Source organism: Scyliorhinus canicula, chromosome 22 (assembly GCF_902713615.1).
Source record: "Scyliorhinus canicula chromosome 22, sScyCan1.1, whole genome shotgun sequence".
Lineage (NCBI taxonomy): Eukaryota > Metazoa > Chordata > Chondrichthyes > Carcharhiniformes > Scyliorhinidae > Scyliorhinus > Scyliorhinus canicula.
This window is the reverse complement of record NC_052167.1, coordinates 1,630,650-1,691,597: the sequence shown is the minus strand read 5'-3', so window position 1 is coordinate 1,691,597 and position 60,948 is coordinate 1,630,650. Positions and strand designations below refer to the sequence as shown.

At 46.9% G+C, this 60,948-nt stretch overlaps 1 protein-coding gene and 1 long non-coding RNA gene across 2 annotated transcripts; both read left to right on the top strand.

The window, feature by feature from the left end:
* Positions 1–1,156: 1,156 nt before the first annotated feature.
* Positions 1,157–12,050, top strand: LOC119956226. The gene is made up of 3 exons (XR_005458609.1): positions 1,157–1,378; positions 8,133–9,254; positions 11,682–12,050. It is a non-coding gene; the product is annotated as an uncharacterized LOC119956226 (long non-coding RNA).
* A 5,038-nt stretch (positions 12,051–17,088) lies between these two features.
* On the top strand, positions 17,089–37,918 carry fut11 (fucosyltransferase 11 (alpha (1,3) fucosyltransferase)). Its single transcript, XM_038782999.1, has 4 exons — positions 17,089–17,725; positions 24,000–24,625; positions 34,106–35,176; positions 36,259–37,918. The coding sequence occupies exons 1-3, from the start codon at positions 17,090–17,092 to the stop codon at positions 34,248–34,250; spliced, it is 1,407 nt and encodes a 468-aa protein (XP_038638927.1). The 5' UTR covers position 17,089; the 3' UTR covers positions 34,251–35,176; positions 36,259–37,918.
* Positions 37,919–60,948: the final 23,030 nt, after the last annotated feature.

Sequence of the window (60,948 nt, the reverse complement as noted above, 5' to 3'; positions counted from 1 at the left end):
CTTTGAAGTTGCCGACCATCTCAAATCACGAATTGTAACTTTATCTTTAAATTCTCACACTCTTGCTGAAAAAATGGAATTTCCTTAATTATGCCCGACCTGGGCCCCCCTATTCCACATCCTTCCACTACCTCCCCTGCTTCGTTCCTTTTCATGCACTGCTTATTTGTGTCCTGTTCTCTTTTTTTTCTTATTCCTTTTTATTACTAAAACAGTTGTCTGTGTTTGTTTCTTTATTGCATTTTTATTTGATATAGGGGGCCCACTTCATCAGGGGCCCACTTGCCATCGGGCAAGCTGACACCCTGGCCAGTCCGCCACTGCTCCCTGTGACTGCGTAGATTTCCTCCCACAGTCCAAAGGTGTGCAGGTTAGGTGGATTGGCCATGCTAAATTGCCCTTAGTGTCCAAAAAGGTTAGGTGGGGTTACTGGGTTACGGGGATAGGGGTGGAGGTGTGGGCTTAAGTAGGGCGCTCTTTCCAAGGGCCGGTGCAGACTTGATGGGCCAGATAGCCTCCTTCTGCACTGTAAATTCTCTGATGGTAGAGTGTGGGATAGAGGAGGTGGTGCCATAGTGGTATTGTTGCTGGACTAGTAAACCAGGGACCCAGGGCATTCGTTGCATATGCCCTTGTCCTGTTTATTCTGCTAAAGTGCATCACCTCGCATTTATCAGGGTTAAATACCATCTGCCACTGCTCTGCCCATCTTGCCTTTCTATTTTTATGACCAAAACAGTTTGTTTTCCTTCAGGGATCTGCCAGCTCGCCGAGGAATGGTGCTACCTCGCTACACTTGGTGAATGTTCCAACTTAATTAAAATAACTGAATCAAATTGCCAAGGTTCACCCCCCCCCCCCCCCCCCCCCCCACCCAGCATCCCCCAAATCACCTCCTGCCTTGGAGGCAACTTTATTTTCTTGCAAGAGGAAATGCACCCACTGATCATCAAGCTGATTGATATTGGGGAGCCTCGATGATAAGATTTTGTTCGGCGCTTTGTGATATCTGCTTAAAAGTTGAAACTGGTGGTATGTGGCTGGACAAAAGCAGTGCAAGTTCAAAGTGAGTCTAAATTAATTATGCACGCACGCTCCTCTTGCACTGCCCACATCACCTGACAATCTCTGCTTTTTACATTGCTAGCAGGCAGGCGCGACATTAATTCAGAGTAACGACTGATGCAGCCGAGGACAAGCAACAGAGAAACTAAAGAGAGGCAGAGTTGGAGGAAAAACCAGGAGTGTGCAGAGGGACTCCTAGATGGTGGAAATGCAACTGCTGTCGAGGTATAACTGCGGAATTTATTTTTTCATCTCCAGTCTAAGGTTGTGCGTCTGTACGTCTGTTAGTACACCTGCTGTTATTAACAATAAGGTTAGTGTCAGCTCACGTTGTTTCTCAATCTCCAGTTCTTGGGAGTATGCAAACAAAAAAGGTTTTGAATATGCCACTGCCTTTCCACTCGTTGCTGGCACTCATGGTACTGAGGGAGTGTTGGACCTTTCGGGTGACAGTCATGGAGTTTTACAGCACAAAAGGAGGCCCTTCTGCCCATCGGGTCTGCGCCAGCCATCAAACACCCATTCTAATCCCATTTTCCGGCACTTGGTCCGTAGCCCTGTCTGCTGTGGCATTTCAAGTTCCCATCTATAATAACCTTTATTGTCACAAGTTGCCATACATTAAGACTGCAATGAAGTTACTGTGAAAAGCTCCCCGTCGCCACATTCCGGCGCCTGTTCGGGTACACAGAGGGAGAATTCAGAATGTCCAATTCACCTAACAAGCATGTCTTTCGGGACTTGTGGGGGGAAACCGGAGCACCCGGAGGAAACCCACACAGACACGGGGAGAACGTGCAGGCTCCGCATAGCCAGTGACCCAAGCCGGGAATCGAACCTGGGACTCTGGAGCTGTGAAGCAACAGCGCTAACCGCTGTGCTACCGTGCCACCCATAAATGCTACTTAAATGTTGTGAGGGTTTTTGCCTCTTCCATCCTTTCAGGCAGCGAGTTCCAGATTGTCACCACCCTCTGGGTGAAAAAATATTTCCTCAAAACCCCTCTAAATCTCCTCCCCGTTGATTGTGGTTTTTGGCAATATTTCATACTAAAAAAAAATGCCATTGCTAAGTTGCTTATTGCTCATGAATGATTGCTGTGGTTTCCTGCAGAGCAAACAAATTTGTTAACCGCAAACTGCTTTACCACATGGTCAATGTTTGTTTGTTAACACTCCTGCAAAGTGGGTGGGAGATAGGGGTGGGCATTCTATTACATTGAAGGTGCTGTATAAATACATCGTTGTTGCTTTGGAATGTTTCTGTGAGATATTATAATGTGTTTTAGAAAGTCGGCCATTCTTTATCACTTTGGGGTCACACCTTGTCTCATTTCTTGTTTAGCTGCTGAAGCTGTGACTTAATTCAAGGATTAAATCCCAGCTCACGTAAAGTCCCAGCAATGTGTGTCCCAATACTTCCTCCTGTTGAAACTTTGCGTTCAGAAACATGAGCTCTCAAACAGCTTTGCTGCTGTTCTTTGATAAATGCATTCAATAGCCACGGTGCAGACAGTTGACATTATCACATTGCAAACCTGCTTCCTCTTCGAAAGATGGACTGATATTGGTACTGTAGAAGGTTCTGGGCAGACACCGCACGTGACTCCTGTCAGTAACCTGGCACATGCCTACAGACTTGCAGGTTTCCACCCTTGCCTCCCTGCTCTGATGCACAGTCACGCCTCAAAGGTTTAATGGTGCGCAGTGTGGAATGTTAAGGGTGCCTTTTTTAATGAAACCAACACCGTCCCACTGAACAAAGGTGCTCATTTTTAAGAGGGGGTCCAAATAATAGGGCATTACATCCAATACCAAAAAAAAATAAAATGAAATATTAGCTTAATCGGTAGAATGATGTAACACAAGAGGCCATTCAGCCCATTGCTTTAGAAGTCTAGCCACCCAATTGTTTTGGGTGTCCGGTAAAAAAATGGGTTTGCCTCAAAGAGCTCTCAGGGATGTACTGAATTGGCACAGCTTGCAACACATTTAATAATAATAATCTTTATTATCACAAATAGGCTTGCATTAACACTGCAGACAGGTTACTGTGAAAATCCCCGAGTTGCCAGATTCCGCTGCCTGTTCGGGGTAGCACAGTGGGTAGCACTGTTGCTTCACAGCGCCAGGGACCCGGGTTCGATTCCCGGCTTGGGTCACTGTCTGTGGGAAGTCTGCACGTTCTCCCCGTGTCTGCGTGGGTTTCCTCCGGGTGCTCCGGTTTCCTCCCACAAGTCCCAAAAGATGTGCTGTTAGGTAATTGGAACATTCTGAATTCACAAGTCCTGTTGTGGCACACTATGGTACTGTATGCGGGTGTTAGAATTACATGTGCTGCCACCCCCATACCGCCTTTCAATTAAGCCAGTTTTTCTGTAGAGTATCTTGGGGCGTTTTATCAGGTTATAGGCTCTGAATGCCAGTTGTTGCTGCGCCACAGTACCTCCTTGAGACCACACTGGGTAAAATAGTTGGGAACCACATTGAGGTGGGTGGAATTGTTAGCTTTAGACACAAACAATTGTGGCATGAACATCTGAGCCACTTTCAACTTTGACCTGAGGGTAGGTGTGTTTCCAATATATCACTTCATCTTGAAAGCGACTGTGACTAAAGGTCAGGGAGGGTGATGCACTAACTGACTCCTAGGCTACTTTTCCTACTGCTCCAACAACACAGTAAATGATTACTGAGCAAACATAATGAGTGTACTTTAACTGCAATGATGCCAAATGTTTGGTCAGCAAATATATTTCTATCTCTTCAAGCCTGTCGTGAAGTAAATGTGTTAATTTGATTTAGCACCTAGCAGCAGTACATTATTTTCCGTTGACATCTGTGCCCTCTGATAGGTTCAAAGCAATGGGGAAAACTTTATATACAAGCAATACACATCATCTTGCCACATTCAAGCTGACAAAACCCTTGCTTTGGTTCAGAGGGAGGGAGGTAGGTATCAAGTGGTTAGCACTGTGGCTTCACAGCGCCAGAGTCCCAGGTTCGATTCCCCGCTGGGTCACTGTCTGTGCGGAGTCTGCACGTTCTCCCCGTATCTGCGTGGGTTTCCTCCGGGTGCTCCGGTTTCTTCCCACAGTCCAAAGAGGTGCAGGTTAGGTGGATTGGATATGCTAAATTGCCCTTAGTGTCTAAAATAGGCTACGAAGGGTTATTGGGTTACGGGGATAGGGGTGGAAGTGAGGGCTTAAGTGGGTCGGTGCAGACTCGATGGGCCGAATGGCCGCCTTATGCACTGTATGTTCTATGAATATAGAGGATGGCCTCAGTGATCACAGACGTTCAATTGGATGGAATGCAATTCCGGGAGGTGGAGAGAAAAGTCAAAGAATGGGAGGAAAAGTTTACAGATGAGCAATAAGGGAAATCTAATCAATAAATCTTTGCAGATCAAAGCGAAAGCAGGAAGCAACATCAAACACATCATAAATGGCATGGAAGGTGGAGTTCAGGACAGGATTTCAAGAGCGCTGGTAGAAGCAGCTGGAATAGATTTATTTTGGGTGCGTTCTAGTTTCTCTGAAGGGGTGATATTGTCACATGGGATACAGTGGATATTGGACTATAGTGAAATGAAATGAAAATGAAAATCGCTTATTATCACGAGTAGGCTTCAATGAAGTTAGTGTGAAAAGCCCCTAGTCGCCACATTCCGGCGCCTGTCCAGGGAGGCTGGTACGGGAATCGAACCGTGCTGCTGGCCTGCTTTAAAATCCAGCGATTTAGCCGAGTGAGCTAAACCAGCCCCTCTGTATGTCCCAGTGCTGCTGCTGTCTGGAGCCGCTCCTACCAGGAGCTCTGCTGTGGAGGGTATGTCACCCTCGTCTGTCTTGCTCCATCCTCACACATCCATTGCAGCTGATCTGCAACTGGGCTGTGACATCCATCATCCAATCATGCCTAGATCCATCCCTCTTTCTGCCGCCTCCACTTTGCCCTCTAGGAATGACCTCCGGAGCTTTTCAAGCTCTGATCAAATGATCAAAATCCAGACGGTTCCTTTTCTGGATGTCATCTTTTTTTCTTTGAGTTTCGTTCTTGCTATTCCAATTCCAAGCACCTCTTCATTTGTCGTGCTCTGTAAATGGAATTTTCAGCACACGTCTCAGAATCCACATTTCAATGGCCTCTATTTTTTCTCCACAGATCTTTATTTATTGTCCAGGTTACTGAGGCAGGTGGTAAAGTGGACAGAATGTAGACTGTAATGCAGAACAGCCAATAGCACAGCAGCAGTCTGTTAATTATTGCCCACTTTATGCTGGAGAACCGAGAATTCTAGCCCCACAGTTCTCGAGGCAGCTCAGTTTCAGCAGCTCAGTGTTGTCCTCCAGAACCCACTTGTATTGAAACTAAGATCTGTATCTACAGCACAAACATTTGGCATGTGCTTTTTGTTAAGTTTCAGCTGAAGCTTTACATAAAGCCAATTCAGTGTTGGAGAGGATGCAAAGGAAGTGGTCCATTCAACCGTAAATGGGTTAGCATCATGCTGCAAGTTCCCTGATCTACTAACAAAACCCACTTGAGAACAAAATGTAGGGGTTTTTTTTACATTTAAAGTACCCAATTCCAATTAAGGGGCAATTTAACGTCGCCAATCCACCTACCCTGCACAAAGAACATACAATGCAGAAGGAGGCTATTCGGCCCATCGAGTCTGCACCAACACACTTAAGCCCTCACTTCCACCCTATCCCCGTAACTCAATAACCCCTCCTAACCTTTTTGGTCACTAAGGGCAATTTATCATGGCCAATCCACCTAACCTCCCACGTCTTTGGACTGTGGGAGGAAACCGGAGCATCCGGAAGAAACCCGCACAGACAGGGGGAGAACGTGCAGACTCCGCACAGACAGTGACCCAGCGAGGAATTGAACCTGGGACCCTGGTGCTGTGAAGCCACAGTGCTATCCACTTGTGCTACCGTGCTGCCCACTTAATGATCCTTCCGCATGATCCCCTACGGAAATCTTGTTCCAACTTTTACTTCTTCTAGATAGTCAAGTTTGATCGTCTTCTCAGCGCTCCGGCGGGGCCGATCCGAGGACCTCACTAAACCATCCAATCGGTAGCAGCGACGGGCAGTGTGTACAAAGGGCAGGGGGCATCTTTGGGCTGTGGGGGTAAGATCCACGCAGACACGGGAGAATGTGCAAACTCCTCACGGATAGTGACCCAGAGCCGGGATCGAACCTGAAATGGGGGGGGGGGGGGGAACCTGAGGCCAGGATGAGGGAGATCCTGAGGCCAAGGGGGTGGGACAGGTCCTGAGCAGGGGGTCCTGAAGCCAAAGGGGGAGTCCTGAGTGCTGGAACATGGGGTTAGAATAGCTGCGTGTTTGATGGCCAGCACAGACTGGATGGGCCGAAGGATCTTTTTTTTTTGCGCGGTAAAACTCTAGGATTCTTTCTGGCCAGCCTTCATCCTCAACAAGGATTCATTGGGTCATTTATCTGTTTGCTGCTCGTGTGATCCTGATATGGATAGATTAGCAGCTGCTTTATCCATCATAACAATGTAGATTTATATAACACCTTTAATGTAATGAAATGTCCCAAGGCGCTTCACAGGATTATAAAACCAAGCATGGCACTGAGCGCCATGAGCGATAGTTTGGTTAAAGAGGTAGGTTTTAAGCAGTGTATTAAAAGGAGGAAATTGAGACAGAGAGATGTAGGAAGGGAATTCCAGAGCGTGGGGCCTAGGTAACCAAAGGCCACCAGTGGTACAGCAATTCAAATCAGGGATGTTCTTGAGGGCAGAATTAGAGGAGCTCAGAGGGTTGTGAGACCAGATTACAGAGAAAGAGAGGGGTGAGGCCATCGAAGGTTTGGAAAATGAGGATAACCACAGCAGCTACACTTCAATGTGAGCAGTTGGATGTGAAACATTTTGAGATGTTTGAGGGATAGAATAAGGGGTGCTATAAACGCAAACCCCTTTCACTCCCTAATCTGAACAATATTTTCATTCAGTTTTGACATTTTCTTGTGCACACTGAGAGTTAGTTACATCACTAGAGAATTGGCTCTGAAAAATAAATGACACTTTAATGGAATTGAATTATCAGTAAGCTTGCAACTCATTAACTGAGGACACATCAGTGAGATTCCCTTAATTCAGATTCATTGCGCTATTAATAATGCCATTGGAGCATGCCAAGTGAAATAAAAATATATTTATCTTCAGTTCTCTGCCTGACGGCAGCTCCAACCTACAAAGCCAGGGCCTTCACCACATGTTGCTAGCACCAATCTGAGCCACAGCAGCCACTGGCCCTCCGCAAGGGGTCAGAGTTGCTGTGGCAACATACACTATGAACATGCATGTTGTAGTCCATAATAATAATCGTTATTAGTGTCACAAGTAGGCTTACATTAACACTGCAATGAAGTTGCTGTGAAAATCCCCTAGTCGCCACATTCCGGCACCTGTTCAGGTACACAGAGGGAGAATTCAGAATGTCCAATTCACCTAACAAGCGCGTCTTTCGGGACATGAGGGAGGAAACTGGAGCACCTGGAGGAAACCCACGCAGACACGGGGAGAACGTGCAGACTCCGCACATAGTGACCCAAGCCGGGAATCGAACCGGGGTCCTTGGCGCTGTGAAGGCCACTGTGCTGCTGCCCAGAGCTACGAATGGCAGAAGCTCCAATTTGCTTTCCATCACATGCCCAGGAATCTCTCCCGCTCTTACCGCCTGCCGTTGGCATGTGTTGGAAGGATTTCCATGCCTGTCCAAGTTGTGAACGCAGCTTCCTTGGCCATTGAGTCTGAAGTGGGATTTGAACTTGGAGCACCTGGCTCAGAGAGGTGATACTCACGGCCCCACAAGACCTCCTTTCATTGACGCCAGCAGACATGGACAAACATACATACACCAAAAGGGTATTTCATAAACTTGACATTGAGATAGTGCACTAAAATACTTTTTTAAAAATCATATAATTTAGGTTAATAATCAAGTTATAAGCAGCTGGCTGGGGTAATTTGTGATGTGGTTAAATGTCTTTCCTCATTCTAATCCGTGTTGTACTTTGTAGGTGTTGCTGATTTGACCTTCTCCCGATAGTGTGAATTCCGAAAGTATGCCAGTCTGAATTCCGAAAGTATGCCAGTCTGAATTCCGAAAGTATGCCAGCCTATGTGCTTGAAGTCTGGGCGATCATCCTGGTGATCCTGGCTACCATCATCACAATGAGCTTTCTAATCATCCTGCCCCCAGCCGTTGTGCTAATCTGGAGGATGAAACATGCCCCTGACATCTCGCTGGTGGGAGCAACGTGAGGCGGGATGCGAAGGCCTTCGACCGAATACCGGGAAACATCTTTCGTGTTAATGACCAAGCTCAAATCTGTCGTCTCAGTGTAGCGATCCCAAACTGTTAAATGCCTGGCAGCAAGTTATTGAAAATCTCAGGAAGATCTCTGCTGCTGGGTCAATCTCTTAATCACCTTGGAAGAATCGAGAGATTTGAGATAAACCCTGTTACCTATTCTTCCATGTGGAATAGAGAGGCAGAATGGCCTGCAATCATTTAAAAACAGTTGGATATGATAATGTCGGCACTTCCTGGATGAATTGAGTTTTTTATATTCATTCATGGGATGTGGGCATAGCCAGAATTATGTCCCGTCCTAATCGTCCTCAAGAAAAGGGCGCTGAGCGCTGGGATTGAACGCATGCATGGGTCTAGCTCAGCAGTGGGAGTATCTCTCTGCCACTTTGGAATCCCCCATTATACTTTTTTTAAAAAGTTACAGTATCTACAATAGCTATTTTGAAAATGGGATTACCTGCAAATTAAGTCAACTGATCCCCATCTATAAATAGACCAGAATTAACAGTATGAGTGTATACCTGTTTATCATACATGTGGGCTTGTGCACAGTAGTGAATAACTCCTTTCAAGAATGGTCCCACAAAGAATGCTGCAGATAAGGTCCTTTAATGCAAGATTTTGCAATTTTTGCAGGAATCAACCCCTTTGACCATGTTGTCTGCTCATTTTCTACCCAATGTGCCACGGTGACAATAAATATACTCCAGTGTGGCAGGAACAACCAATGACAGAACGATAAATGTCAAGTTACACTTTAATGATGGGAAACATGACTATGCCACCACCTGGTGTCAAACACAACCACACTCTTAAGAAAACAACGGTAGTTTTAAGGAATTTATGTTTGTATTGATAAACATTAGAAATAAGGTATAGCTTTAAGTGGGTTTAATGTCATGTTTCTGTGCCTGGAAGGGTAACACCTATAGTATTCACATGGTGTACCCAAATCTGCTTTAACCTTTTAGTGCATTTGTTGGTAAAATGATGAGATTCTCTGTTTGAGAGACTTAAGTTCTGTGATTGACAGCCCCATACCACATCAAAGGCAGCTAGGTGCTTCCTACTGTGAAAAAGAGGAAGTCAAAGTGGTTATCATTTCAGTTAGCATCGAAAGAGGATAATGGAGATGCATTCTGCTCACTGAGCTAAATCGCTGGCTTTGAAAGCAGACCAAGCAGGCCAGCAGCACGGTTCGATCCCCGTACCAGCCTCCCCGGACAGGCACCGGAATGTGGCGACTAGGGGCTTTTCACAGTAACTTCATTGAAGCCTACTCGTGACAATAAGCGATTTTCATTTTTCATTTCATTCAAGCACGAAGGGAAAGATCAATGAACAATCCCCAACAGCTGTCTCTGGAGTAACAGAACTGTCAATCACTGGCTAATGCAATGTATTGCTGCGTGAAATTGAGTGGAAGATCTGCATTTCAAAGGCTGTCAAGGGGATTTCAAGCCCTTTGAAGTGTACTGGGCTTTCCAGAAAGTCTCTGACACTTGTAACAACTGCTGCTTTGAACACTTCTGTCTGAGGCAACAGAGGGCAAGTGAAAATGCAGTGATTTTTCAACCTAATGCTTGGACTGCTCTTCAGCCCTCAGGCAGGGTCTCTGATGGGGGAGGGGGATATCTCTATTGGGGGGCAGGATTTGTGTGTCTGGGGAGGGGGCCCTCCAATGGGCTAGGGGGGGGGATGTAAGTTACATACATACCGCCTTGATCCACCGCACCAGAGCCACACTTGAAAATACCTGCACCAATCCACGCCTGTGTGAATCCTGGCTGAGAGGCCTGGAGCATAACGGGCTGGGTGAGGAATTGGGCCTCCCACCGTTAATTGTATACAAATTAGTTCAAATGACCCATGTGCATCTGCATGCCAGTTTGATATTGCATTGAACTAGAAACCCCGTAACCAGCGGTGGAGAATTCACCCCGAGTGTTTATTTATCATTGTGAGGGCTTTATTTCCTTGGTTATGAACAATGTTTATTAAGTAAATATTGTTGCAAAGTCCTGTTACCTGTACTAAGTACGTGTAAAGGGCTTTCCATAAAAGTGTCTGTATTGCGGCCCTTTCTGGACGCCGCACTTTAGGGAGGGTGTGAAGCCATTAGCGTGGGTGCAGAAAAGATTCACGAGAATGGCTCCCAGGGACGAGGAACTTCAATTATGCAGATAGATTGGAGACGTTGGGATTGTTTTCCTTGGAGAAGAGAAGGTCAAGAGGAAAATAACGATTGGCAAAAGCAGGAGCTACACAAGGAAATGCTTTTTCAGGCAGCAAGTGGTTAAGGTCTGGAATACACTGTTTGAGAGTGTGTCCAAGGCAGGTTGAATCGAGGAGTTTACAATGTCACCGTAACCAGTCAGCGATGTCTTTGGACAAGAGTCAATAATCGCTGCTCAACCTCCTATGTTAGGCACCTATAGGACAGATAGTGAAAGACTAAGAGCAAGTCAGGGCCTTCGCTGAAGGGCACAGGTAACCAAGAGTGTTTCCTCTCTGCAATTTATCCCTGCTCCTCCTGGCCTTTTTTTTTTAGCCACTGTTTGGACCACAGACGAATTGAACGGAGCAGGTGGAGACAGGCACCACTGGGTTACCCCCGACATTGGCCTTCAGCAGGTCCCTTTTAAAGGGACGTGACGGGAACGTGGTTCGATTTCTTTTTTTTTTAATAATTTTTATTGGAATTTTTTACAGAAAATATAACAACAAGTATAGCAAAAAGCAGTAATATGCAACTAACAGCCCCATAACACCCACAATTCCCCCCATACCGTAACATCACATGTATCACATTCCCCCACCCCCCCCCCCCCAAACAAGAGAACTTAACCATAAATTAAAATTAGATAAATCAAATTTAAATAAAATAAGCCAACATAATCAACGCCCCCTCCCCCCCCCCCCCCCCGGGTTGCTGCTGCTACTGTCCCAGTACCCTATCGTTGAGCCAGAAAGTCGAGGAAAGGTTGCCACCGTTTAAAGAACCCTTGCACCGATCCTCTCAGGGCGAATTTAACCTTCTCTAGCTTAATAAAACCCGCCATGTCATTGATCCAGGTCTCCACACTTGGGGGCCTCGCGTCCTTCCACTGTAGCAAAATCCTTCGCCGGGCTACTAGGGACGCAAAGGCCAGCACACCGGCCTCTTTCGCCTCCTGCACTCCCGGCTCTACCCCAACCCCAAAGATCGCGAGTCCCCGTGGTTCGATTTCTAACCTCCAGTCTCTTAATGCAGGCTTGTGAACCAAATGCCAAAGGATTAATCACCTTTGACATGGAGACATCATTCAACTGTGGAGCTGGTCAATAGCCCCCAAAGCACAGGACAATAAAAGAGTTGGATAATTGATGAGATTGGCTTCTATCAACTCCATTATCGCTGTATCACATGACTACCGGGATTCTCGGGGGCAAAGTTAATGGAAGTTGTGGCCTTTTTTTTTTCCATCCGGCGGTTTTCCTGACAGGAGGCATTCCTGTAGCAAACGTTTAGTCCCTAACCTTGACCGAGTGTTGTTCTCTTACAGCAATAACTTGCTATGCAAAGCAGATGTTTATGTGCATTACTGAGTCTGAATGGCACGTCAATAAATTTGTTTTACTATCTGCTGCACACTCCATTGATTTGTATATTACAACTGTACAGGATGATCACAGTGCCTCATTTCACTGAGAGACAGATTCAAGCACAATACTGCGGCAACCTACTGTGCTTCGTTGGTGATTGGCAGTATTATTATAGAGAATTACAAATCAAAATTGAATGGTTTCCTTCCAAGTGAACACTTCAGATGTGCAGGTATTTCAACCACATTCAGGAGCATCCAACATAATGGTTAACCTGTAAATCGCCATCGCAATGGGGTTGAATTTTGGATGTCAGGGCCATTGCTGCACCATCGACTCAAAGTGCCCCGAATTGGACCTCCCCTCCAACCTCCCAGGAAGCAGCCAACTAAGAAGTGGCCTCCACGATCGCTGTCCGGATAGGGTTAGCCTGCGGGCTGAGGGAGGAGGCGGGTGAATCAGTGGGTGCTCTGTAAAGGGCAGTGACCGTAATGGGAGTGGATGCTCAGGTGAATGGCACAGAAGGCGAAACAAAATGAAGGCGGATGAAGGGCACGGCAGCCATTTCTTCACCTCAAGCACTGTCTGTGACGGCAGCCTCAGTGAGCTATTGCTGCGATGTTCACCCTCTGCTTGGCGATGGCTGTAAGCTTCTTTGCTGTATATCTCCCCGTTTAAATTTCACATTGCACGCCACTTTCATGCCACCCTGACCTCTTTACTGTGGACTCGCCTCCTACGAGTTGGTCCCATCAGTTCTGGGCACCTCGTGGGTCCCAAGCACCATTTGTAAAATTTCACGGCCCTGGGGAAATGGCTACTGCTGCCAAGTTCACGACTGGATGGGCCGAATGGCCTAATTCTGCTCCTACACCTCAAGGTCTAAATTGTCCGCAATGCCGGGAGGTTGCGGGTCAACGCTGCAGGGAACAGCAGTCGGGGGCAGAACATGCCACAGAATTGTCCTGCCTCTTTATTTGCCTGCACCCCTCCCCCCCACGAGTCTGTAAATCCCTGCCATATTTCAAAAGAACAAACCTCTGCATATCTTATTGCATCTCCAGTGTCCTATTTCAGAGACCAGCCATTCTGTGGCCAGCGTGAATTGGCTTGCTGACTGGTGCCACATTAGGGCTAATTTTGTTCTGTAATTATTGGGAATTGGATTTCAGTTGCTCGGGCTCATTCCCACAGTGCTCTTAGATTGGCCAAACATCAGCCGAATTTGAAATTCCCATCTCTATTGTACCACACCTACTAAGAGGGAGAGAGAGGTCTTTTATTAATAATCAAGCCTGGAGCAGCTTGAAACCAGAGCTACCCAAAGCTCGGGACCAGATTTTGAACTGGCAATGAGGCTACAGAACTGATCCGAGAATAGGCCCTGTCTGTTGCTGCAGTTTGAATCGACAATATCACAATGCAGGGAAGCCAAGATCAGGAGTGACAGGAGAGTGCAGTCTAGTGTAACCCGACGCCAGGGAACAAGCTTCAATCATCTGTGGAGCTGGGCTGGGACAAAGCTAAAGTGGACCAGCAAATGACAGAAGGGCCGGAAGCTGTCCGACAGCACAGTCGAGAGGTATCTAAGGCTGGCAGTTGGGCTGGGAAAGTCCTGCTAGTGAAGGAGGCTTGGAGGATCTGATGTTACGATACCAGTAGCGGATAATAACTGGATGGGAAGGTCCCAGAATGGAACCCTGGCTCAAAATACTAGCATTATATATTGTTTTAATAAAACGTGGAGGAGAGAGCTACAGGACTGCTAGTAAGTTTTATCAAGAAAAAAAACATTTATTAAACAGAAAGGAAATGTTGTTGCAACTTTATACGGCATTGGTGAGACCTCACCTGGCACTCTGTGCAGTTTTGGTTCCCTTATTTGAGGAAGGATGTAGTGGCACAGGAGGCAGTTCACGCGATTGATTCCAGAGATGAGGGACTTGTCGTATGAGGAGAGATTGAGCAGTTTAGGTCTATACTCTCTTAGAGTTTAGAAGAATGAGGGGAGATCTAATTGAGGTTTACAAGATGAAAGAAGGTATGGATAAAGTAGACATGGAGCAGATGCTCCCTCTTGTGGTACATTCTAGAATGAGAGGTCAATACCTTAGAATAAGATGTAGCAAATTTAAAATAAGAGTTGAGGAGAAACTACTTCTCCCAAAGGGTTGTGAATCTGTGGAATTCGCTACCCAAGAGTGCGGTGGATGCTGGGACAGTGAGTAAATTTGAAAAGTTAGTCAGATTTGTAATTGACAATGGGTTACGGAGAACGGGCAGGATGAGATCAGCCATGATCGAATGACGGAGCAGACTCGATGGGCCAAGTGGTCTAATTCTGTTCCTATATCGTATTAATTTATAAAAGTTGGATTATCAAATTCCTTTACTCTCCCCTTAGCCTGACACATAGATTCAAAGAATAAGATGGATTACAATGTACATCTTAAGCTACAATGATCTCATTAACACAATAAGTCATTTTTAAGCCTACAAGGTAACGGTGGGTAAATACACACACTCCGCTCTGAACCCACGTTTTGTGTCTGTGGGTTTCTCCTCAGAAATCCCTCCAGACGATTGTCACGTGAGTTTCCAAACTCCACTTCAAAAAACATAGAATTCATAGGGCGCGATTCTCCGCCCCCCACGCCGGGTGGGAGAACAGCAGGAGGGCCTCCAGACATTTTTCACCCCCTCCCGCTATTCCCCCTCCCCCCACGCCCGACCCACGCCACGAATCGCTGCTCGCCGTTTTTTACGGTGAGCGGTGATTCGCCGAGGCCGATGGGCTGAGCGGCCGGGCATTCACGCCCATTTCAACACGGCAGCAAACACACCTGCTCGCTGCCGTCGTGAAACGGGCGCCAGATGCCCGTTTGGGGCATCTGGGGGCCCGATTGGCACAGCAGTACCACAGCCGTGCCAAGGGGGGCATAGGCCCGCGATCGGTGCCCACCGATCACGGGCCGTGCGTCCATAATGGACACACTCTTGTCCCTCCGCCGCCCGCAAGATCAAGCCGCCACGTCTTGCGGGGCGGCTGAGGGAAAAGACGGCAACTGCGCATGCGCGGGGTGGCGTTGTCAGCCGCCGTGACCGCACGCCTAGCCCCGCCCAGGTGGGAGAATTGGCCCCGGAAGTGGGCGTGAAGGCTGCCGTCACGGCCCGTCCCACGGCAGCCTTTACGATTCTCCGCATTTGCGGAGAATCTCGCCCATAGAATTTACAGTGCCGGAGGCCATTCGGACCATCGAGTCTGCACCGGCCCTTGGAAAGAGCACCCTACCCAACCGCACACCTCCACCCTATCCCCATAACCCAGTAACCCCACCCAACACTAAGGGCAATTTTGGACACTGAGGGCAATTTAGCATGGCCAATCCATCTAACCTGCACATCTTTGAATTGTGGGAGGAAACCGGAGCACCCGGAGGAAACCCATACACACACGGGGAGAATGTGCAGACTCCACACAGACAGTGACTCAAGCCGGGAATCGAACCTGGGACCCTGGAGCTGTGAAGCAACTGTGCTAACCACTATGCTACTGTGCTGCCCACACTTTAAAATTTTCTCAATGCTTTCCCTTGGCAGCTTGCAATTCCAAACTCCAGCCCAGGCTTAGCAAATGACAGTTTCAAACAAAGCCTTCTGCTCCACATTTGACAGCGAATCCAGTCCAGGATTTCACATCAAGACCGTTAAGATTTCTTGGTCTCGACGGTTGTGCAAATTGCTCACAACTGCTTTAGCGTAGATTCACAGACAGTATTAAAATGATATTGAACATTTCATCTCCCTTTGAAGTCAGTGGTCCCACTTTAAATCTAGTTACTGCCATTGTCTCTTTAACTCCGAACACATTGTTACTCTTGCTGGAATTCTTCTAATACCTTGGTCTCTTCACTTAACTTCAGACTTCCTAGATCCTGTTGCTGAACAACACCCCTGCTATTTATTCTTCAGGCTGCAACCCTCTCCAAGCACAATAAAATCAGAGTTGGAAATTAATCAACCCCATGACATACAAACACTGTTTCCAGCATGAATCATAGAACATTACAGCGCAGGACAGGCCCTTCGGCCCTCGATGTTGCACCGACCTGTGAAACCCCTCTAAAGCCCATCTATACTATTCCCTTATCGTCCATATGCCTATCCAATTATCATTTGAATCTAACTACAAGTTTTACCCTTCCTGGCACAGAAACGTTAAATCGAACCCACGTAAAACTACACCTTATTTCTAATGCTCACCGATACAAATATAAAGCCCTTAAAACTACCTTTGCTTTCCTAGTGAGACTGACCTCATGAATGAAAGAAGAGTGAAACACAAAAATGAGTGGCCTAAATCAGGGTGTGTGTAAAGTGATATTAATAGACTGTACCAGGAGAGGCTCGAAAGCTACGCTCTCAAGGGTAATAGGAGATAGGCAATAAATGCTGAGCTGGCCAGCAAAACCCAACTCCCAGCTGTGAATAAAAAGACCGCACAAAAGAGAAATGGAGCCCTGGCCTCAAACAACCTGGGGCATGTGTCGGCTGGTTATGCTGAAACTTTTACACACACACAGAGATCTAGCTACAATCCATCCGTCATGGTCAACAAACCAAATTTTAGTAATGGAACAAACATCACAGGACTTTGGAATGAGAATAAAAACAATCCACAGGTTTGCAGAGGAGTAAAATTACTTTTATTTGATCAGTGATAGTCTTGACAAACTTGTGAGATTTGGATTTCATTGATGAATTTGTACTAGCTCCTGATTGGGACATTAGCCAGCCAATCAGCACTGAGTACTCAAATGAGGCGTGTTGTGATTGGTGCGAATATCTAGGAAGGAACCAATAGAAACTTCTTACAGCCTGTGGGAGACCTTCTGCCGGAAGGCGAATGGCGATGACGCCACAGCGCCCGACCGTCCACGGTAAAGTGTCGTAAAGAGGGGTGGCAGCCATACAGCGGCGGGTGCTGACCCACTGCCGTAAAGGGATGGGGTGACGGAGACCCTGACCTCCTGCCGTGAAGCGGGCGGTCCTGTCGTAAAGGCGGGCCTGTCAGCCATGGCGGCCGCGCTGCTCCTGCTGGCGCTGCTGGGCCCGGCCCGCGGCCTGCGGGAGGCCGGGGTATTTGAGGCGGCCTCGGCGCTGTCGGGGCTGGTGTCGGGTAGCAGCAGGAACGCCAGCCGGGCCGGGCGGGACGCCGAGCTGCCGGTGTTGCTGTGGTGGAGCGAGCAGCTCTTCCCGCACTTCCCCGGGCGGAGCGAGCGCATCGAGTGCGGCGCCGGGGCCTCCTGCCTGGTCACCCGCAGCAAGCGGGCGCTGGCCCACCGCCGCACCGCCGCACTCATCTTCTACGGCACCGACTTCCGCGCCTACGAGGCGCCGCTGCCGCGGGCCCCGCACCACACCTGGGCCCTCTTCCACGAGGAGTCGCCCATGAATAACTACCTACTGTCGCAGGCCGCCGCCATCCGTCTCTTCAACTACACGGCCACCTTCCGCCGCCACTCCCACTACCCGCTCGCCCTGCAGTGGCTGCCCGCCGCCGACTACCTCCGCGCCCCGCCCGCACTGCCGCTCGCCACCAAGAACCGCCTCCGCAGCCTGGGCCTGGCCCCCGTCCTCTACCTGCAGTCCCACTGCCAGGTGGCCTCCGACCGAGACCGCTACGTCCGCCGCCTGATGGAGCACCTGCAGGTGAGGGGGAGGGGCCTGGGGAGGAAGGGGTGGGGTCTTGGGGAGGAGGTGGGGCCTGGGGAGGGGGGGGAGGAGGTGGGGCCTGGGGAGGGGGGGAGGAGCTGGGGCCTGGGGAGGGGGAGGAGGTGGGGCCTGGGGAGGGGGCGGGGCCTGGGGAGGGGCCTGGGGAGGGGGAGGGGGCGGGGCCTGGGGAGGGGGAGGGGGCGGGGCCTGGGGAGGGGGCGGGGCCTGGGGAGGGGGAGGGGGCGGGGCCTGGGGAGGGGGCGGGGCCTGGGGAGGGGGCGGGGCCTGGGGAGGGGGAGGGGGCGGGGCCTGGGGAGGGGGAGGGGGCGGGCCCTGGGGGAGGGGGCGGAGGTGGGGGTGGGGCCTGGGGGGGTGGGGCCTGGGGGAGGGGGAGGAGGTGGGCCCTGGGGGAGGGGGCGGAGGTGGGGGTGGGGCCTGGGGAGGTGGGGCCTGGGGAGGTGGGGCCTGGGGGAGGGGGAGGTGGGGCCTGGGGGAGGGGGAGGTGGGGCCTGGGGGAGGGGGAGGAGGTGGGGGTGGGGCCTGGGGAGGGGGAGGTGGGGCCTGGGGGAGGGGGAGGAGGTGGGGGTGGGGCCTGGGGAGGGGGAGGTGGGGCCTGGGGAGGGGGAGGTGGGGCCTTGGGGAGAGGGAGGTGCGGGTGGGGCCTTGGGAAGGTGGTGGTGGGGCCTTGGGGAGGGGGGGGAGGAGGTGGGGGTGGGTGTGGGGCCTGGGGGTGGGGGTGGGGCCTGGGGGAGGGGGAGGAGGTGGGGCCTGGGGGAAGGGGTGGGGCCTGGGGGAAGGGGTGGGGCCTGGGGGAGGGGGTGGGGCCTGGGGGAGGGGGAGGAGGCGGGGGCCTTGTGGAGGGGGTAGACAGGGCATGGGGGGAGGGATGAATGTTGGTCAAGGCACCAGCGATACTTCGATTGCTGTTAAACTGTGATTAATGTACCATCTGGAAGATAGTGTAGCTCTCGCTCACTACTAGGGAAAAGTGTCTGACTAGATTTTACCCTCAAGTCCCCGGACGGGGTCTTGAACCCACAATCTTGCGACCCTGAGGGGAGAGTGCTGCCTCTGAGCAATGACTTGAACCCCCCCCCCCCGCCTCAGTGTGTTAGTAAAATACATTATGTGGCATCTTGCTGCAAGTTTAAAAGCGTCTTAACTCAGCTATGAGATCCATGTAGTCTGCAAACAATACATTTAGTTGCTTAATTGCAAAATACCTAAGGCCCAACCATTTGGAAGGTACTTGATTTATTTTTAACTGGAGGCAATGGAGAAACAGTTCAGGTGATACAGGTATCCTCACAAACTAAGAATGCCGAGGAGCTGGTCTGTGGAAACGAATAACCCGTTGAAGCTGGTAGTTCAGTGTTTTTGACGTTAGCACATGAAGTTGTATAGAAACATCGAAAATAGGAATATTGAGCCTGCTCCCCCACTGTCATCATGGCTGCAACCAGCTCCGGCACTCAATGTGATCACGGCTGATCCTCTATCTCAATGCCACACTATGCAATAAAGCAGATTAATGAATCGTGTAGTATTAGGGTGTTTGGGACTGTTAAGGGTTAATACGGGACTGGGGAATAGTTATTATTTAGAGTCCCATGGGAATAGTAGTGTGAGTCTGTGTTCTGTATATGGTTATGTGTTACGAACAAAGTTATTGTTCAGCAAAACAAGTCTCTAGACCACTCCATGAGACAACATACTACCAGACAATTGGAACAAAACTTATTTTTATTTAATCTGGTGTTAGCCTGTCTTTAAAGAAATTGAAGAAATAGTCAGGTGAAAGATGCAGAAATCGTGTCCAGCTCACAAGGTGATGCTGTTGTTAGATTTTTGAGTTGTGCTCTGGGCGAGGAGTATGTCAACTCCCAGAAAAGTACCATATTAATCCCACTGAGTCCACTGGAGCTGCGGGGTTATCGGTGGCTGGCTTGAATTCATAGGTTTCCTCGTGATCTACCTTTTATGAGCATTTGGCTGCTTTGAATTCGCTGTTATAGACAATGTTAAGCAGCCTGCAGTCACCCAGCACGACAGCCAATCACTGCTCGGTTTCTTTAATGAGTAACAAACTCAGCAGGCATTCTCCCCAAAGTTGTTTCCATTGAACTTATAGCACGGACGGGGGACCTTCTGCTTCAAACATGTCAGCATTTACCCTCCATGCAAGGAATTTGTTCTAACCAAATTTGTCGCTGCAACAAATCACTGTTAATGGCAGGGAGTTTGTTAATTGGAACCAGTACAGCGGAGTTTCAGTAAATTAGTCCCAGGGGTGAGGAAGGGGGCTGTCCTTGAGTACATTGGGTCTATGTGCCCTGGAGTTTGGAGGAAGATGAGGGGAGATGTCATTGAAACACACAAGGGTCTCGGGGTGGATGCTGAGGGACAGTTTCCTCTGGCCTAGTCTCAGGATAACGGCAGGGTTGCCCAAATCTCCAGCCATTATGCGGCCAACACATCCATCCTCGTGACTGCCTTCCTACAGCAATTGGAAAGCAAAAAAGACTCATTATCCAACTGGATGACGCTTGATTGTTAACCAATCAGCCATTTGTCCCCCTGTAGCACGGATGCGAAAATGAGCAGCAGTTATACGCAAGTCTACACAAGCCCTCGCCACTGATGATATCACTCGTGCACCATCACACTGCTTGAGGACATCCTCAAGATTGGGATTGTTCTCGCTGGAGTTCAGAAGAATTAGGGGGGATCTCATAGAGACTTTTAAAATGATAACAGGACGAGACAGGGAAGATGTTACCAATGATGGGTGTGTCCAGAACCAGGGGTCACAGCCTGAGGATTCAGGGTAAACCATTTCATACAGACATAAGGAGACATTTCTTCACAGAGTGGTGAGCCTGTGGAATTCATTACCACAGGAAGTAGTTGATGCTAAAACTTTGAATATATTCCAGAGGCAGCTGGATATAGCACTTGGGGGAATGGGATCAAAGGCTATGGGGAGAAAGCAGGATTAGGCTACTGAGTTGGATGATCAGCCATGATCGTGATGAATGGCGGAGCAGGCTCGAAGGGCCAAAAGGCCTCCTCCTGCTATCTTCTATGTATGAATGTATGTATCCCCAAATACAATCAAATGGGAGTACCCTTACAATAACACTCTGTAACATCCCACATTTTCAATATTTTTGTATTTGATAAAAGAAAATGACAAAAGAAATCTCTTTTAATGTCCGGATGATTTCCCCCCAAGGTTTCATTGTCCTGGACAGTAAGAAGTCTTACAACACCAGGTTAAAGTCCAACAGGTTTGTGTCAAATCACTAGCTTTCGGAGCACTGCTGCTTCCTCAGGTGAATGTCATCTTCACATCATTGTCCTGGAGATTGATCTTCAATGCATGGAGACTCAAAGCCAATCCCGGAGGGTTGGCAACGATAGAATGGGACAATAATTTAGGACTGAGAAGAGGAGAGATTATTTCACTCAAAGGGTTGTGAATCTTTGGAATTCTCTACCCCAGAGAGTTGTGGATGCTCCATCACTGAATATAGTTAAGGCTGGGATAGGTTTCTGATCTCTTCTGGAATTAAGGGATTTGGGGGGGGGGGGTCGGCAGGAAAGTGGATTTGATGCCCAAGATCAGCTATGATCATGTTGAGTCGCAGAGCAGGTTCAGTGGATCGTGTGGTCTATTTCTTGTGTACTCTCTTCCCAACCTGGCCAGTGCTGCTGCGCGCATTCAGAAAAGACTGCCACAATTTAATGCCAGGATGCAGTGCTCAGCCACTGACTGCCGAGCAATAAACCCTCCCGTTCCCGCCTGATTAGAAGCCGCACACCTAAGTTCCAGCACTCGGCAATCGGGTTTTGTAATCTGTCAGACCCTCCAGCGTGTTCCGCATCGTCAAAAACAACCAACTATCTGGCCCCAGCCAAACGGGAAAGCGAGGTTGTTGAAATTGTCGCCAGTCCTCCAGTTGGCTACTTGAGGGAATGCCCTTTTAAGGAGGGAAATCTGTCGTCCTTACCTGATCTGGCCTACATGTAACTCCAGATCCACAGACTCTTAAATGCTCTCCGGGATGGACAATAAATGCTGGCCCAGCCGGCAACACCCACATCCCATGAACAAATTTTTTTTAAACTGTACTCAGCCAGGTGCTTTTTTGCAGGAAAGATATTGCACAAGGGAATAAATAATATCCTGCATTTTTCTGGCGGAAGCGTTATGTGGTTGAAGGGATGCAACAAGGATGTGCTCTTGTGCAATCACATGGTGGATATGAGCGACTTTGAGCATTGCTGCAAAAAGAGACCAACTGACGAAGCTGTTCATCTTTCACTCATCAGGACAACTCGCAAGATCAGCCAACAGTGAAGGGAACAACAGTTTACACTGCATGGGAAGAGACTAGCTTTTAGGGATGTGGCAATCGCAATGACACAGACAGTACCTTGCTGTTTCCCAGTATAGTTAAATTTTACGTTCTTTTAATAGTGTTTTACTTTGGGATTCTACAGAATTTTACAATACATTACCGGATTCCTCAACAAGAAAAATGGTTGAAAATCTACCACTGTATATATTATAGCTTGCAGCATTACAGTAGGGGGCAGTGTAAATCTACAAGCAGAGCGAAAATGAAGAAATCACGACAATGGCTTCAACATTGGGTTCAGTCAACTGTAGATGACCAAAATCAAAATTGAATATTTGAAATATCCTTCTTCATTAGCTACAGTTTAAAGAAGCAATCGATAAATGCAGAGTTTTATTTGAAATTCAAACTCCACTTCTGTTTAAAAATCCAATCTTGCAACACGCCAAGACTTTATTTGGCCTAACGCTATTTATGAAAAAATGCATTGATATGTTTACAGATTGAGCGACAAGAAAGCGTTGCACCTTTTTGTTCAGTAATTTAACTGATATCCAGTTTCAAGAAATTCCCCTTTTTGACTAAACTTCACCTAATTTTAATACTTAAATGTACAACATTGCCACAACAGCCTTTAATTTAAAGCTGAACAGAAAATCAGCAAAAAAAAAACCCCGTAATATTTCCATAACTGTATCTGGCATCTTGATATATTCTGAAAGGAGGACTTGCACTTGTATAGCGCCTTTCCCAACCTTCCAAAGTGTTCGGCAGCCAGCAAAGAATATCCTTCAACTGCAACTGAATAAGCCAAAATTGATCTGGTGACTAAACCAGTCCTCCGTTTGCATTTGGGTTCTGTTGGCACGCAAGGTGCCGTTACCAAGTAAGAGTGGACTGCAGATGGAATGTGTCTGTGTATCATAAAGTTTATCTTAAATAAGAGTAGTTACCACAGTACGCAGTAGAATCTCTTTGTACCGTTTGAAGTTCATGTCCCAATTTGCCACAATAGGAACTTCAGTGATTAGGTGGCCAAGTATACTTCATGATTACAGTAATTTTGTTTGTGGTGTTGACAATGACCAGAATTAACTGTTGTGAACTAGATACTAAGGGATGTGGTTGAATTGATTGTTATGTTCACACTGCTGCTATGTGGAGCAAGTTCTGTGGCTTCATTTGAGTTGCAACTTATCCCCAGTTTGCCTCTGCTCCTCATTCACAGTCAAATAAAATCACCATTTTATTATTATTTTAAAAATTAATTTTGCTAAACAAAACAAAATTATTCCACCAGAAAATACAATAAACCCTTTCTGGCAAAGTCCCGTTCCTGCATATACCAAAAGCTCTCCTCAGACGGAAACCCCAAACTTCCCCCTCGACACCTCCAAGCTTGCACCCCTCCAAAAACAAATCCTTCATCTCCTTCGCCCTTCTCTCTTCCCATCCTCAACCTCGCATCCATCCTTCCGGCCCAAATACATGATTCCGCCGGATCAGCCTCCGCCTCAATCCTGCTTCCAACCTAAAGTGCTGCCGAAACTGCCTCCAGATTTTCCAGCATGGCAACCACCACAGGACATCCTGAATACTTCCCTGGGGCAAACGGAATCGGTGGGGTCGCCAAAGGCCACTGACCCCCTACAAGACCCCCCAACCCCCTGCAAGACCCCGCCTCCATCCTCGCCCGTAAAGCCGCCATTTTATTTTAATGTGAACAATCCACATTTTATTTCTAAACGCCTGCCAAGGTTTCACACGTACTACTGGCAAAGCAGACCGCTCTTCCTAAACCTCCAGCGAGCTGTTTCGTCTACCTCAGCTGGAACATTAAATGGACGTTAAGATGCACATTGACCAACCTGTAACTCATTTTGTTTCCTTCCCTCTGTCGCACGTAGATTGATTCTTACGGCCAGTGTTTGCAGAACAAGGACCTGCCTAGCAATCGGCTGGTGGACACGTTAACAGCCACAACCGAAGATACAGAATTCATGGAATTTATAAGCAAGTACAAGTTTCACCTTGCCATGGAGAACGCAATCTGCGACGATTATATGACTGAGAAACTGTGGCGCCCCATGCACTTGGGAGCTGTGCCGATATACCGTGGGTCCCCAGTGGTAGAGGACTGGATGCCCAATCCGCGCTCTATAATTCTGATCGACAGCTTCGAGTCTCCGAAGGCCTTGGCGGACTTCATAAATTACCTCGATCAGAACGACGAAGAATATATGAAGTACCTGGAGTACAAACAGCCGGGAGGCATCACCAACACCCTGCTGCTGGAGAGTTTGGAAAAGAGAGACTGGGGCGTGAACGACGTGAACAAGCCCAACTACTTGAATGGGTTCGAGTGCTTTGTTTGCGAAAAGGAGAACGAGAGGCTGCGGGCAGAGGAGGCTCACCGACAGCAGCCAGATAAGTTTCTGCCACCAGCCCCTAGAATGGCTGCTTACAATCACATGGGTTGCCCCCTGCCGGTCCCTGGGTATGGAAACTTTGATGAGATTCCTGAAGATGACAGGTACGTCACCACCATCCTTTTCAGTTGTACAGAACATACCAGAGCATCAAAGAAGTATTTGCTCGGTTTGGCGTTCCCTACAATTTGTTCTTAACTTGATCATCCCGTTGCATTTGAGAATTCTCTCCATTTGTATGTTCTCTACATGATGGTGGTATTTTTGAATCCCCACTCACCTTGGGCAACAGCCAAGATATTGTGACATTAAATAGAAAACCTCCTGGGTTTTGAGGTAACGCTGAGAAACCCTTGGGTAACTCTGACCGCTCCAATGCACCCAAGTGTGCTGATTCACATTTTTCAGCGATTCTATTCGAATAGTCTTAAAGATGTCTTAAAACCCCAGATTACAGTCCAACAGGTTTGATTAGAATCACTAGCTTTTGGACCACTGCTCCTTCCTCAGGCTTTCATGGCTATTCAAATAGAGTATGCATCTCATTGGCCAAGAAATTGGGTCACGTGTCATCTGCTTTTCGGGAAGTGCGGCCGACAAAAGGTCCGGAAAAGCAGTGCGGCCGACAAAGGTCCCAATGTGGTGGGCAGGAGCACTCCAAACACCTCCTAGCTGGAAACATATTGCTTCCTTTTTAACATTCACTCACGGGCAAGGCAAAGGAGTCAGTAAGGATTCATGTTGGTGATACGAGATTTATTTTTATAATTGAATGGAAATTTCCCAGATATCACTGGTGGGATTTGAACTTTTGTCTTCATATTTTATTTTTATAAATTTAGAGTACCCAATTATATTTTTCCAATTAAGGGGCAATTTTGAGTAGCCAATCCACCTGCCCTGCACATCTTTGGGTTGTGGGGGCGAAACCCACGCAGACACGGGGAGAATGTGCAAACGCCACACTGACAGTGACCCAGGGCCGGGATTCGAACATTGTGATTAAGTTACTGCCTATTGGCTGAAATAAATAGTTGTGAGCCCAAGTGCAGGTTTAAATATTTATTCAGGAGAGGCAGAGGAAAATTACACACTCTCCACATTCTGCACATTCTCTGGTTTTTAGGACACACCCCTTGAAACTTTCTACCTGACCATGGTTGAGAAAGATCCCAGGAGCTAATTGAAGAAGTGAAAATAGTATCAGATTGTGATGTTCTCTATTGAGTCCCTCAAGATGGTTAAAAGCTAGTGCTGACAAAGAACATCAAGCTAACAAAGCTAGTTTATTTATAAGACTTTAAATGATTCGCAAACCTTACTAGAACATATAGTGCAGAAGGAGGCCATTCGGCCCATCGGGTCTGCACCGAACCACTTAAGCCCTCACTTCCACCCTATCCCTGTAACCCAATAACCCCTCCTAACCTTTTTGGTCACTAAGGGCAATTTAGCGTGGCCACTCCACCTAATCTGCACGTCTATGGACTGTAGGAGGAAACCGGAGTACCGGAAACCCATGCAGACACGGGGAGAACGTGCAGACTCCACACAGACAGTGACCCAGCGGGGAATCGAACCTGGGACCCTGACGCTGTGAAGCCACAGTGCTATCCACTTGTGCTGCCCACTAGGTAATAGCTAAGAAAGTAACAGTATTAAATCTATGCTATAGGAATCTATAATATTTAACTATGCTGTCTAAACTCTCTCTAATACAATGAACAACCTATCTCAACCTGCCACTAACACCTTCTCCCAGAATCCCAGGAGTTGCAGTATATTTATATGACTACTCTGTGGTGCCATCTAGTGTTAAGATACATGAACATCATCAACCTTTACACTTCCTACAGTATACATACCATTACACCGATCACAGAAGGAAGCATAATAAAATAGATTAAGAACACTTGCCTTGTGTGGCTCTCCTCTTCTGACTATCTGAGGCAGTGGAGGGTAAGGCAGGGCTGACATGTACAGGCACGATGGGCTGAATGGCCTCTGTTGTGTTCTGTGGCCTTGCCGTTGCAATGATATTCACAGAACATCTGATTGATTAACTATGACGATGATTTATTGATGAACGTGTGGAAAGATAACAAAACAATACAATACGGAAAAAGTTACTATGTGACTTTTGTGAACTCTTCTGGAACTTCCCTTACATGTTCTACCCATTATTAACCAACTGGCCAGTGCCTCGCTTCATGTGACTGATGTCTGACGCCACCAGCTGGTAGAAGGTCGCATTGCTAACTGTACAATACTGTTCACAGGCATATCAACACGGCCTTCTGTTGCGCGTTGCATTTTTGGATGCAGCCACCTAAGCAGCTTCAAGGATTTGCCACTTCAGCCATTTTCTTTCACATGAACAGACTTTTGTGTGACGTGCACAGTTGAGTTTCTGGGTGACCTGCTGCAGGTGCCATGTCTTGATGTACGAAAGTGTGTTCTTGTGTTCTGCATGGGGCCAGGTCAAAGCAAGTAGTGGATGCTCATGAAAATGGCAACAATGTGAGCTGTTAGGACTGCTGTCAATGCCATTGTTAATTGACAGCGAATTCTGTGTGTCTTTCAAATCCTTTTAAGCTTGAATCTTGCCCGCGTTCTCCTGGTTTAATGGAGAAATAATTAGAGATTAGGAGAGTTTGAATTGGATGCTTGCATTCAAAATTGGACTTGCTCAAAAGTGATATCGGGGAGTTGCTGTAACATTGCGAGTTGTGGATTTCTTACTCAAAAGAGGTAAAAATCACACAAAAATGTTAGTGGTGACAATGCAAGTGTTAGACCGGGTATATGTTTTTAATTTTGCCAGATTTACAGTTCATATAGGATTGAAATTCTAGCTGTGGGAATGTACAACAGTTACAGGGCAGCTTGCACAGAGGTTGCGGGAAAGTCTTGAAAGTAAATTACAATTAGTGGTGTGAGAGTGAATAGGCAATGTTAGTATTGCAGCAATGGACGGTGTTTGGGAGGCAGGGTATGGATGAAATATTGGCAAGTCATTGCTGCCGATATTTACAACAACAGCATGCATTTACCCCTAACAAGTACAATGTCCCACGGTGGCTGCACAGGAGTGTTATCATACAAATACGCAGCGTGTTCATGGTGTGGCTTCTAATTGTTCTGTTCCCAGCACCATTTACACTTGGTTATTTCCCTTGGTCAGGAGCAGACAGATTATGGAGGGAGGAAGGAAGGAGATGATGGGAGTCGGAGGCTGTTGCTATCTACCTTTAGGTCAAGTAAGGAGACGTTTTCATAGATTAGCCCGTACTAAAAAAGGATTATGTGGTGTGTGGGTTAATTTAGGGCGTTGCAGAGTCGCACGGAGCGAGGAGGTCCTTTAAAGCTGTAAATTCTCATTCCAATTTAGTCAAAAGTATTTGTAAATGTTTTTGTTCCCGACTAATGTCCTGTGACAATGCCCAGAATGTTCAGCAGTGTTGGTATGTCAGCAAGAAAAAAAAAATGGAGTGCAGTAACTGTGGCAACAGCAATGTTTTGACAGAAAAGAAACGAAGCATGGCAGACGTACAAAGCGATAGGTCTGGTTAAACATTTTCCTCCGTTTAAAATAATTGCGCTTCTGATAGGAATCTTCTAATAAAACGTACAGTGAGCTCTAATTAGTTACATGGAAAAATACAACGCAAGCTGAATGTTGCCTTTCCAGGTTGATGCTACATCGATGGCCAATGGCTGCTTTTTGTGTTGCTGATGGCAGTTTGGCATTGGGCATATGAGATGTGAGCAGTTTCTGCCTGAGAGTTCCACTTAACAAAAGATTGATACTCCCTTTTCTATGTCATTGCTGCGTGTTTTTTGTTAAGAATCTGCAGGACTAATTCTTAAAATTGTATGAATCACTGAGAATCTAGTGTCCAGCAAAGTCAAATATTAAATGCAACAAATTTAGACGGAGCTTTACTCTTATTCATTCACAGGAATATTGTTGTGTGTGGGGGGGGGGGGGGGGGGCAGCATTTATTGCCCTCCCCTTAATTACCCCGAGAAAGTGGTGGGGAGCTGCGGCCTTGCACTGCCACATCCGTGTGGTGTAGGTACACCCACAGTGCTGTTAGGGAGGGCTTTCAAGGACTTTAGCCCAGTGACGATGAAGGAACGGGGATATTCCTGCAAGTGTGACTTGGAAAGGAACTTGCAGGTGATGGTGTCGCTAAGCGCCTGCTATCCTCGTCCTTCTAGGTAGTAGAAGTCGCGGGTATGGGAGGTGCTGTCGACGGTGACACCTGCTCACAGTAAGTCAGTTGGTCCAGGACTATCTCACTGGTGACTTGGATCAGTGTTCATTACCGACGTACAAAGTGTGAAAATGCTTAGTAGCGCAAGGGTTACATTTCTCACGCGCTTAATTTTTAAAAGTACCAAACTTTGCAGAATCTCCTCAGAGGTGTCAGAAAAAAATAAACTGCCGTTTATTTCCAAGCCAGCCTGGGAGGTAGTCGATCAATTTTGTACATCAGAATTACGGTGGACTGATATTGGGTGTTGTAGCTCGTGTATTAAATTGGAGATTAGCCCAACAATGAGTGGATACTCAAAATAAAAATGTTGCGTTGGTCAAATAGTCAAAGATAGAATTGGAAGGGTACTGATAGGAAAGGTACAGATAGCTTTGCACTGGAGCGAGTGATTGATCTTTCACAGTATTGGCGGTTAGTGCAATTAATTCGAGGTACCTGCCGCAGTCTTATCTATCTTTTCCTTACCTATTAGAATACTGGTCATTTCCTTAAGGGTTTCATTGGCTGCGAGATGCTTGAGGATATACTGAGTCTGTGAAAAGTCCGAAATAAATTCAAGTCTTTTCTCATATGGAGGCCAAAAATGTAACCACAAGAGGCTCTAATAAAAAAAATAGGTATACAATAGTGAGGAGATTTTCTATTTAAGTAAGAAAATATCTGTACTTTAGCTGTTGAATGTATGAATGCGTTTTCTCTAGATGAATGGTTTGATATCTTTCCACTGCAACATACTATTAAACCTAGCTTGTCTGCATTTATAAAGTATAGCTGTTAATTTTAGAAGTTCAGCACTGGTATGTTCAGAATGAGTCACCCCATCATTTAATGAAGGCAGATTTCATTTCTACAAAATGTCCATTAACCAAATTGCCCTTCTGTAATAAAATCAATCGGAAAGCTTCCACTTAATGTCTGCTCTTCTCTGCCCAGTTTTATTCGCCGCTGCAAAGTCACCCCCCGTTATCATGATTCATCAAAACAAAAAAAGTAAGCAATCTGATTCAGCAGACACAGTGGGAGAGCAACGGCTGAATCAACTGTGAGAAAAATATTCCCAACTTTCCACTTATTGCTTTACTCTGGATTGGATTGGATTTGTTTTATTGTCACGTGTACCAAGGTACAGTGAAAAGTATTGTCCAGACAGATTATTCCATCCATTAAAAAAAACATCGGACACACCTACATACACACTGTAAATACATAGACACAGGTATCGGCTGAAGCATATAGGAGCGTAGTACTACTGGGTGGAGCAGATGTGTGAAGAGATGAGTTCAGTCCATAAGAGGATCATTCAGGAGTCGTAACATTCAGGAGTCGTAACAGTGGGCAAGAAGCTGTTTTTGAACCTGTTAGTTTGTGTTCTCAGACTTGTGTATCTCCTGCCCGATGGAACAAGTTGGAAGAGTGAATAATCCAGGTGGGAGGGGTCTTTGATTATGCTGCCCGCTTTCCCAAGGCAGCGGGAGGTGTAGGCAGAGTCAACGGATGGGAGGCGGGTCTTCGTGATGGACTGAGCTGTATTCGCGACTCTCTGTAGTTTCTTACAAGTTAAACTTACAAGATAATGAATGGCTTGGATAGGATGGACGTAGGGAAGTTGTTTCCATTAGCAGGGGAGACTAGGACGCGGGGGCACAGCCTTAGAATAAAAGGGAGTCACTTTAGAACAGAGATGAGGAGAAATTTCTTCAGCCAAAGAATGGTAGGTCTGTGGAATTCATTGCCACAGAGGGCGGTGGAGGCCGGGACGTTGAGTGTCTTTAAGACAGAAATTGATAAATTCTTGATTTCTCGAGGAATTAAGGGCTATGGGGAGAGAGCGGGTAAATGGAGTTGAAATCAACCATGATTGAATGGTGGAGTGGACTCGATGGGCCGAATGGCCTTACTTCCGCTCCTATGTCTTATGGTCTTACGGTCTTGGGCTGAGCAGTTGCCATACCAGGCCGTGGTGCAGCCAGACATGATGCTTTCTATGGTGCATCTGTAAAAATTGGTAGTAATCAATGTGGACATGCCGAATCCCCTTAGTTTCCTGTGGAAGTATAGCCGTTGTTGTGCTTTCTTGGTCGTATCGTTGACGTGGGTGGACCACGACAGATTGGTGGTGATGTGCCCACCTAGGAATTTGAAGCTATCGACCATCTCCACTCAGCACCATTGACGCAGACAGGGCTTTGTACGATACTTTGCTTCCTGAAGTCCACTTGAAGAGATCAAAACCAGCAATGTAAGAAAATCACAAATCAAACCAGTAGGGGATTCAAGAGAAACTTCTTTACCCAGAGAGTGGTTAGTCTTAGAATGTAAAATTTGTTATTACAAGGCCTATTTAAGACATAGGGGAAGCGAGAGAAACACAGGAGGGAGGTAGGAATAGAAGGTAAAGCTGATGGGGTTAAATGAGCAGAGGTGGGGACAAGGCCCCGTGTGGATCAGAAACACCGACATAGGCTGGTTGGACTTGTGTGGCATGGTGATGCAGTGGTTAGCACTGCTGCCTCATGGCGCTGAGGACCTGTGTTCGATCCTGGCCCCGGGTCACTGTCCGTGTGGAGTTTGCACATTCTCCCTGTGTCTGCGTGGATCTCACCCCCACAACCCAAAGATGTGCAGGGTAGGTGGATTGGCCATGCTAAATTGCCCCTTAATTGGAAAAAAATATTTGAGTACTCTAACTTAAAAGGAAAAAAAATAGGCTGGTTTGACTGATCGGCCTGTTCCTGTCTGTAATGTAATTAGTTTGTGCATTACTTATAAAAACTAACGTACTTATTCCAGTTAATATTCCAATTGATTAAAAGAGCCTGATTAAACTCTATTGTATGGCTGTATTTGAATTAAACTCATGTTGTCATTTTTTTTTTATCAGTTTACTTTGAAGACTGGAAAAACATTTTTCCCCAAAGAAAATAGATTTTGTGAGCTAGAGTGTACGACAGGGTGGATTCATGGGTTATCCATCACATTTAACAAAAATGCATTTCAATTATTGTAATATAATTTGGAGACAACAATTGAATTGTGTATGGTCAAGGTTTAGAATCTGCACTGGCATCGCACTCATCTTTTATCAACAAAGTCATCCACTCTATTCAACAGTCCAGTCTTGGAAGATTAGAGAGAGAGCGGGTGCCATTTCTTTTAAGGGGAATGGAAGTCGCTACATCTTCAGGATGGGCAGATGAATAGAGACAACAGTTCAATGTAGGAAGAAGTGAAGTAGCACACTTCGGGGTTAACATCAGGGAAAGGGAATCAAAAAAATGTCATCGAGACATTTAGGGCACAGAAGTAGCCATTCGGCCCTGCTGGCTCCCCGCAATCCAATTGGTTTCACTCCCACAGGAAGAGAAACAAAGAGAGGAAAGAAAGATTGGATTGAATTTGTATTGCTGCATTAAAACATCGCAGGCCGCTTCACAGGAGTGCTATCAGACCAGCTTAGACAGAGCTGTACATAAAGACGTATTGGGACAGGTGACCAAAAGCTCGGTCAACGGGATCGAGTTTAAGTAGCTTTTCAAAGGAGGAAAGAGACGGCGAGGTTTAGGAAGCGAATTCCAGAGCTTGGAGCCCAGGCAGCTGATGGTACAGCCACCAATAATCGAGTGATTCAGAATGATTGTGGTGCAAAAGGCCAGAATACACCTTCATAATGATAAGATTTTGAATAGAGTAGAGGGGTGGAGACACCTTGGTTTACTGATACATAATCACTAAAGTATAGGTAGATAGAATCATAGAATTTACAGTGCAGAAGGAGGCCATTCAGTCCATTGAGTCTGCACCGGCCCTTGGAAAGAGCACCCGACCCAAGCCCACACCTTCACCCTATCCCCGTAACCCCACCTAACCTTTTTTTTTTTGTTTGGACACTAAGGGCAATTTAGCATGCCCAATCCACCGAACCTGCACATCTTTGGACTGTGGGAGGTAACTGGAGCACCCGGAGGAAACCCACGCAGCCACTAAAAGAACGTGCAGACTCCGCACAGACAGTGACCCAAGCCGGGAATCAAACCTGGAACCCTGGAGTTGTGAAGCAACTGTGCTACCATGCCCCCCTAAAGTTGTTTTTTAAAAAAATAAAATAAAATAAAAATCACCAGAACATCCAAAACTGCCGGCAGATGAAATCATCACAAAAATTGGTTAACGTGGTCAAATTTTCATTAATTGATGACATCAGTGCACAAATATTCCATTAACCCTTTTCAGGGACACTTGTAAGAGTACATTCTTTATCATTTAACGAAAAATTTTGCATCGTGCTCTGTAGTCAAGGTCAACTCTTCAGGAAATTAGCCATAGACTACAAATGACCACAGGCATATCTCTCACCGAGAGAGGGAGAGAGAGAGGGGTAGGTAATTGGTTCACAATAGGTGGACGGGCATCACTCTGCGAGCGTGGGGCAAGGCAGGGCGACAGTCGGTTATAAGCTACCACAGTCAGTACAAGGAGCGAACCCACACTATTGGCATCATTCTGTAGCACACTCTAGCCATCTCGCTAATCGACCTAACTGAGTCCTAGAATACAGTGTACACTGTGTTGATATTCAGTGTGTCCTTCAGCTTTTTAAAACAGGGAAATCTGGAATTGTTTGCGGCATAATTTGACTTCAATGAATTTGATTGCCATACGTCACTCTTGTTTACAGTATGTGATCGTTGTTTGAGTCCAGCCTAAATTAAAAGTATTGCACAAGATACAACCCTAAAACTCAAATGCCCACTTCTGCAGCAAGCTGCTAATTGAATCAAATTTGCTTTCAAAGTTTGACAGTACAATCCTCTGCCTAACTTGTAAAATAATTCAAAACTATGTCAAGTTCCATTTGAATTCTACTAATTATGCACCTTATTTTTGATGGAAATTTCTAATTGTGCCATGAGTTGACCAACTTGACCTTTTCACCCTTGATAACAAGACAACCTAACCGAGAGAGGTCAGGTAATAAATGGTGGAGAGGAGACCGATCTAGAATGTTCCTTGTTGGTCAAAACCACACTAGCCGTGCAAGGGGGGGGGGGGGATACAAGCTCAAACTGATGATGGGTAAATGTAGGAGTGGTGTCAGGAAGCTCTTAACTCTCAACACACACAGATTCTTCTCCAGGTAAGTCAGTGAGGACAACTTTGGGAATTGTTTATCGGATGCAGTGGGACTGACCGTTTGTCTTTGGTTACCAATTTAGGATCATTCGCAAGATTAGTAACCAAACTATTTCCTATTAATCCCTCCCCCCTCCCGCCTAACTGATCTAATTTCATGCTTTCTTACAGCTGGAAACAAATGTGGCAGCAAGATTACTGGCAGAGCCTTGACCAGGCTGAAGCCCTGAGCACTATGATTCACCGAAATGAGACTGACCCAAATAAACTGTGGGATTATGTTCACCAACTGATGACAAAGAGAAGCAAACACTAGCATTGGGACTAAAGACATCTTGTAACCGCCGCTTGAGAATTGGGCCGCCAGATAGACACTACTACCAATTGTGTGGAATTTTGCAAGTTCGGTTATCATGTACATTATATATACAGATATATTTTTGTTGAAAACTCATTTTTACAACTTTTCTACTTTTTAAAAGTTCTTCATATTTATCGTGTTCAAATTTCCTCCAGAATTGGCCATTTTCTTATGTTTGCGATGGGCAAGGAAAGGAGCATTCAAACGGAATGAGCTGTTTAGGAACCCAATCGCCGTGACACGCTCTGGGCGAGATCCTCTGGCCTCCCCCGCGGCGTCTTCCTCGGCGGTGGGAGCCAGCCTGCCGTTGGCCGGCCGGGGGATCTTCTCACCCCGTCGTCGCCAATGGGATTTCCCATTGAATCCACCCCGCGCCGCCGGGGTACACCTGGCGGGGGTGCGCCGTCGGCAGGGCCAGAACACCCCGCCAGCGTGAACATCTGGAAGATGTCGCCCATTGTGGTAAAATGGTGCTGATTAGCAGGTTTAAGACGTGTTTTGCCTTTTGAGAGATGCCTGGTTTGGAATTGAAATTTAATCAGGTGAGGGACAGAGGGCCAGTGTTGCTGCACGCATGGGCTCCTCTCTTTAATTCCCATGCAGCTGCAATGTTTACAGAGCTAAGTGTCTTTAACCTACACTGAATATTGCAACACAAGAGTTTAGATCAAATTCGGTTTTCCGCTATTTAACTTCCTCAATCTGGTTAATGCCTTCTGTTTTAAAGGATTCCACAGAAGCACAACAGCACAGAAAAAAACCATTTGGCACAACAGACTTTTCCCTCTTCATGAGCTTATCTAGCTTCCCCTTAACGATGGCACAATGGTTAGCACTGTTGCCTCACAGATCCAGGGACCCGGGTTCGATTCCGGCTTCGGGTGAGTGTCTATATGGAGTTTGCACTTTCTCCCCGTGTCTCCCGGGTGCTCCGGTTTCCTCCCACAGTCCAAAGATGTGCAGGTTAGGTGAATTGGCCGCGCTAAATTACCCCTTAGTGTCCAAAAATGTGCCAGTTAGGTGGGATTGCAGGAATAGGGCGAAAGAAGTGTGTCTAGTTAGGGTGCTGTTTCAGAAGATTGGTATGGACTGGATGGGCCGAATGGCCTCCTGCACTGGAGGAATTCTATGATTCTAAATGCAACCATTCTGTTTGCCTCACGGTTAGGAATTCCACTTTCTTCCCGCTGTTGGTAAAGAAGCTTCTGCTGAACTACCTAATGGATTCATTATTGACTATCTTGTATTTATGGCCCCCAGTTCTGGGCTGCAAAAAGTGGAACAGTCTTCTCTATGTTATCCTATCAAGCCCCTTCAAGTCACTTCTCACTCTTCTCTGCCTTAGGAAAAAAAAGAGGGCCCGACATATTTAGTCTTTGCTGATGTTTATACCATCTCGGCTCTGATATCATACCTGGTGAATCACTTTTTTGCACTTTCTTTGCTGCTACTGTCACCTTTTTGCAATAAGGAATTAAGATTTGCCTCACGGCACCGAGGACCCGGGTTCCATCCCAGCCCCGGGTCACTGTCCATGTGGAGTTTGCACAATCTCCCTGTGTCTGCGTGGGTTTCACCCCCACAACCCAAGGATGTGCAGGGTCATTGGATTGGCCTTGCTAAATTACCCCTTAATTGGGGAAAAAAATAATTGGGTACACTAAATTTATATTGAAAAAAAAGTTTAACTTTTTAAAAAATAAATTTAAGAGTAGCCAATTATTTTTCTTTTCCAATTAAGGGGCAATTTAGTGTGGCCAATCCACCTAACCAGCACATCTTTGGGTTATGGGGGTGAAACCCACGCAGACAAAGGGAGAATGTGAAAACTCCACACGGACAATGACCAGGGCCGGGATTTGAACCTGGGTCCTCGGTGCTGCAGTTCCAGTGCTAACCACTGCGCCACATGCCACCCTAAAAAAGTTTAACCTAACTTCTCTTCCAAATTATTTTCCACCAGCTGTTCTGTCCAGGCCTTTCCACATGGAGTAAAGACCAGCACCAGCAGAAGTTGAAAGGATGACATGCCAATATAATTTAGTCCTCGTTTGAAATCTACAATTTTAATCTTCAATGCATATTTGTACGTCTGCATTTTGAACCGTGTGAACCTATCACACTAGTGCAAGTGTGTATTTATAGTACCAAACAGTATCCACACTTAAAGAGGTGGAGAAATTTACAATAATATATTGTAAATATATTAATAATATATTACAGATTGGAGAATTAATATTCACACTGTAATTTCAAAGTGGAAGAGTTTGCAGACCTAAATGTGCTGTTTAATGGTGTATCGTACCAGGGAAAAACTATATCTGGCTTTTGTACTCATCTGGGATAAAGATGCAGCAAAGAGGAAGAAAAAGCTGTAAAAATGCATTTACAAAACTATTCTTGAGCAAGGCCGTCTGTTTCGCTACCTTGGGAGCTGCCATTGCAGACCTTCTTGAAGAATTCATTATTTGCCAACTTGGAAATGCTTCCTCTGTCTTTTCAAGGTTACTCGATCGTTTATCATTTGGCCACTGGGAGTATTGTGCTTCAGGGTTTCCTTGTGCACCTCTCAGTGATTGACAGTGTCGATGTTGGTGCAGGGTTAATTGGTGCCTGAGGGAGACCAAAGCTCCGCTTGAAAACTTGTCAGTAGTTCAATTTATCTCAGGTTTTCAGTCATTCCCCAAGCTTCATGAAATATGAATCTTGTACTTGAGATGTAATTTTTATTAACCCCATAAATCAAACAGGCTAGCTCTGCTGTGTTGTGAGTTTTGGCTATTTTTGACAAAATATAAACAGTTTACAGTCCAGGCTTGACCAAGAAAGGTACCAAGAGAATAGCATGAAGATTGAGTTGATTTAAGATATAACTCTTGTATGGATAGAGGAAGACCTTAAATCACTGAAGGAAACCACAATTTGACATGAGCATGGTTTCAAATGTACAGCACACAATTGATCTGGCACTTGTGAAATACTTTCTGCATTTGTTTGCAGATGTCATTGTTTAGTGAGGTGAGGACAACATTCTGAAGAATTTGTACATGACCAGAGTAAAGGAGGGATTCAATCCAGCAGCCACTTCAGGACTTGATGGATTCAATCCCACTTCAGGACTTGATGGACGCGGAAGGTGTGTTGATAACGTGGCCAATCGGGTTGGTCATCAGCCTGTAAATCCTTCCAAGAAGTCTGATGGCAGGCGGTAAGCGCAGGAGAATCTCCTGGTCAGCCAGACTGCAGGTGACAACGGCAAACCACTGGGGTACTTTACCAAGCACGATCATGGACCAATCCAGTGCAAGTACACTGCTGCCAATGGTCTTTTCAGGCATGGTACCTGAAGGAGCAGAGTAGAGTGGCAGCAGAGACTCTTCCATTTAAAACTCTGATTTTCTTGAATTGGTGTATAAATTCCGCAATGGGAAAAATAGTAGAATTAGCATGTTGCCCACTTGTAGGCAAGGCCTCAGATCTCGCCATTGAGAAACTCGGACTAAACCACTGATCCCCCTTTTCTCCACATGCCTCCCCCAGAGGTGTTGGTGGGTCACGACACAATTATCGATCGTGACACATTATACTAAACACCCCCTGCCCCCCCCCCAAGAGTTTTCAAACAGTGAAACATAGAACAGTACAGCACAGAACAGGCCCTTCGGCCCTCGATGTTGTGCCGAGCAATGATCACCCTACTCAAACCCACCCTATACCCGTAAGCCAACAACCCCCCCCTAACCTTACTTTTTAGGACACTACGGACAATTTAGCATAACCAATCCACCTAACCACGCACATCTTTGGACTGTGGGAGGAAACCGGAGCACCCGGAGGAAACCCACGCACACACGGGGAGGATGTGCAGACTCCGCACAGACAGTGACCCACAAACTGTTGGTATATTTTGTGGATTGAACTGACAATTAAAGGAGCTGAAGGTTAACCTTTTCACTTTCAAACCAATTCGCACATGTCACGCTTGGGATGAATGAATACATCTCTTTAAACAAGTGGATGCCAGAGAATTATTTCAAATTGCTTGTATGGTTTATTACGAATGCAGGCACTGACCATTTCTCAGTATTATGTGCCTTGGGCTTTGCCTGCTTGATGCAGGTTAATGTGAAAGATTGATTCTTGTTTTGAACGGACGTGTCAGTAAGGCTTAATGAGTTCCAAGTCATACCAATTACAGAATGTGCTGCCCATTCCAAAGAAGTTGATTGTTGAGTGCTTTCTAAGTATTCGCCACTATATTACTTGAGTAAACTTCTATTTTTATAACGCAGTAAGTCTGCTGTTTATTATCACTGCTAATTTTGTACTTCGATCCGTGCGGAGTGAAATTCCTTGCCTGGTTTGTTTTATTTCATATGCCAGTACCCTTGCATTTCTGCTGATGTCTATACAATGTGGATGGTGCAATCGGATGAATGATTGAGATGTTATATCATGAGTGAATTATTATGAATCGGAGGGACGCAAGGGGGGAACATTTTCTTCCGAGGGGCTGGGTGCATTGGTAACGATTATACCAGTGCCCAGCATATCAGAGGTCAAGCACAGAAAGCCAACCTTTTGGCCCACAGTACGTATGCCCGCTAAATGCGTTTGAAGAGCTGGAAGAAAACCCGAACCATTTCATCCAAATACATCAACCATGGTTACGATTTGGCAGCGTTTTATAATTTGTGATACAGTATTGAACATTTTGCACAGATATAGGAATACGGAATTATTATATTAATTCAGCCAGACTACGACATTTCAGACAGGCGCCTGGTTAATTTATTTTGCATGTTTTTCTGTTCTTTTCACTTCAATTTTATTCACAGCTGAGGTATTATAAGCTTCTTGTGAGTTGCTTGTTCTGAAAATGTCGTGGAATATAGGTTGACATTATGAAGACTTGATCTCGTTCTCAGTGACTGAGGACTTGTTACTATTTCTTGATCTTGTATAAGCTAAAAGGGAAGAAGTTATTTGACAAGTATATAGAAAATGATGTATGCAAAATCAATAAAGAAGAAGATTAAAAATAAACATTTTGCAACTCATCATTTATCAGTAAACCAGTTATATGGGGCGTGAGTGTTGCTGGCTAGGTCAGCATTTGTTGCCCATCCCTGATTGCCCCTTGAGCAGTCAGTGGTGAGCCGCCTTCTGGAACCACTGCATTGCATATGGTGTAGGTACACCCACCGTGCTGGTAGGGAGGGAGATCCTGGGTTTTGATCCAGCAACAGTGAAGGAACGGTGATATCTTTCCAAGTCCAGGAGGTGTGAGATTTGGAGGGAAATTCGCAGGTGGTGGTGTTCCCAGGAATCTGCTATTCTGTGCTATTAGTTTGACTATAATTTATGACAAGTGCTACTTCCAGATTCCACTCGTCCTCCTGAATGCCACCCCTTCTCTGCACACATTCTCCTGCTTGAATCCTGCAATTACCTGCTCTCATTCATGCTTTCAGAGGACTTGCAAATCTTCCTTCTCCAACCACAATGTCAGCTAATTAACACTTCCCAATTTACTGCTCCAGAACCTGCCTTCAGCAGCAACTTGGAGTGTACCTGGAGTATTGCGTACTGTTTTGGTCCCCTTGTTTGAGGAAAGATGTAGTGGCATTGGAGGCAGTTCAGAGAAGGTTCACTAAGTTGATTCCTGAGCTATGGGATTTGTCTTATGAGGAGAGATTGAACAGTTTAGGCCTATACTCTAGAGTTTAGAAGAGCGAGGGGTGATCTAATTGAGGTATACAAGATGATAAAAGGTGTGGATAAAGTAGATGTGGAGCAGATGCTTCCTCTTGTGAGGCATTCTAGAACGAGAGGTCATATTCTTAAGATAAGAGGTAACAAATTTAAAATGGAGTTGAGGAGAAACTGTTTCCCAAAGGGATGTGAAACTGGAATTTCCTACCCCAGAGTGCGGTGGATGCTGGGACAGTGAGTAAATTTGAGGAGTTGGACAGATTTTATTTGGTAATGGGCTGAAGGGTTATGGAGAACAGGGAGGACGGTGGAGTTGAGGCCAGGATGGGATCAGCCGTGTTCGAATGGCGGAGCAGACTCAATGGGCCAAATGGCCTAATTCTGCCCCTATATCTTATGAACTTGCATTTATGTTTAGCCCTTTTCCAAACTGCTTCAAAGGGTACTGAGCCAAAGGAGACCTGACTAAGAGGTTGTTCATTTAAGTGGTGGGTATTCATGAAAGTTCGAAGAGAGTAACGAGGCAGAGATTTAGGGAGAACATTCCAGAGTGTAAGGCCTGGACAGCATAGCCACCAGAATAATAGCGTAGAATGCAAAATAGACTAAATTGCAAGAGCAGACTTCTTAGTATTGTAAGTCTAACATTATGGGGATATGTGAGAAACAATAGGTGGGATTTTCTGCTTCCTCACCGTGTTTTGCGAAGGCAGCCTTGTGTGTGGGGTGGGGGGTGGGGGGTGGGGGGGGGGGGGGGTGGCTTCGGCAGGACTGGAAGGTCCCACTGATGGGGACAACCAGAAAATTTTGGCCAATAATGAGAATTAATCTGAGGTGTTGGCACCAGGACCTAGGTACTAGATAATTTAGATACTTGAGTATCTTACAGCAGGATTTAGATCGTTTGGAGACTTGGGCCGAGAGATGGCAGATGGAGTTTAATCCGCCCAAATGTGAGGTAATGCATTTTGGAATGCAGGTAGGGAATATACAGTGAATGGTAGAACCCTAAAGAGTATTGAAGGCCAGAGAGATCTAGGCGTGCAGGTCCACAGGTCACTGAAAGGGGCAACACGGGTGGAGAAAGTAGTCAAGAAGACATACGGCATGCTTGCCTTCATTAGCTGGGGCATTCAGTATAAGAACTGGCAAGTCATGTTGCAGCTGTATAGAACCTTAGTTAGGCCACACTTGACGTATTCTGCTCGCCACACTACCAGAAGGATGTGGAGGCTTTAGAGAGGGTGCAGAAGAGATTTACGAGGATGTTGCCTGGTATGGAGAGCATTAGCTATGAGGAGCGGTTGAATAAACTCGTTTGTTCTCACTGGAACAATGGAGGTTGAGGGGCGACCTGATAGAGGGCTACAAAATTATGAGGGGCATAGACAGAGTGGATAGTCAGAGGCTTTTCTCCAGGGTAGAGGGGTCAATTACTAGGCGGCATAGGTTTAAGGTGCGAGGGGCAAGGTTTAGAGGAGATGTACGAGGCAAGTATTTTTACACAGAGGTTAGTGGGTGCCTGGAACTCTCTGCCGGAGGAGGTGGTGGAAGCAGGGACGATAGTGGCATTTAAGGGGCATCTTGACAAATACATGAATAGGATGGGAATAGAGGGATATGGACCCAGGAAGTGTAGAAGATTTTAGTTTAGACGGGCAGCATGGTCGGCACAGGCTTGGAGGGCTGAAGGGCCTGTTCCTGTGCTGTACTTTTCTTTGTTCTTCTTTGTATTACTCTGGCAAAGCTGCATTGTCAGAAGTGGCACCATTTGGATCAGGTGTTAAACTGATGCCTTCTCTTGACCGAGAAAGCCCCTCTCGATCGGCTTGGACCCCACTGTCTACTGTAACTATCAGACAAAATATGAGTCAGACTCACAGCTGATCTCTGGGTATTACCCGCTATAGTGAAGGAGGCTGGCGAGGCTACAATGACACACTGTGGCTATCTTCTCTGAGCTCTAAGTTCAGGGCTCCTCTTCTACGATGGTTGCTCCTGGGGTTTCCAAGGTTGTCACTGACCGGGGCCGGGATTCTCCCCTACCCGGCGGGGCAGGGGGTCCCGACATAGCAGAGTGGCGCCAACCACTCCAGGGTTGGGCCTCCCTAAAGGTGCGGAACTCTCCGCACCTTTGGGGGCTAGGCCCGCTCCGGAGTGGTTGGCGCCACGCCGACTGGTGCCAAAACCGGCGCCAACAGCCTTTGACGCCGGCTAAAAGGCCTTCGCCGGTTCGCGCATGCGCCGGTGCGTCAGCTGCAGCTGACGTCACCACCGGCGCATGCGCGGTAGGGGGGTTCTCTTCCGCCTCCGCTATGGTGGAGACCATGGCGGCGGCGGAAGAAAAAGAGTGCCCCCGCGGCACTGGCCCGGCCACCAATCGGTGGGCCCCGATCGCGGGCCTGGCCACCGTGGGGGCACCCCCCCGGGGTCCGATCGCCCCGCGCCGACCCTAGGGACCCGCTCGCACCGCCACCAGAGGTGGTTGAAACCACGGTGGCGGGATTGGCGCCTCAGCAGCGGGTCTTCGGCCCATCGCAGGCCGGAGAATCGCCGCGGGAGGCACACCGATCGGCGCGGCGTGATTCCCGCCCCCGCCAATTCCTGGATGGTGGAGAATTCCGGCTACAGCGGGGGCGGGATTTACGCCCCATGTGTTCCAATCTTCCATTTGTACAGGTTCTGCCAGCGCTGAGTCAATATATACACACACACACACACACACACCTGGCCTAAGTTCTATCATACCATCAAGACATAAACTCATATGGATAAACAGGATATTCCTGTTCAGCCAAGGTGATTCAATCAAGATCCATTGTCCTCTGAAACAAGGTTTTTCAAACTACAGGGCGCAACACACGTGAGGTCGCGGGTGGGTGTCGGGAGGATTGCCCAACGACCATGACCAGCTTTTAAGAACGTCGGCTGTCCTACGCATCTGTGCCCCCTCAGGTAGAAGCGACAGGCGCAGGCCTGAGATCTGAGGCCCTCCCCCCTCCTGTCTCTGTTCACCCACTCGCGCTGCCTTTCCCCAGCAGCCTGCCCCATCCCTGCCAAGCTCAGCTCTCACAGTCACAACGCCATTCCCCATGGCTCCCATGCATATTCCTCCAAAACCCGGAGAGCAGCTGGGAGCCCAGGGGGGCAGATCGCCTCCTCCTGATGCCAGCGCACTGTCCCCGTACCCAACTTTTTAAAGAATGCTGGCTGCGACCAGCTATTAAGTTGAGAATTCCGGCCGTGACCGGCCATTAATTACAAACGATGGTGTCTTCCCGGCAGAAGCGGTGGCAGACAGCAAGTCACGTGCCCTGCATGCACACTGACATCACGCGCCTTGTACATCCGTACTTTTGGTGCGAAAATTATGGAGTGATTCCTCATTTCTAGCTGTGAGCAAGCAAGGCAGCAGGAGAATTGAAGATGGATCGTTTTAAACAAAGAAAAAACAAATCGGGAACAAAGCAGTATAACGATGATTTCTTAAGGTATGGCTTTATTAATTGTTCCAATGCAAATCAGGATGCAAAGCCCATGTATGTTATATGCAGGGAAAATGAGGACAAAGCTCCGATTTTTTTCAAAGGATGCATCAAGAACTTAAATCATCAGCTGAAGTCCTTAGCAGAAATGTAACATTGAACGGCAAAGCAAGTGGGATCGCGAGAACCAAACAGGCTCACCTGTTACATCAAAGGTAAAAGAAAATGGTGGGTCGTGAAGGTCGGCCGGCCAGAGTCCCGAAGGAGGGCTGGTTGGTAAAAGTGGATCCAGGGGTAAAATGTTTGAAAAACACTGCCCTGCAACACTCTTGTCTGACCAGCTATTAGCCCATTATGGCGTCTGATGGCCTCTTTGTTCATCATTCATCCCGCTGCAAAGTTGATCACTAATGTCTGGAAGTCACATATTCATAGAATGGTCTTTTGTCCTTCTGTGTCAACATGATAACTACAGTAAGTGGGTAATCACATAGTTCCACGGAGCAATGAGTTTCTGTGTTGACTTGAATGCCCTGGTAGACAGTCAATATTGATTCCAGCCAGGGCCTTTTTTGCTAATTCCTGTTTTCGGTCTATATGTTTTCTACCCCCCCTGTCAGCCTGTCCCCAGTACCACAAACTTGTCTGTTTGTTTGGGGGGGGAATGGTCCCATGGCACTATGTACAGGAGAAACAGCAGCGCTCTCTTTATCCCTTAACCAACATCACTAAAACAGATTACCTAGCCATTGTTTGAGAGACCTTGGCTCAATGCAAATTCCCTGACATGTTTGCCCACGTAGCAACAATCGGTGCACTTCAAAAGCAATTAATCGGCTGTAAAGGTTTTATGAATTCCTGAAGATGTAAACAGTGTCTCCTGCCAACGCAAGATTGCCACCAATATCCGTCTGGGCAAAAAAAAAATTGTTTTCCTCAGAAAACCAATTAAACAATTATTCGAGCCTTTTCTTGGTAAAAGAACACACTTGAAGGAAGCAAAAGCTGCCTCAATGCAGCCATGAGGATCAAGAAACAGCAATTGTTATTTTGGCTGATATGGAGTGCCAGATTTTCTGCCCCATTTTTTAAAACAAATGTGCCAGGAGAAATCTTGCTTTTTTGGAGCCAAGGCACGATTCACCTGCAAATCTTCACACAGGTTTTCCAACTATAATATAGAGAACGAGTGTCACAGTGAGGTTAAGGGAATGCATAGAGTTCTGATCACCGTCGCTTGCAATGAGGTCATGCCGCTACGGCTGTGCATGCACCACATTGACAGCAACGTTGCCAGGTGCCAAAGGTTGCAGATTTCGTTCTGCAATCTTAGTCATTTCCTGAGTCAGTGACCTTGACCATTGAGCTCAGGTTCTCAATACAAACAAAGGCAACCAAAATTTTATTTCCCTTTATAAAACAAAAAGCCACAGACTGGGGCTCTTTTGTCGAGAAAAGAGAAAGCATTGGGCTAGACTACTTAACAGGTCTTAAAAATGATGAAGGGTTTAATAGGGTGGATGGACAGAAGATATTGGCTGGAATTCTCCGGCCGTTAGGGATCTCTTTTCCCGCCGGCAGTGCACCCCCCCCCCTCCCCCATGGGTTTCCCGGCGGCGTGGGGTGGCTTCGATGGGGAATCCCATTGGCAAGCGGTGGAGAAGAGAATCTCGCCGGAGGCGAACAGCGCAACGCTATGAAACACGTGGCCGGGGGGACCGGAGAATCCTGCCCATCACTACTTGTGAAGAAGTCCAAAACTAGGACAGATTGTCACAAATAAATCCAATAAAGAATTCGGGAGGGTCAAAGAGTGATCAGAATATGGAACTTGCATGGAGTATCTGGGGTGATTAGCATGGTGCAGCTAAAGGGAAACTAGATGAAGGAGAATGGAATCGAAAGCTATGCTGATAGATGAGATGAATTCGAGAGGGAGGGGCTTTGTGCTGAGTGTAAACACTGGCAGACACCGGCTGTGCTGAATGGCCTGTTTCAACGCTGTAAATTCCACGTAAGGCAAACCTTGTACAGACATGGCTCCAGCGAAGACGCTTCTGACAAGAGGCAAAAAGAAGAAGCTGATGTTTACCTTGGACTGTACACGTCCGATGGAAGATGGCATCATGGATGCCTCCAATTCTGTCCCGGGTTCGATTCCCGGCTTGGGTCACTGTCTGTGTGGAGTCTGCACGTTCTCCCCGTGTCTGCGTGGGTGTCCTCCGGGTGCTCCGTTTTCTCTCACAAGTCCCGAAAGATGTGCTGTTAGGCGAATTGGACATTCTGAATTCTCCCTCTGTGTACCCGAACAGGCGCCGGAATGTGGCAACTAGGGGATTTTCACAGTAACTTCATTGCAGTGTTAATGCAAGCCTACTTGTGACAAGAAAGATTATTATTATTGTATTCCCATGGTCAGATTACAGTGGGCAATACAGATTTAGAATGTGAGTCTATACTTATTCACTAACTAAAAGTCCAGAAAGCCCCTTGTCAATGACTTGTATGGATTGTGGACGCTGGGGTAGTGTAACACTTGAAAGAAAATGCATGCAGTTTGTAGTCAATAAGCGTTGTATGGCTTTGGTGGGAAGAATGTAGGAATTCTTTATATATTTTGTATTATATGTTGCAGTAATGTTACTAAAATAAATTAGGCCAAGTTATCTAGATGTCTGCTAAAGCTGTAATTAAGAGGTTAACAGCTGGGCAGGTTGAGATGTCACTCATGGGTATGGGTGGGGGTGGAGAGATGGGGGTGGGGCTGTTTTTTAGTTTAGATTTCAGCACTGCCCCGTGTCTGTTTTTGGTCTTATTTTTCAAGTTTTCTCAGAAAAGGAGGTGTGTTTCCTAAGACTGACTTCTGAAAGCTTCTCTCTCAAGGACCTTGTGCATAAATCTGTAAGCCACTGAGTGTTAACTGTATTAATAATTAACATTTGACCTGTGTGTGTGGATTTTGCTTAATTGAAATTTTAGAAGTAGATGGGAAAGATCCTCAAACGCCTTACTTTTTTTAAAGAGCTGCTTAACTGTTAATTGAAAATCTGTTTTTTTCCTGGATGCTAGTGGGGTCAATCCTGCGTTAACAATAAAGTTTGTCGGGCAGCACGGTGGCGCAGTGGGTTAGCACTGTTGCCTCACGGCGCCGAGGTCCCAGGTTCGATTCTGGGTCACTGTCCGTGTGGAGTTTGCACATTCTCCCTGTGTTTCCGTGGGCTTCGCCCCCCACAACCCAAAGATGTGCAGGCTAGATGGATTGGCCACGCTAAATTGCCCCTTAATTGTACAAAATGAATTGGGTACTCTAAATTTATAAAAAAGAGGAAAAAAAAGAAAGAATAATAAAGTTGGCTTTAATAAGAAAAGATCCCCAGTTGTCAGTGGAAAGACTCCTGGAGGGAACTATCCTTTCAAGTTTATAACTTGAAAAATTGTTGGGGTCTTGTCTGGTTTCCCAATATAAATTGGGATCTTGTCGAGATACCTTAACAGTTGGGCAGAGTTCAATAGGCCGTATTAAGGTATTCATAGTCTCAGCTCTGTACCAGAATGGTTTCAGGGATGGGTGATTTTAACTCCAAGGTTAGATTGTAAAAGCTGGGGTTGTTCTTGGAGCAAAGGCGGTTGACGGGAGATTTGATGGAGGTGTACAAGATTATGATGATCCCACCTTTGAAAATGGTACTTCTGCCTTTTTCCTCATCCAAGCTTTCCCTCCCACTATGGTTAACAGGGCACCATAGAATTGGACCATAGAATTTTACAGTGCAGAAGGAGGCCATTCGGCCCATCGAGTCTGCACCGGCTCTTGCAAAGAGCACCCTACCCAAGCCCACACCTCCACCCTATCCCAGTAACCCCTCCCAACACTGAGGGTAATTTTGGACACTAAGGGCAATTTTATCATGGCCAATCCACCTAACCTGCATATCTTTGGATTGTGGGAGGAAAGTGGAGCACCCGGAGGAAACCCACGCAGACACGGGGAGAGCGTGCAGACTCCGCACAGACAGTGACCCAAGTTGGGAATCGAACCTGGGACCTTGGAGCTGTGAAGCAATTGTGCTAACCACTATACTACCGTGCTTAATAATAAACCGGGCACACAACTGGCTTTGACCCATTTCCTTCACCTCTGCTCTCACCCCTTCCCCTCACACCCAGAACCATGATAGGGCCCTTGTTGTCTTCACTTTTCACCCCACCTGCCTCTTCATTCAAAAGATCATCCTCCACCATCCCCACCAGGTATCCCTCATCCCCACCTCCCCGTCAGCATTCCGCAGGAACTGCCCCCTCCGTGGCACCCTGGCCCACTCCTCCACCGTGCCCAACTCCCCATCCCCTTCCCACGACTCCTTCCCTTGCAATCGCAGAAGGTACAACAACTGCCCCACCTCACCGTTCAAGATCCCGAAGACTCCTTTCAGGATAAGCAGCAAATTCCTTCAATTTGGTTTATTAATGTCTCTGCTCCCAATGTGGGTCTCCTGTACACTGGGGAGACTAAACGCGGACTTGGTGACCTCTTTGCGGAACACTTTCACTCAGTCCGCAAGCATGACTCCAGCCTTCCTGTTACGTGCCACTGTAACCCAGAACATTGCTCTCATGCCCACATGTCTATCCTTGGCCTGCTGCAATGCTTCAGTGAAGACCAGCACAAACTGGAGGGGCAGCACCTCATCTTACCATTGGCAGTATGTCGCTATCAGGGCTTAATATTGAGTTCGGCAACTTTAGATTTTGACCTTTCTCCTCCATTTTATACCCCACTTTCTTATTTTTAAAAAATATTTTTTACATGTATTGTCTCAGTGCAAAACACTCCCTTCCCTGGTAGCCCGGCGACGAATACTGCTAGCATGGAGGGTCTCAAAGCCCCCGAGGGCTGAGGTATGGCTATCGGACATGGCGAGCTTTCTTGGCCTAGGGAAAGTCAAGTTCGCCTTGAGAGATTCGCTATTAGGGTTTGCCCGAAGGTGGCAGCCATTTATTGACTTCTTCGCAGAGGAGTAAGCGTCAGCGGGAGGGGTTGGGGGGGGGGGGGGGGCGGGGGCGGGTGGGGGGGGGGGGGCGGGGGGGGGGGGGGGCGGGGGGGGGGGGTGGGGGGGGCGGGTGGGGGGGCGGGGGGGGGCGGGGGGGGGGGCTAGGGTAGAGTAGAGTAGGGGGATATTGATGCGTGAACAGAGCCTTGGTTTGCATTATGTTTAATGTGGAATTTGTGTCTTGACTTCTTTTTTTGTTTGTACAATGTCATTTTTTCTATATGCCTAAAATACCTCAATAAAATTGTTTGTAAAAAAAAAATGCAAAACATTCCCTCCCACTAGGCTATCTACTTTTGTTCTTAAAGGTGCTACTTTTTGTTGTAGTTTCTTTTGCTCTAACCTTCTCCCTCCTTTCAGTTCCGACTAATGGTCCATGACTCTGTTCCTCTCCTGGTAGATTTTGACAGACCTGCTGAGTTTTTCCAGCGCGCTCTGTTCTTGACGGGTTTTGATAAGGTTTCGACAAACAAAGGCAGTTCCCATTCGCGATGGCGCAAAGACTAGGGGTCACAAATTTAAGGTTTGGGGCAAGAGATTCCGACACAAAACTAGGTGGGAAGGCAATTGGTGCGGGTGACACAAAGAGCCTGCAGAGGGACAGAAACAGGTTAAATGAGTGGGCAAAAACTTGGCAGGTGGAATATAATGTAGGGCAATTTGAAGTTATGCACTTTGGTAGGAAGAATAAAGGAGCTGAATACTGTTTAAATGAAGAGAGATTGCAGAAAGTTGCAGCACAGAGGGGATCTGGGGGTCCTCGTGCATCAATCACAAAAAGCTAGCATACAAGATCAACAGGTAATAGGGAAGGAAAATAGAATGTTTATTTCAAAGGGAATAAAGAGTATATAAATAGGGAAGTCTTACTAACAAACTATACATGACACTAGTTCACTCACACCTGGATTACTGGAGACAGTTTTGGTCCCCTATTTAAGGAAAGATGAAAGTACATCTTAAGGGGACCAAAACTGTTTACAGTATTCCAGGTGTGAGCTAACTGGTGCCATGTGTAGTTTGTTATGAGATTCTCAAGGGACTTGACAGGGTAAATGCTGAGAAGATGTTTCCTCTTGTGAGAGAGTTTAAGACCAGAGGGCATAATCTCAGAGTAAGGGGGTCGCCATTTAAGACGGAGATGAGGAGGAATTTATTTTCTCAGATGGTAATGGATCTGTGAAATTATTTACTGCAGAGAGCTGTAGAGGCTGGATCGTTAAATATTTTTAAGGCTGAGATAGACAGGTTTATAATCAGTAAGGGAATCAAGGGTTGGGGGGTAAGGCGGGAAAGTGTGGTTGAGGATTACCACATCGGATGAGATATGATCTCATTGAATGGGAGAGCAGACTCGATGGGCCAAGTGGCCCAATTCTGCTCCTACATCTTGAAGTCTTATGGGAGATGATTGGTAATGACCTGGAACTTGCGACCTATCAGGGTGGTGCAAGCGGAGGAAGACAGTGGTTTTAAAAGGAAATTGGGTATGCACTTGAAGGAAATAAACTTGCAAGGCAGGGCAATGGAACTAACGGGATCTCCAGCGAGCCAGCATAGACAATGGGCAGAATGGCCTCCTCCTGTGCCACAATGACTTATGATGATAGTTGATGTTACCTAGTGACTCCTGCTGGAAGAGGGGATACATAAAGGCAGTGTGGCTGCGATGCCCTGGATCAGTGTTTACTGTCAGGACTCCTTTAGGAAAGACAGGCCACTTGACATGCAATTCCAAGACAGGAGGAAATGAACATACACTGGTATGTTGCTCGTTGTTCAACAGCATATTAGACCTGTTCTTAATAATAATAATCTTTATTAGTGTCACAAGTAGGCTTACTGCAATGACGTTACTGTGAAAATCCCCTATTTGCCACACTCCAGTGCCTGGTCGGGTTCACCGAGGGAGAATTCATAATGTCCATTTCACCGAAAAAGCACGTCTTCCGGGACTTGTGGGAGGAAACCGGAGCAAACTGACGCAGACACGGGGAGAACGTGCAGACTCCACACAGACAGTGACCCAAGTCGGGAATCAAACCTGGGACCCTGGCGCTGTGAAGCAACAGCGCTAACCACCGTGCTACCGTGCCGCCCCAACTTTCACTTTATAATGTAATCCCTTCAACCATTTCTTTTTTAGCCTTTGACCATTTCTTAGTCCTTTCCCCGGCCTGCTGAGCTTTCAGGCCAGCGAGCGACTTTATTTCACACTTAAAGATTCCACTCTCTAAACAGTCAATAGAAATAAAGGGCGAAATTCTCCCAAAACGGGAGAAATCGTCAAACTGCCGTAAAACCCGGGCGGGTTTTACGGCATCGCGCCCCTTCCCGACGGGGGACCGATTCTGGTCCCCCGTCGGGGCTAGCAGCCCGACGTCGGAGGCCCCGACAAGTCGGGCTTAACGAAAATCGTTAAGCCCGCTTGTCGGACTTAGCGCCGGCTGACGCGTCATATGACGTCAGCCGCGCATGCGCAGGTGGGAAGACTCCACCCGCGCATGCGCGGGTGACGTCATCGCGTTTTTGCGCGAAACCCGCGCATGCGCGGTCCGGGTTGCCCCTCAGCCGCCCCGCGTATTGATACTGCGGGGCGGCGGAAGGACAAATAGTGCGCGGGAATCGGGCCCGCTGCCCGCGATCGGTGGGCACCGATCGCGGGCCCATGGCACCCTTGGCACGGCCGTGGTACGGCCGTGCCAATCGGTGCCATGGTTATTTTTTTCCAGGTGGTCACGACGTTTTTACGAATGGCAGGACCAGGTGTGTTTGCCGTTCGTAAAAAGGTCGTAAAGGGCTGGGACTTCGGCCCTTCTAACAGCTGTGAATCGCTGCCGGCCGTAAAAAAACGGCGGCAGCGATTCGTGTCGGGATTTCGGGGGGGGGGGGGGGGGAGAATAGCGGGAGGGCGTCAAAAAAGTCGGGAAGGCCCTCCCGCTATTCTCCCACCCGTCGTGGGGGGGGGAGAATTTCGCCCAAAGCATTTATACCTGTACCCCCCACAACCTAAGGTCATTCTAAATTACTGACAGCCAATCAGGTATGGTCAAAAGTTAGGGCAGCACGGTGGCCTAGTGGTTAGCACAACCGCCTCACGGCGCTGAGGTCCCAGGTTCGATCCCGGCTCTGGGTCACTGTCCGTGTGGAGTTTGCACATTCTCCCCGTGTCTGCGTGGGTTTCGCCCCCACAACCCAAAAATGTGCGGAGTAGGTGGATTGGCCACGCTAAATTGCCCCTTAATTGGAAAAAATAATTGGGTAATCTAAATTTATTTTAAAAAAAGGTATGGTCAAAAGTTAAACAATAGTTATCCCACAATTTAAAAAAACAATCGCCCCCCCCCCCCCCCCCTCCACCATTAATGTAAATTAGATGTAGGGAGTGAAAATGAGAGAACGTCTGATTGGCTGATGTGATGAAAATGTCTTTCAATAATAATAATAATAAACACCCAAAACAGTGAAAATCAATCAATAGTTTCAGCTCTAACTGAAGATGCTCTTTAAATGAGTGGTCTCAACTGCCCAATAAAATGTTTTGCGACTGACGGAATCCATTGGGGATAAACAAGGAGCTGTGAGTTCATTTCCCATGTGAGGTGTAGAATTTAATGGAGAATTGAGATTGAAATCATTAGCGTTATAGCTTATTTGCAGCTCTCCCGTAAGGCAGAAGATGTACTTTTTTATTCTTCCAGGCATGTTGCACCATGTAACTCAGAGTATATTATCCTCATGTGAAGGATGATTTAGCCTATCCTTTGAAGGCCCCTGAAAATATCTACTATAAACATCCATCTATCAGGAGCTAATTACTGTTGCCGCAGGAAATGTGTGTTTGGGAGGTGCTTGCAAATGCTTTGGCTCTGAGCCTGCAGGAACCATCCATGAAGTGACTCCATTTGTTTCCAACTCTTTTTGTTAATACTTTGGCACTTTGAAATGGAACGGAAATTTAAAAACTCATTGTCGGAGGTGAATTCCATAATGTGTTTCTCAACAAAGTATTCACCTTGGAAAAAAAAAACGAGGAATTGTGCGGAAAAGATTTACTAGGATGCTACCAGGACTTGATGGTTTTAAGTTGTGAGGAGAGGCTGGATAGACTGGGACTTTTTTCCCTGGAGCATAGGAGGCTTCGGGGTGATCTTATAGAGGTCTATAAAGTAATGAGGGGCCTAGATAAGGGAGATAGTTGACATCTTTTCCCAAAGGTAGGGGAGTCTGAAACTACAGGGCAGAGGTTTAAGACGAGAGGGGAGAGATACAAAAGGGTCCAGAGGGGCTATCGTTTCACACAGAGGGTGGTGAGTATCTGGAGTGAGCTGCCAGAGGCAGTAGTAGAAGCAGGTACAATTTTTTTTTAGAAAGCTATATGGGAAAGCTGTAGAGATTTCACAGTTATCTTTATACTTCCAAATGTTTATTGAATTCAAATTTCATCACCTGCCGTGGCAGGATTTGAACCCAGGTCCCCAGAGCCTGATTCTGGGTCTCTGGATTACTAGTCCAGCAACAATAACATTATGCCACCACCTCCCCATGTTAGAAAGGGATATCACACAGCCTAATCATATTTTAAAAAATTATTTCAAAGGGCTGTGGGTGTCGCTGGCTAGGCCGGAATTTGTTGCCCATCCCTAATTGCCTTTGAGGTGGTGGTAGTGAGCCGCCTTCTTGAACTGCTGCAGCCCATGAGGTGTAGGTAGACCCACAGTGCTGTTTGGGAGGGAGTTGAAGGATTTGGCCAGCTGCAGTGGAGGAGCAATGATCTATTTCCAAGTCAGGATAGCGTGTGGCTTGGAGAGGAACTTGCAACGCGGGTGGTGGGCCTGTGCATCGGCGGCACTTACCCTTCCAGGTGGTGGAGGTCAGGGGTTTGGAAGGTGCTGTCGAAGGAGCCTTGGTGAGTTGCTGCGGTGCATATTGTGCTGCTACTGGTGGAGGGCATGAATGTATAAGATAGGGTGTGTTGCTCGTTATACTTTCCCTTAATTTGCTCTGTTTTAATTACCTTTGCTCAAGAGTCGCCAGGTATCTTTCTGATACCACCACGAGGGTCAAAGCCGAATACTGATCAATAACTCGATACACCAGTTAATAAGTTTGAAATCAATGCACATTTATTTACACACACAGTCAATTATTACTCATGCACAAACTCTACTCGCTAAACTACAACTACTACTAAAAGCCTATACTTAGCTTCGGGCGCCCACTCAGTCAGAGGAACAATGGCTGTTGTCCGGTTCTGATACTGCTGGCTTCGAACTGGTATAGAATAGTAGCTAGGAGCGTCTATCTCGTAGCGTGCGTTGACCTTAGACTTACTTGGCTGGTGCTTGGCGGGCCTCTCGTCGCTGAGAGCCAAAGGCCAAGGCCAAGATGAAGGTGAAGATGGAGAAATAAGAGAGCGAACTGACCTTGGGGACTCTGCTTTATAGCCCCCAGAGGGTTTCGCGCCCTTCTGGGCGGACCCTGGACTTGGTCCCAATTAATTGGACCATGTCCCAATCATTTGTATCGATTCTCTCCAATAAAGGGGTCGTTCCCCAATCGCTGGGCGGGCCCTAGGTAACCGTTGGCCTGCCTTTGTTTTAGCGTCCACTGGCGCCGGGGAGTCTGCCCTGGTACCGATTGCTTACATGTTTCTCTTTTGTCCCCGGAGATAGCTCATTACTATGCTAATGGCTTGTAGTTTCAGTTCTGTCTGGGCTCTTCAAGTTCCAATCCACAGGAAACCTTGCACCTGCTTGTTTTTCTAGTGCTGTCCATTTTTCCCTGCATTCTTTGCGAGTAACCATTTTGGAATCGGGACGTGGCCACCCCAGGTGGCTACAGGTGCCAATCAAGCATGCTGCTCCGTCCGGGATTGTGCCGAGCATCTTGAGTGCTGGTGGAGCTGCTCTCATCCAGCCAAGTGGGGGGTATTCCATCACAACCCTGACTTGTATCTCTCAGCACCTGGACTGTCGGCCACCCCAGTACAAAAGCTGTACAATGTTCCAAACCCGATCACACTATATAAGCTACGTTGCCCTTAATTCCGAACACCTAGCACCAAGGTTTCTCCATTTAGCTTGAAGTAATTTGAAAACAATTGGCCATGTACAATCTTCAATGGAATTGGTGCCAGTTTTGAAATTGGATTTAATTAGGATGCTTAGCTGAATGAAATGTATCAATTTGTTGAAAGCTTCTCGGATGCTCTTAATGATTCACTGAAGGGTTGTGCGTGGAAATGCATTGTCTTGGGGGAGCTGGGGTAGGCATAACAAAACCGTCTTTTTAAAAACTGGCGCATTAGAATCACTGCTTCCTTTCCCTCTTTATTCAGCTGTTATCGTTACTCTAACTGCGTGCATGTGGAAAGTGATGATACGCACGGGGCTAAAATGTTCAGCAGGAAATGGCTCCCTGACACTCGGCTGAGGACTGTACAATTATCCCGCTGTTGTACACGGGAATAAGGGACACGACCTCGACAAGCCAAGCCGTGTTACCGTGGAAACGTGACTTGTTGTCTGTGAAACGCATAAACCCGCATAAAGAGGTTTGAGACAGAGGTTTTCAGCTCCTATTCTGGGCAGGGTTGAGAGAGGGCCAGCTCACCACTTCATTGTATCTGACGGCATTTAAATAATTGTTTATTTTTGCTCATGCTGGAAAAGAAAAGCCTCCTCTTTTTTTTTTGTTCCTCCTCTCTTTGTATTGGGTAATAGTTCTGAGCAATCGGAGGTCAGCTGTGATACATTCCCCAACAAGGAAGCGTCCATTCTAGCTGCAGAAAAGTATTCTCCACTGCAACAGGAGTATGTCTAGGCCTCAGACATTATCTAGGCCTCAGACATTATCTAGGCCTCAGACATTATCTAGGCCTCAGACATTATCTAGGCCTCAGACATTATCTAGGCCTCAGACATTATCTAGGCCTCAGACATTATCTAGGCCTCAGACATTATCTAGGCCTCAGACATTATCTATCTAGGTCAATTGAAAATTTCAAAAGCTGAGATTGATAACTATTTTCGCGAGGCAAGAATATTAAGGGTCATGGTGCCAAGGTGGGTAGAGGGAGTTAAGACACAGATTAGCCATGACTTAATAAATAAAATAATTAAGGGGCTTGGCCAGGTAGATAGAATTTCATAGAATTTACAGTGCAGAAGGAGGCCATTCAGCCCATCGAGTCTGCACCGGGAGGATGATTCCCCCGGTTGGAGTCTAGAACCGGGGACGGTCGTCTCGGAATGAGGAGTCAACCATTTAAGACTGAGTTGAGGAATCCTTTTTCACTCAAAAGGGTTGTGAATCTTTTGAATTATCCACCCCCAGCGAGCTGTGAAAGCTCGGTCATTGAGTGCATTCAAGATTAACGTCGAGATGATTATTGGGCAATTCATTTCCAGGGAAAGGTATTTGTCATCCTGCTCGTATTATATCAGCCATGATGGTGATGAATGGCGGAGCAGGCTCGAAGGGCCAAAAGGCCTCCTCCTGCTCCTATCTTCTATGCATCTATGTATCTTTCTGATATTGATGTTAACTGACATATCAAAGTTTGTCTTTGGTTCTGTCTGGATAACTCCAAATTAATCAATGGTTTTTGCTAATTTTTGCCGTGATTTGGCAGCTGACCTTTCTGGTAAAGCCTTTGAAACTCTATTTCAATGTATATTTAAGATAGCTATTTTCTGGTAGACTCCAACGGGAAGAGTATGGCCTTCCCTCAGACCACAGTTAACACAAAAAAAAATTACAAGCAGAGACTGCTACAGGTGTTAATAGGAATTCCAATTGGAATTTGATTCATTAAATGGTTTCAAGAAGAAGATAGATATACTTCTGAGTTTAAAAAATGGGTTAAAGGGATATGGGAAACAGGTAGGAGGTGGATTTGAGACCAGGGAGAAATCAGCCATGATCTGATTGAATGGCAGAGCAGGCTTGAAGGGCTGAATTGCACATTGCTCCCAATTCCTATGTTCCTCAGCATTTTTAAAAATAGATTTATAGTACCCATTTTTTTTCCAATTAAGGGCAAATTTAGTGTGGCCAATCCACCTAGATTGCACACCTTTTTGGGTTGCAGAGGTGAGACCCATGCAGACACGGGGAGAATGTGCAAACTCCACACGGGCAGTGACCCAGGGCAGGCCGGGTCCTCGGCGCCGTGAGGCATTAGCGCTAACCCACTGCGCCACCGTGTCTCCCCTATGTTCCTAACATGTTGTGAAACTTCAGTCAGGCAACATTTAATGAGATTGCAACTCCAATCTTAAATGAGGCGGTTAAGTAAAATAGCTTTCCTCGTCAGCTTCAGCATTTTCATCACCACCTTCCATTTCCTCATAAGATGAATTTTTGAAAATGTTTTTCTTAAAGAAAATGTATGAACTATCTTGGATTACGATATTTAATTATCGAGCACACTGGTGGTAATTCTGACCTTGTGCGGAAGTGTGAATATGGGGTGTCTGTGATATAACCGCGCCGTTGACAACCTTCTTGATTTTTATTTCCATGTGTAAGTCAAAAATCGCACAGTCAAAATCTACCCCGCTGCCTTTTACTTCCCTGTCCACTTCTTCTAATTGTCTCATTATGTCACTCGCACAGATGCATGCACACGGGTGGGGCTGGAATTTAGGGGGGGGGAGGTGGCCCTATTTCCTCACCCCTGATCAAAAAGTCGGTCGTCAGCCCTCACTCAAAATCCAGCTGCCCCAGAGCGATATTATGCTGGGGGAAACCAATTGATTCAGAGTGGGGGCTTCAACCCCCACCAGGGAGCGAGGCACACCCGAGAAGCTGCCGGCCAATCTGATTGGGATTTTGAGATTTTGGACAGAGTCCTGGCTGGCGGACCTCACGGAAGTGGGGAGACGGGATGAAGAGAGGTTTGAGAGGCTCGGGAGGGTTCAACGGGGTTACAATCTTGGGGAGGGGTGCATCCAATGGGCACGATGGACCCCATCCCCCTACAAAGGAGGTGCCTCCCCCACCTGCCTGACAACAGCCCATACAGCGAAAGCTGCCGGGCTATCCACCGTGCCTCCACCTACCTCTGTCCCACCTGAAAAAGCGGCAGAGACGGAATGAGGCCCTTAAATGGCCAGGAATTGACCACTCAAGGGCTTCGAATGGGCCTCAGGGTGAGGGGCTACTGGACACTTTATTTTACAGGGCCTCGTGCCTTCAAACACTCGACGGCGGGCTTAAGCTTAGCCCATGTACACACAAACACACATGCACATATACACACTTTGGTCCACACGCAAACACACGTGCACACATTTGGTACACACAAAGACACACACACCCACACACTTTGAGATGGCGTGCCTTCTCACAGCCCAGCAAGACAGCGATGCAGCGTAGAATGGGAGTTGAGCATTTGTCACCTATATCGGTGATGCTGCGCCCCACTCCCAGACCACTTTACACAGCAAAAGCCGCCCCCAACCTCACCAGTAATAATCTGCAAATGCAACGCAAGCCTCCCGCTTTCTTCAGCAGCACCCTCTCCCACCTGGCGCTCTGCAAAGCCAATTTTCTGCTTTCACCCTGTTTGCGGCAGAATACATTGCGATGAAGCAGAACCAAGTGATTTGGAATATTCAGGAAGAGAATCAATGGAACTAAACAGCTAAAAACGTAAATCATTCACACAGAGTCTAGACGTGAACTCACAGTGGTTAGCACCACTGCCTCACAGGACTCTGGTTCGATTCCGGCCTCGGGTGACTGTGTGTGGAGCTTAACACATTCTCACCATGTCTGTGTGAGTTTCCTCCGGGTGCCCCGGTCTCCTCCCACAGTCCAAAAGATGTGCAGATCAGATGAAAAGTGAAAATCGCTTATTATCACGAGTAGGCATCAATGAAGTTACTGTGAAAAGCCCCTAGTCGCCACATTCCGGCACCTGTCCGGGGAGGCTGGTATGGGAATCGAAGCGTGCTGCTGGCCTGCTTGGTCTGCTTTAAAAGTCAGCGATTTAGCCCAGTGAGCTAAACCAGCCCCTGGATGGATTGGCCATGAGCGATGCATGGAGTTATGGGGGTAGGGCGGGAGAGTGGGCTTAGGTAGGGTGCTCTTGCGGAGGGTCGGTGCAGACTCGATGGGCTGAATGGCCTCCTGCTGCACAGTATGGATTCAATGAACGCTTAATATTAGCTCTGTGTTAAATTCTCTTTCTGATTATTAAAGGTGCTTCACCCACAATATAAGCATGACATAACACAAAGCTCCAAAGTACATAGAAATTAAGTTAGATTTTGCAATGTTTTGCCATTCTGCAGCTGTGAGCAGGTACAAATCTGCACGGCAAGTTTTCACAATACCATGTAATTCCTGTAGGTTCTTACACCATGAGTCAATGTTCGATGTCTTCAGCAAACATACTGAAATTAGCTCCAGTGCCTGTAGTGATAATCGGGTGTTATTCTAAATGAAGACAGGTACTGCATTTTTCCACTGATTAAGATTTACCACCCTCCAAAGGAATTAGTCTATCCACCCACATCCTCAACGTCAGTTTGCTTGCATGTCCCTTTAATCACCATAATCTTTCTCTGTAGTGATCCCTTCAGACGCCGTACAAAAAGCTATGATATGAGAAGGGATTATTGCTGGGTGAGCCCAGAACAATTATGTCAGGAATTATGTTCTCAGAAGTGCCCACCACACTGACCTTTCCTGAGTGTATTAAAGCTAACCTCTTTCAGCAGGTTTTTCATCTCCTCACCTAATTTCTCTTTTGTGGAAGCACCTCAGGAAGCACCTCGGCATTGAAGGCGCTAAACAAATGCACATAGTTTTTGTCATGATATGCAGACATACACACACCACACACACACACACACATAATTATATACAGACAAGCAGCTAATGGACACAGAGAACAGGACATGACCAATAAGCAGGCAGGACACTCAGGGGTGGGATCTGACTATAAAAGACACGAGGCGCTCACACTCCGCCTCTTTCGCCCCCTGAACTCCCAGATCTTCGCTACCTCTGGACTCGGCACCACCCGTGTTTTTAGAACCATGGCCATTGCCGTAGCAAAACCCTGCCAGAACCCTCTAAGCTTCGGGCATGCCCAAAACATGTGGACATGATTTGCTGGGCTTCCCGCGCACCTCGCACACCAATCCTCTACCCCGAAGAACTTATTCATCCTCGCCGCCGTCATGTGTGCCCAGTGGACTACCTTAAATTGTATCAGGCTAAGCCTGGCACATGATGAGGAGGTATTAACGCTGCTTAGGGCATCCACCCACAGACCCGTCTCTATCTCTCCTCCTAGCTCGTCCTCCCACTTGCCCTTAAGCAAGTTTCCTCCACCTCCGAAAGCTCCTGGTAAATATCCGATACCTTCCCCTCTCCCACCCAGGTACTGGAGACTACTCTATTCTGTATCCCCCGTGGCGGCAGCAGCAGAAAGGCCGGCACCTATTTTCTCAGGAAGTTTCGTACCTGCAAATACCTAAAACTATTCCCTGCTGGCAATTTAAATTTATCCTCCAAGGCTTTCAAGCTGGGAAAGCTCCCGTCTATAAATAGATTCTCCATCCTTTTAATTCCTGCCCTTTGCTCTTACTGCCTGATACTACCACCAATGCGGAGCGACAACAGCAAAACCAAGTTACCCGCCGCGCACAGACATCGAAGCCAAGATGTTTTGAGCAACGAGAAAGAGTTGGAACAAGAAACTACTCTTCGAGTGAGAAGCGGGTACCTGCCACAATACTCCCAAAGACGGGGCCTGTTTCATACATGGTGCAAACCGTCAACGACAGAGTTTGGAGGGGACACACCGATCGAGTCCTTGCTTCAAGAAGAGCATTTGCAGAGTCGGCGTCTGACCCTCAAGGTTTATAAATCCACAAACCTATGATCGTGACTGAGTCGATTTCAGATTCCACACCCGTTGAACCAACAGCATCTGGAGAAGCTGAAGAAGAACCAAAATTTATGATGATGTGCCTGAGCCAAGTTTGTAACAGTCTAGAGGGATGTGAAAACAAGGACTCCTGAAAGACGGATTCTGCCGAAGCGGAACCGACGTCCACCTAGGAGTCCCTTGTACTGATGTTTATATACATATATAATTGTATAATAAGAATACTTGGGTAAATGATCATTGTTCACCATGAGTAAGAGTTTAAGCTAATATTTGTTCATATTTGTTGTCGCACTGCAGCAGTAGGGGGAAGGATGTTATGTGTTGGAACCAATGTCCAGCTCTATCATATGTCACATGATGGGAATAGAGGGATACCGACCCCGGAAGTGCAGAAGATTTTAGTTTAGATGGGCAGCATGGTGGGTGCAGCCAGTTCCTGTTCTGTACTATTCTTTGTTCTTTGATTACGTGGTGACATCATCAGAGGC

Bases quoted from the DNA above. Each gene is read 5' to 3' on its own strand.
- fut11 (XM_038782999.1), top strand. From the start codon at position 17,090: ATGGCGGCCGCGCTGCTCCTGCTGGCGCTGCTGGGCCCGGCCCGCGGC. The intron at 17,726-23,999 runs GTGAGGGGGAGG...TGTCGCACGTAG, and splicing joins GCCTGATGGAGCACCTGCAG to ATTGATTCTTACGGCCAGTG. The intron at 24,626-34,105 runs GTACGTCACCAC...GCTTTCTTACAG, and splicing joins GAGATTCCTGAAGATGACAG to CTGGAAACAAATGTGGCAGC.